At 33.0% G+C, this 66,096-nt stretch overlaps 1 protein-coding gene across 1 annotated transcript; it reads left to right on the plus strand.

Moving 5' to 3' along the window:
• Positions 1-17,812: 17,812 nt before the first annotated feature.
• Positions 17,813-59,891, plus strand: LOC123557986 (uncharacterized). The gene is made up of 24 exons (XM_053544365.1): positions 17,813-17,912; positions 19,192-19,374; positions 22,592-22,704; positions 23,057-23,141; positions 23,560-23,688; positions 24,928-25,050; positions 26,741-27,130; positions 28,365-28,497; positions 37,424-38,582; positions 39,252-39,483; positions 41,532-42,500; positions 42,738-44,098; positions 44,894-45,082; positions 45,324-45,843; positions 45,984-46,100; positions 46,383-46,708; positions 47,077-47,184; positions 47,627-47,783; positions 48,186-48,369; positions 50,752-52,385; positions 52,762-53,693; positions 54,162-54,498; positions 54,890-55,426; positions 55,754-59,891. The coding sequence occupies exons 1-24, from the start codon at positions 17,861-17,863 to the stop codon at positions 56,035-56,037; spliced, it is 10,254 nt and encodes a 3,417-aa protein (XP_053400340.1). The 5' UTR covers positions 17,813-17,860; the 3' UTR covers positions 56,038-59,891.
• The last annotated feature ends 6,205 nt before the right edge of the window (positions 59,892-66,096 follow it).

Below are 66,096 nucleotides of genomic sequence, written 5' to 3' on the forward strand. Positions count from 1 at the left end.
TCATTAGTCCTCCACCTCTGATTCATGTGGCGAAGTTGGCAGTTACTTGCGGAGAACAGGTTTGTACTGGTACAGAATCCAGGAACACTGGTTAGGTTAACTGTCCGCCGTTACATGACTGAAATACTGTTGAAAAACAGCGTTAAACCAGACAAACAGTTGGTTGTGGTGGGACTTCAAATTTATGTTTGAGAGAGTTCTCTTAAATTATACATATCAGGTTATACAATATCATTGTTATACCGTTACATAAAATCAAGTGTATTGTTATACATCACAGCGTTCAGCAAACTTTATTTTACGTTCACACAAACATATTTCACTTCAGAGTCAAATATATTTCAATATATATTTGATAGAAGGCGGCCATAGAAATACGCGGACAGTATGTGTTGTTTTTATGGTGTTATTTTCTTGTTGTTTTTTTTTTTTGAGAGAGAGAGAGAGACCTTCAAAAACTGTTTGTTTGTTTGTTTTGGGTTTAACGCTGTTTTTCAACAGTATTTCAGCCATGTAACGGCGGGCAGTTAACCTAACCAGTATTCCTGGATTCTGTACCAGTACAAACCTGTTCTCCGCAAGTAACTGCCAACTTCCCCACATGAATCAGAGGTGGAGGACTAATGATTTCAGACACAATGTCGTTTATCAAATAGTCGCGGAGAACATACGCCCCGCCCGAGGATCGAATTCGCGACCCCGAGATCCGTAGACCAACGCTCTTACCTACTGAGCTAAGCGGACGGGCACCTTCAAAAACTAGTTCACTAGATTCAATCAAAGTAAAATCTTGTTAACACACCAGAGGCCACACTTTCGACTTGATCATTATAAATCTTTGTCTGAATCTTCTAGGTCAAAATTGAAAAATCTATTGAGAGCTGTCACACATGAGTTGACTTTACATGAAAAGTTAGAAAAAACTCTAGCTTTCATTTTATCAAAGTTATACCGCTGTTTAACTTAGAATTTCAATGTAAAATGTGTAAAATGTAGAATGTGCATGTAAAAAGGTTTCTAAATAATTACCAGGCTTAATGCTTTCAAACTGTACACATGTCCGGCATCAGCTCACTTGCAAATTAAGTAACTCTACTTTTTGTCAAAATGATGCCCTTTTATAATTAAGACTTTCGCAAAATCTGCCTGACCAAATGTGACAAGTTACATAACTCTAGCTTTTATTTTGTTAAAATTCTTTTGCTATTTTTTTATGCAAGTTAGTTTTAGATGGAAGAGCTACAAATAGTCAAGCGCACTGTCGTTAGATAATCACTCAAACAGTGATGTACAGAAACGGAGACTGCGTACACTGCGCTCAGACTATGTCGAATATCAAATTTCCCAATGAACGTTTGTTGAAATCCCATTTTATTTAGGAATGGTGATTAAATTAAAATCTCCGCAAAAAGCCCTGTGCGAGGAAAACATAGATATTATTATGAGAAATGTCACTTGAACGTAGAGCGAATGTGATATAATTGTGCATAGCATTATTCATCGTAAGGTATTTCATTCCGCCATTTGCACTAAATCTTCAGCCGAAAACGTGAGTTGTACTTCAGCTTTTCACGAGTCATTGCGACATGATCAAGCATGGCAAATTAAATCATTAAGAATATCATTTTAGATTTATAAGGTCAGATTCTGAATATTGGATGAAGTCATAATTCTATGTTATTAGAAAACAAATATGATTTACAAACCTGCCTATACGTCATTATGGAGCCAGCCCGCTTAGCTCAATAGGGAGATCGCAAATCTATGGATCACGGGGTCGTGAGTTTCGATCCCTGGGCAGGGCACATGTTCTCCATGACGAATTAATGTCATTGAGACTTAAATAATTCGAACTCCACCTCTGATTCATGTGGGGAAGTTGTCAGTTACTTGCAGAGAACAGGTTTGTACTGTTACAGAACACTGTTTAGGTTAACTGCCCACCGTTAAATAACTGAAATACTGTTAAAAACGGCGTTAAGCCCAAAATCAATCAAACAAACAAACAACAGTAGTATAAGAATTGTTTGTGCGAAGTCAATCTGACCCCCCTGACCTATAACCCCTCGGTCCGAACTGACCAATGCCGGACAATTTAAAATCCACAGGTTTTAAACCCAACAATTAACCCAACCCTAAACTTATAATACTAACTCGCGAAGCTGAAACCTTCGAGGTCTTTGACCCAGTCAGACCTACAGTCTTCGGTTGCACTCGGTACACTTGTACCCTCAAAATCTAACGACACCAGTCATTTTCTTTAATAAGTTTATCAATCAATATCGTTTGTAAGCTCAATGTAAAGCGACACCGGTGTCGTTCTATTGATATTTACTTTCATTCATAAAGTTAACCGCGATATGTTTACATTTGTAGTACAATTCGTTTAAACTTCCTTGTGATCGATTTACGTTTTACAGGTGATTTAATATAAATGTCATAGGTAAATCAAGTGCATTTTTTAAAAATGATAATGCGGGAAACCACAAATTCAACCAATCAAAAGCCTGCCATTTTTCTGCCAAGTTGGCAGCAAACTGTCATTTGCTTTTACTTTGGCCGAATCTTTGGCAGAACTTTGGCAAAACTTTGGCAGATTATTTTTATTAATAAAATGTAATGTATTTGATCTTATTTTCAATTAGTAAGTATATTATCAGGGTACACATAGTAATTAAAACTTTAATTAAACTTTTAATTAAGCTTTTAATTAAAACTTAAATTAAACCTTTAATCCAAAAGTCTGTTTATATCATAGGATACAGGTTCATCCGATATGTAGAATCTGATGTAACTACCCATCAAAAGCATAAATGTTAATTCTGTAGATGCTGAATCGTCATACGGGTGAATATCAAACATTGTTCCTTGTTTTAGATAAATTTTAATTTTTTTCTTATACATAGATATTAACTTATCAGTGTCAAAGTCCTCAGCTGCCTCAGCTGTTATATTTACATTATCAAATATATCAAAAAATAAAACATCATCCTGAGGTCTATTATTTCGCCACCTAAATATAAAATTTGATATTGGGCTTTTAGTCGGTTTATACGGTTCACCCGGGGAGCTCGCACCCTTTAATAAAATCTTAATATCTATTATATAAGTTCCGGTTTTTTCGACTATAAACACACCACTCAAAAGCATATCTAGTACATCTATTTTATATTTTTGGTCTATGAGTATAAAATCTTTATAATCTACGGTAATTCCAGGTCTTATTTCAAATATATTTAAATAGTTCAGATCGGCCATATTTTTATATGTTGAATGTATCCAGGCACCACGACGGTCAAAATACTTTTTCATTTGTATGTAATCAAAAGTATGATTATAATAGTATTCAAAGAGAAACACTTCATGTTTTACTTCCTCTACCCTTTTTTTCTATTTTCCTGTCTTTCTTTTTATGTTTAAGAATTATTTCAGCTAAATCATCAACTCGTTTTGTGTGTAGCAACTTCAGAAGAAAACTATCAACAGTATTTTTTGGTTCTAGCTAATTGTGTTTCTTGTTTTAAGAAAACATTTTTTACTTTTGTAATTTCTTCAGCATTAGTGGTAATTTCTTCAACATTAGCGGTTATTGCTTTAGTATTAGCAGTAATTACTTGGGTATTAGCAGTGATTGATTCTCCTTGTTTATCTGATATTTTAACTACAGAGTCTAAATCATTTATTATTTTTTTAATTTTATCATTAATTATCTTAATTGCTTCAGTATTAGCAGTAATTAACTCTCCTTGTTTAACTGATTTTTCAACTACAAAGTCCAGATCATTTATTATTTTTTTAATTTTATCATTAAATTCATTAATATCTTCTTGTAATTTTTTTGTAATATTACTTAATTCTGCATATTTTAAATTGTGACGGTTGTCAACAATACTAATCCAATTTCGAATTTGTTTTTTAAAGTCATCTATTTTAGAATTAATTTCTTTTTTAAGGTTATCTAATGCTGTATCATGATCATCACCTCTTGTGAAGCTGCCTTTTCCAATTCAGATTTATATTCTGCAAATTTATTTGAAAATGTATCGAGTAAATCTTGATTCCCTTTTGCCATTTCAGTATTTAGTTTATTTATTTCTGTTTTGATTTCTAACTGATACATATTTTGTAACTTTTTCTCAGCTTCAATAATCTTGTCTTTTAGTTCTTCATGTTTAATCATACTATCTTTTAATTCTTGAACTTGAGTGTATAAAAATGTTTAAATTAACTCGAAATACTTCTTTTATGTTGTCATCTGTCAAATCAGATTTCTCTTCAAGTTCTTTAATAGAATCAGTCATAGCTTTCATTTCTTCTTCCATTTTACCTTGTAATTGATTAAATTTAAAAATGAATTCTTTTTAAAATCTTTTGTTAATTCTTCAATATTCTTTACTTCTACTTCTAGTGTTTGTTTTATACTTTTGACATCTTCAAGTTTATAGTCATCTATTACACTTTGAATTTTTTTATACACAAACCGTCTTGAAACTGCATCGTTGGGTTTATCTGGATTTCCTAGGTTGATTATTTCATTACCTCCCATATCTAATGCTCTATTCATTGTGTTATCAAGTTCCTTATTTCTATGAAGATACGATTCCGTTTCCTTTTTAAGCTTTTTGAATTGTTTTTTAGTAGCATAATCACTTAAATCAATATCAAATTTAACTTTACTTATACTGTCAGGTTCACTTATTTGTTTTACATCATTAAAAACTCCCATTATATAATTATTATATATTACCAGTAAAGTTTTTTTTAAAAAACTCCCTTGGTTTGTCAATATATAAGAAATCATGTTTTTGATTTGTTACATTAGCAAAAGTATCACGATCTATATTTTGTTCATTACAAATCCTATTATTTTCCATTTTATCTAGATATTTAAATAAAATATAATGCGAACAGTTAATTCGAATATCTTTTGGTGTTTAATAGTAAGACTGACTTAAATAAATAACACAACAGTTTTTGTGACGTCCTTGAATAAAGTATTTTGTTATTTCATTTTGAACTTTTTTATCTTCACATACAAAATCATCAAATATTACTACTTTTTGTTTTTCTGATTCAAGATTCTCACAAGGTTCAATTTGGTTGGGATCAGCTGAATATTCAAGTATTTCATTCGGATCTACTTTAATTTTTTTTGCAATTTGGTTTAAGTTGTTAATTAAATCCTGATATTTAGATTGTTCTAGGTTTTTAGCATATAAGTATAATTTATCATAATATATAAGAGGTTTTCGAAGTATATGCATTAATGTATTTGTTTTTCCAGATCCTGACGATCCACATATTAACATTCTAAAACATGAATCTGGCATAAAAGGATAAAATTGTTTAAAGTTATTGGATTTATCACTTTTTGTATCATAATTTGGAATTTCCATTTATATAATATTACATTATTTTACAATATCTTACATTATCTTACATTATTTTACATTATCTTATATTATTATATAAATGCAATCAAAACTTAATGAAATAAGAATAAGAAAAAAATTAGTTGGGCAAAAGATGAGAGATCTTGGAGAAGAAATATTTAGAGAAAAAATAAGAAAAGCTGCAAATCGGGAAATGTACACTGAAATTTATAAACCAATTACTGAAAAAATAGAAAGTCAAAAAGAACAATTATAAAGTCAGTTAAAAGCATTACCTGGAATAAAACAACAATTAGCGTTATTAGGTGATGAAATGAAAGACATACAAACATACCAGGGTGTACCACAGCTATTCCAAGAACCAAAAGAACCAATACGATTATTACCACCAAAACCGGCTCCCTATACACCAACACCAATAGATTGGGGAGATGAACCAGCTGGATGGGTTCCTCAAGATGAACTTAAAAGATTAGAAGATTATGGAAGAGAAAAGATGGGAATAACTGAAACAACTGATAATACAACTGAAGAATTTCCTGAAATTGTTGAGACAAGACCGAAAGAAAAGGAAATACCTACAGTAGATTTAGATGCTTTTGTGGATAATGATGTTTTAGAAGAATATAAATATTACAAACCGTCTGAAATGTTTGACTTTTTTACTGCAGATAAATCTGATCCAGATAAAATAGATAAAGACATACTTAAAAATACAATAAATGATGTTACTGGAGATATTAAAAAATTAAATGGTTCAATAACTGGCAAATTAAATGCAAAAGATCCAAATAAGCAAGAAGAAGCAAAAGAATTAAAACGTAAACAAGGCGAACTGATAAAGTACAAAGACCGGTTAAATCATATTCTTGATATGGCTCCTACATATAAAAAGGAAAAGGAATAAGATATCATAACCCATATAAATTTTCACACCAAATGGACAATATGGTAATTTAATTATTAACTTAAATAAACTTTAGGTCAAAACAAATTAATTGCTAAGGAAGAATAACTGGAAAAGAAGTAATTAACACTAAAGTAGATGATGATTTAATTGATTTGATTAATAAAAATATAACAATAATAAAAAGCATTCAATTCATTCAAGAAAAAATTCAAAGAATTAACAGAAAAGTCAGGATTACCTATCCAATAAAAGATCTATGAAATTTAAAAAAGTAATTAGGGGACAAGGTTATACGTTTTCCATGTAATCCAGAAGAATTGGTTAATGACTTGGAGTTAATTTGTGGTTCAATTGATGCTGGAAAAAATATGAAGAACTAAAAAATAAAGGGTATTAGAATAATTGATGAACTATTAAAAATGAATTCACTATTACCAGAACAACATGAAATGTTTATAAAAAATATTTTTTTTTGAATTTAAACTTTTAATTAAAAAGATATGTTAATATTATATAAATGGAACAAAAATAGTTTAAGTTCTGAAACAGTTAAAGATAAAAAAAATTTACTCCGAGTGATTTTAACAATCAGATTTAGTCTTTCTTTAATTTTTAAAATAAAATAAAACTTATGTTGTTGGTTTGGATAGTATTAACACTATGACCTCTCTCTTGGCATAATATTAGTGATGAATATGACAATAAAAGAATTCGTTATCATAATGGTAAAGAATGAAAGATTTTAAATATTTACAAATGGTCTTACAGTTACACGAATTAATAATTATATAGGGAAACATTAATAAGTAATGATGATTATGAATTTGATAAATCAGAAATTGCTCCAATAATTTTGGAATTTGATTTAAGTAGTTTTAAGATTTTGATTTCAATTACAGATAATTTTAAGTTGGGATTTGGAAATACAAATTTTCATACATTGCTTGGATTTGAGAAAAAAAAATTAGACAAAACTAAATGGGGAACTAAAACACCAAATATAACTAACTCTTGGATAAAATTTTTACATTCATTGTGATCTTATTGAATAATTCATTTGTTGATGGTAATTTCAGTGATATTTTCATCTTTTAAGTACTGCAGATTTAACAAGAGCTTTTCCATTTTCAAAAGAACCACAAAGAGTTGGATATTCTGAAAATTTAAAAAATATATTATAAATTCAATAAGAATATATATTACAGATGTAAATTTTGGGAGAATAATTTAATTTTTAAAGAGGTTGAAACAAGTTTTACACTAATTTTTAAAAAAAAATTAATTAAAACTAAAGTTTTAAAACTTTTAAATTTAAAACTTTTTTTAAATTTAGTTTTATATAATGTACAAGAAAGTTTTTGATAAAAATAAGGAATATTATTTATGTTGATGCTCACACAGGAGAAGAAATCATACACGGAACAAGTATCTTTGACACTTTAACGAAATTGCTTTCAAGCGGAGTTGCATCTTCAATTGGCACAGCTGGAAAAAAAAGCTTTGGGAAAAAGCAGGAAAAGCAGCACTTGAAAGTGGAACAAAAAAGGTTGGAACAGAAGTGGAAATTTAGCTGCAGCAAAGCTTGTTGAAAAACTTAAAAAGAAACCTGCTCCGGCAGTTGGTAATTTAATTGCCAAGGAATTACAAGAAAAGAATAACAGTAAAAATAATAAAAATAATAAGGAGGAAAATATTAATATAAGATTAAATAGATTATTGCCAGGACCTGGGACTTTAGCTCGTGCTGGAACTTCAGCTCGCAAAAACGTATTAACAGATTAATTATAAAAAATAAAAACTAAAAAAAAAACTAAATTTTAACTTTAATAAAAACTAAAATAAAAAATAAAAATAAAAACTAAATAAAAAAATAAAATAATATAAAATATACATTTTAGAACAAAACAATATTGTGAAAGATACGAACAACTCCTAAACAAATTAGATACAGCTTTAATATCTGTCCTGGGAAATAAGTTAAACAACAAAAAAAAAAGGATATCACTTTACAATTAATATAGAAGTTCATATTTTGATTGGTTTAATGTTATTTGAAGTAAGTTTTAAAGTAAATAAGCTTGCTAAAGGGGAATAAATATGCTGATGGAGATCAATTGCTCTAATTTAAAAATGCAGCGTCATTAATTGATCAGTTAGTGGTTAAACAAAATGGAAAAATTGTATATATTGTAATAATTTAATAAGAAGTAAATGTAAAGAGTTTGGTTGAATTGTCTGAGGATTATGCAAAATCAACTGGGAAAAAACGAATATATTTATTTAGATACTACTGATACTGCGCTGTTGCGATAATTCAGGTTTTAAATTAGAAAGGGAAATTTAAATTTAAGGGAATGAGGTAAATGCTAAGATTCCATTAAATAATTATTCATTTTTTTTAGGTTTAGAGACTAATATTTTACCTCCAAATCAAATTCAAATAACACTGCAGCTGACAGATGATGGAATTAATTTTTAGAGCTAATGCTGCTGATCCAGGTAGGGTAATTGTAACAAAATTAATTCTATGGTTCCACGTTTGATTTTTAATGAATTTGGACTTAATCTAATTTCTGAAGATTTTCAAAAGCAAGATGGTCATACCTTCGGGAAATGATGACACAATCAGCTGATACACACAGACGAACATAACTTTTAGAATAACAGCGGTGAAAAAAAACCACAACATGTATTTGTTTATTTACAACGACCTGATAAAAGTAATGCACAAAGACAGAATCCACATTTATTAGATACATTTAAAGTTGATGCAGCAGATGATAAGTTTGTACTTTGAGCTCTTGTCGTCTTGAAGTTGGAAAATGGTGTTTTTTATCCAGAAACAAAAATACACAAGTTATATCAAGAATATATGATGATTAATTAATTTTTATTATAAAACAAAATAATAAGACTACTGGAAGTCTCTTAAATAGATTTAATTTTCAAAGTTTGTTTGGATTTGTTTTTTTTTAAAACTTGGAATATAAAAAGGAAGTAATAACAGAAGATCCTAAGCATATTACATTAAAAAAGCTAAATTAAAAATTTCGGCCGGGCACACATTCCGTGTTTATGCAATTGTATTTATATGAGGAAACAGTTGAAATAAATACAAATGGAAATGAACTTGTTATTTTTAAAGGGAACTTGTTTTTGTTTAAAAAAAATAAATATAAATTAAAATAAATATAAAGTATATAATGTCATCAAATTATATTGAATATAAAATTAAACCTTACAGATGGACAAAAGAAAAATTTACCCCGACCTACAACAAAAAAAATTCCACATACCTTTTAGATTAAAACATGAACAATTACGTGGAAACTTCCCTTTACTTTTAACAAAAAAAACAAATTAATCAAATTAAAAAAGCTGTTGCAAATAAGAAGGGATTAGAAATACAATTTCCAAAAAAACAGATGTCCAGTCAAGGTCAAAATGGGGATTTTTAGGAGCTTTAGCTGGTTTGTTAGGAAAAACAATTCTTCCAATGCAGCAAAAATACTCCAAAAATATTAGCCCCTTTAAGCATTGGTGCTTTATCTGGGCTAGCCAGTACTGGTGTTAGTAAAATACTTGGAAATGGATGATTTCAGTAGCTAATGATAAGAGAAATAATATCACCATATTTTTACACCTAATCAAAGAAAGCAACTAGTAGGATCGGGAGTGATTAAATAACCCCAAAAACAAAAACAAAAAGGGTGGCTTTTAGGTATGTTGGCTGCTAGTCTAGGAAACCTTTGATTACATCTTTGTTAAGGGGGAAAGGATTACAGATTGATTCACAACGGAGCCCTTTACAGACGAATTCCTATAGTAAAAAAAAAGTAAAATTTAAAACAAACCTATTCTAAACTTTGAAATTGAACAATGGGTAAACAATTAAAAATTAAAAACTTTAGGGTGTAATTTAGTAGAAATAATTTATTAAAATTAAAAGAAAAGGACGAGTGTGGAATTATAAATTTAGATAAACTCTGTTGGTCCTGGAACACATTGGGTTTGTTATATTGGTAAAATATACTTTGATCCTTTGGACTTCCTCCACCAAAAGAAGTAATTAAGTTTTATACCAAATGAAAAAATACAACAATGTTCAATATCAAGACAAAAAAAGTATGCTTTGGGGATATTTTTGTTTTTTTTTCATTAAAATTTTAAAAGATAAAGTACCGTTGTATGATTTATTGTATAAAATACTAAAAATTAATAATCAAGAGTAAATGAACAAACTATTATAAATTATTTAATAAAAAAGGACATTTATTTAACTGAAATTTAACTGGAATAATTAATATAAGGGGAAAATTCAATAATATAAATGAAAAAAGTTAATAAAATAAAAAAAACAAATAGAAAGGCAATTAATAAAAAAACCTCCATTGTTTTTTAACATGTATACCCAAGATACTGATAGTGGATTATTTCAATGGAAACTGTAAATGCTATCCGGTTTAGTTCAAAATGTAATAATGTAAGAATTAATTTTAATTGCATCTTAATTATTCTTGTTGATGCAATTAAATTAGATAAAGGAGAAGCTAAATTACAAATAAAAAATAAAGAAATGTAATTCTTCAAAGTATAATGTAAAAAATAACAGAAAAAATGAATCTATTTCTATTAATTATGCAAATGAATTAAAATAAATGAGTTATTTATTTTAATTCTTTAAACGTTATGAATATTCAGTTAACAATTTATGGTTCTATAATTTAAGTTTAATTTAAGAGTAAGCTAATGTATCAATCCCTTTAAAATCAAGAATATATCTTTTATCATCATAACATGATAAAGATTTTTTTATTTATAACATAACTGGAAAGATTGTGTTTATCAGAACGAATAACTTTAAAGGCGTGATTACTTTGGGTTGAATTAAACAAAGTATCTTTGTAATTTTTATGAACTTTTGTTTTCTTAACAACAATTTTTTTAAATTTCCCTTTACATTTTTAATGTTAATTTCGTTTTCTAATAAATATGAATACTTTTTTTACTTCTTAATCCGAAAAATTCAACAATGGGAATCCCGGGCAGCTTCATCTTTAAATTTTCCAATTACTTTTTTATTATTATCAAAATAAAATTTTGAATTACTATCGTAATCACTATTATCAAATAAATCTTTGTCCTTATAAAAATCCTCATATGCATCTTTGGTTTTAATTTCATAACATAATAAATCATGTCATAAACAATAATTACAATTACCCTCGTACTTTTCCTTAATGTAATTATAATGAAAATCATACATTAAATATTTTATAAATCTAGAATGCACATTCCAACATAACAAGGCCCTGTTTAATAACAACTTTCTTTTATTCTCATGAATACCAAAAAGGTTAGAGTTAAACATCGTTGAACTAACAAATGAAGGTTTGGCTATGTATTTTAATAAAATTTTTTTCATCATTGTTAATTTAATATTAACCCTCTACGTAAATTCTCCATCGTTTTAAACCGAATACAGAGTTGTTCATTAACTTAAAAAAGTCCTTTTCAAATGAATTTTTTGCTTTAGATCTTTTGAGTATTAAAATCAATATATTTTTTTAACCAAGGAGATGAATCAAAAGTTAATATTTTATGTATTTTTTTTACTTTTAACCCTAATTGTGTATATAAGTTCAAGATTTTTATAATGAACTACATAATTTTGTTTTCATTAAAGTTGGAACCAACTTTTTTAATTACTTTTTCCTATTTCAAATTCTGTTTTAAATATTTTTACTATAATCAGAAAGCCATTGATCTGGTATTTTTATTTTTTCAGGACTAAAGGATAATCATTATGGGTTTTATGTAATTCTTTTGGATATTCAAGATCAATTCAACTATAAAGTTAGTTTTAACCTTTGCAATTAATTTCTTAAATTGTTTTTCGGATATAAATTTAAATTTTCCAGAGGGTAAGGTTGACACATAGCCCAACCGAAAAGGGTTATTGGCGTCGAGGTACCATAATGTATTTGCTTTCTTCTTTTGGATTATAACTTTTATAAAATTTATTGTTTGCTTTACTGTATCGTTTGAAATATAACTTATCCTCCTCTCAGTCCCTTTTCAATAAAAAAGATACATATCAATATCAGTTATTAAATCAACTTAACCCAGTCATTTTTAACATTGCATCCCAAGCTAACCCAGGACTACAAAATAATGACAAGGATCTAATCTGTAGTACCTAAACATAGTTTTCTAAAATTTTCAAAACCCATCAGCTAAAAGTAATACTCAGTTTTTAAATATAGATCATGATATTCTCCCATGTTTAATTTTTAAATTTATTCCAAATTTTTTAGCATGTTCGTATTCGTTGTCAGATATATGTGTTTCATTTAAAATTGAATAAAACTCTTCTTTAGAAGGTAATTCGTTTCTTTGAATTTTTTAAATGAATCCATGTAATCATATGGATAAACCCCTTTTTGTTTTTAATAATTCTATGTAATCAAATTCTTGAGATAAATATTTAAATTCTGAATATTTTTTTACTAGGTTATCCAATGATTGAGACAAAAATTGGGAATGAATCAATAAAGACCAAGTCAGAAATCATAAATGCCATTATCTTTCCATTTTGTTAGGAATAACATTAATTTCTTTTTTAAATTTCCTATTTTTTGCATAATAAAATGACCGTCATAACCTCTTAAATTATGAAAAATAACGGGAATTTTATGTGTTATTTTAAAAATTTAAATATTACATTCTGAGGGGAGCACTTCTCTGAATTTTCCTGTTATATAACAATGGTCACGGACAGGATTTTCATTTTCCTTATATTCTTTTCACAGATATGACAAAACTTTTTTTTTTTAAATTCACTTTCATCTTTTTTAGACATTCTTAGTTCTTCGTTAAAATGTTCTTTAAATATTTCTTTACAAATTCCTCTTCTCAAGCATTTTTTCAAAAACTTTTAAACTGCATTAGGGCCTCTATAAATCTGGTTGGTTTTGTATATTTATGTTTATAACAACAAAACAACTTTATAACCGTAACCACAATCTATATGATTTTGATATGCTTCAGTAAATGAAGATTCAGTTTTATGGGAAAGCAGTTAAAACTTTTTTAGTTATTGATTCAAAATCAGCATAAATTTTCAAAAGGTTTCTGCTAAACCTTTATGATAATTTTTAAATTGTACTTTTCTTCCTCTTTTGGCATTTTACACCTTGGTACCATTAAAGCTAAACAATTTGGAATATGTTCATTTAAATTCTTTCTTGAGTAAAATGTTGCAGACAGCTTTTACAGAAGTGTTTCTTGTTTGTAATTTTTGTTTTGTTATTCATTAATCATTAAAGTCTTTTATCCAAACATAATGTTGGACTACAGTGGTTTTAACCCTCTTTTCAATCATCATCAGTTATTTTATCATTTATTTATCATTAGTAATTACAACATGTCACAGTGTTCTTCGTATTAAATTTTGATATGTACAATGGATAAATACTATTTTCTTCATAACCAAAAATATTAAATGATATTTCATTTAAAACTTCATTTTAGGGATTTGATTTTAAAATAACAGGAAATTAAATTTCCCGTATAATCAAGACGTTTATATTTTTATAATTGAAACTCTTTCAGAATTTTTTTGTTACAGGAAATTTATAAGCTAAATGACAACCATCTAAAACATTCATTATCATCGTTCTTTATATTTTTTAATCCTTTCATTGAATTTGTAATGGCTTTGGTAATTCTAAATAAACTTGACAGCCAATGGACTATACTTATATCTATTTATATAATGAGCATCAACTGACTCTATTCTCCAGCCACTTCCTTCAGAAAACCAATTACCAATCTATTATTATTTCATCAAAAGCTTGATGTTTAAAGTTTTTTTTATTTCGTTTGTGTTAATAATTTCTAAAGCCTTTGATTGAAAATAAGCTGATTTATATATTGTATCGTTTTATCCATTTTTGTAAAAGTTAATTTAAAACAACGTTTATTTTTATACCTTTTAAAGTTTTAAGTTCAGATTTAAGTATTTCATAAGAGTCGTTTATAGTTAAATATAATTTATTCTTTGGATTTGTCTATATGTAATTTAATTTCAAATTTCTTATAATATTGTTTTGTAGACCTCTCGATTTCCATCTATATATTTTATTTAGAAAAAAAATCTTTAAGCAAAAAAGGATTAAAAAAAAAAATTAAAAAATAATTAAAAAAATAATAAATAAATAAAGTTTTAAATTAATCTTTAGAAGAATTAAAATATTTAAACTTATATCTTTTTTCCCTTTACTTTTGATATTCCACATTTTTCTCGGTTTGTCCCTGCACAACACATTTTATTAACCCAGCATTTAAAACCAAATTTTTTAGATGCTTTGTAAGTGCTTCATATATTTTTTTTTCAAATTAGTATCACAGTCGGTTACAATAACTTTTTAGGGTTGTTTCGATAATTATTTGTCTGGGACAATCACATAATCTTTCAGCATTTTCTTCTTTAGTTAATAGACAACCGCAGTCCCATTCAAAATAAAGTTCTTTTACGAAGATAAGGATCTATAACATTTTTTAATTTAAACAATGACATGATTTTTAAATTCATCGCTAACTATTTGATCAAGTTTTGATTTAATAACATTTTTTCTTTAAGAACTTTTTTATATAATTTTCATCTGGATTCATTATTTTTTCCTAAAGTGCTAGATAATTTTGGCATAATCATTCTATCTACCTTTCTATTAACCATCTATAATAATATACTTATAGAAAAAAATTTTTTAAAAAACACACGTAAAATTTTTAAAACAGCTCTTCTTTTTTTTTAAATTTTATATCCGTAAGTTTAAATTGCTTCAAGCATTTCAAGGGGTGTTGAATAATTTTTTTCTTTCTGCATTTCTAATAGTATGTAAAAAAAATCCTGATAACTTTTTTCTCTTCTTCTTATTTACTTTTCCAATCCGTGCTTTTGTTATAAGTTGTTTTATTTTGTGGGGATGTGATTTTAAAAAAAATTTCTTGTCGTCAAGTTTTAGTCTGTTAGTAAATATGGTAATTACTGATGGAACAGCACCCGCAATGCTACAAAATAAGGGAAAAGCTGGAACAAGTGCTAAAGCAGCTGAAAAACCAAAAACACCTTTCTGTAATATATAACCCAGTACTTACTCTCCCACAAAAATTTATAACTTTTTCTGTAAGCAGCAGCTAGTTTAGTTAATGAATAATTAATTGATCTATTGTTTCTATTCCATTATTATTAGAAATAAGATTTTATTACTCATTTATATAATAATTTCTAAATTAAATTTGTTCAAATCGCTAAATGGGACCCAACTATTAAATTTTTCATTGTAAACCTTTCCATTTTACTAAAGCTTGTTTTTTCTTATAGTCTCGTCTAATAACTTTTCAATTCTAAAAACTTCTTTTGTAGTAGGTAAAAGTTCTTGTTCATAAAATAACCTTTAACTATTTCATCATTTAAATCTTTAATGTGTATGTTCTGGGATTTTTATTATTTAATTTTTTTAAATTTATAAATATTCCTCTGTCCAGTTTGGTGTATATCCTTTTTCAAATGTCTTTTAAGTTTTTTTTTTTAAACGAACATCGATCACCAATTTTAAATTTTGCTTTACCTTTGGTATTTTTAAATCACCATATAATTAAAGTAAACATACCTATTTAAGTTTTTACTAGCTTCGGTTGGTGTCATTTTTATACTAAATGCTTTGTTTTGTTAATTTATCAACCATATCCTGCAAATTATCTAAAAAGTGTAAGTATTATTTGCTGTAAAATATTTTCACATTATTCTTTTTAAACTTCTATTAAATCTTTCAATAACTACAGCCTTTCCTTCATTAAATGTAAGGTACATATTAATTTATTTTTATTCAAAAATGATTCAAACTTTTTATTATAAAATTCTTTTCCTTCATCTACCCATAAATTTACTGGTAATCGTCCTTTTAAAATTTTTTTCAAATGCTTCAGTAACAGATTCTCCAGTTTTATTCTTTAATGGAATAACCCAAGCATATTTACTAAATATTATCAATAAAAGTTTAAACAAGTACTTTACTCCTTTTTATTTTTTGAAAAAACTTTCATCTCAACTAAATCACTGACCAAGTATCATCAATATCATTAACTATCATCCTTCGTTTTCCCAAATTTTCTTTAAATTTGGGTTTGTGTAATCTTCTGCTAATTCATCGCCCATGTGATTCCGGGGTAACTCACCCCCTTTTCCCGTTTTTTGACTTTTGTTTTTGCCCAACCCCAAATGTGTATTTCGTTTTAATTATAGGTTTCACAACTAAATGTTTTTCAATCTTTTCTCCAAATGTTTTGATTTAGTTTTATTAAAATTGGAAAGCATTGCTTATCACATGTACCCTTTTTTACATCGCTGTCATAGCAAAAATCATGGGCCATACATACTGCATCCAGTTCATTGACAGGGGTCCATTATCCCAGGGATTTCCTGGGCCCCCAATAATTTTATCCTGGAAGTGTTAAACCCTTTTTTAGGTAATAAAGGTAACATTGCTTGGGGAAAAAACTAAATTACCTCCCGTACTTTTAACAAACTTTGATTTCATCTTTCACAAGATGAACAGGTACTTTTATCATTTTTCTCCCTTTTTTGTTGTAACATAATGAGGATTTATATTATCATAAATTTTCTTTCTTTCAAAAAATATATTTTATTCTGTAAACTCATCTATATCATATGTATTTAAATTTAACTTTAAAACTTTTTAGTTGGTTTTTAATTGGGTTTAACTGGGTTTAAAACCTGTGGATTTTAAATTGTCCGGCATTGGTCAGTTCGGACCGAGGGGTTATAGGTCAGGGGGGTCAGATTGACTTCGCACAAACAATTCTTATACTACTAACAACAAACAAACAAATATATCAATGATGAATGAATAGCCTTGTTTAATCACTTATTATGACGTACTTGAGCAAAGTGTAAATCATAGCCAAATGATGTAGTAAATAGTCCTAAAACACAAGACGAAAACTTCTTTGAAGCCATTCTGTCATAAAAAAACGACGCTACATATCTCCGTTTCTCAGTATGGCTGCTAGACGATTATATGATATGTACGATATTTCATTTATTTAATTTACATTTTATTAAACGTAGTCACGGCGGTCGCTTCGTTTTTGTATTTTTTGTTAGTAGTTAATGTAACCGTTCTTGACAATTGACATCGTCTGTTTATGAGGTACATTTGTGCCAAGTAATATTAAAATCCCTTCATGGATGGCAGTTATGGACCGGACAGGAAAAAAGACCTTTGACCTCCAATTGTGACCTTGACCTTTGAGCCATATATTTAATGCATGTAGGATTATGTACATTTCAGCAAGTCAGGCAGAGAACGTTAATCTTTGATTATTTAATAGAGAAAAATATGTCGCTTTTTTACCATTAATACAAATATTATTAATTATATTATATAACTTAAAACTTGTTTTCCTATGTAATATATTCAAGGCTCAACCATAAATGAAATAAAAAAGAAAGGCGTTGAGTAACGACATCATGTGGTGTTCATTGGTTCTGTTTGGAGTTATAATTGGGATCGTTTATACTGGTAAGTGCTACATATATATAGTGGAGCCTAGGTGACAGTGGCTGATAAACTTACTGGGACTAATAAATGGTTTCTGTTACGGTCCGAATCCGGCCTTATCTAAATTTATGCAACTTTTATTGTACTTCATCGAGTTTATCAACTTATTTTAGCTGACAGTATTAACACGCTGTTTCTCCATGATTTACCTGATGTAGGACGTACAGACAGCCGAAAATATTCTCCTTTTAAAGCTAGGTGTCTCTCGGGCCACTTAATAAAAATCCATATCTTCTCGTAATGTTTGCGGGTGAAGAGGCTGAAGATGCTTGAGTTTACTACATTCTGTCTTTTAGTAACCCCTTCCAGTGGGCAATAAAACTTACAGATCAGTCCAGAAATTACAAATTTTACTAAAACGATTACTAGTATTTTTGTCTTGTTTGTGTTTGTAAGAATTATTTTAGGTGCAGTACAAGTTGTTTGGCGGTCGAAACGACCATTACCGACAGCAATGGCGGAAGACCCGAGATCTTGAGTTCAAGCAATTCTGAACATCTTTTCCTGCAAATCCAGCATCGCATGATATCTAACGGACAATATATGTATATATCAATAAGCTTATTTGAGCGTTAATTTGAGTAAATATATTGATACATTTTTTTTAAATAGTAAAGATCGTTATTGGGAACCTTGTAGAATGTGTAATTGTTTCCTTGTTCTTCATGAGAGATGTGAATAATACGAGTTATCGAGACTGTCTTTTGGCAGTTCCTGTGATATGCAGGCTCCATAACCTCAGATCCCCTTTCTAAATTCAAGTTTGTTTAGTTCTGCCCATTGTTTTCACACTATTTTAACTGGGGACCATACGCCGCTTATCATGGAATTACACGCTAGTGTGTGTGTCATTGAAGGTCCCATGTGCACCGCCGTATGTATATATCTGCGGATGTCTCTAAATTGTTTTTTTTTTTGTACTTGTAGCATGTGTAAATGTTGAGTACTGCTCAACCCGGGGCTAGAGGACGTGGACGGTAGCATGAAATCTACTACCGTCAATGAACAGGCTCAATCAAACCGAGCCTGCAACATTTTCGTTTTTGTCGTGTTGAGCGACCTGTGGAGTTTCTACTTTTTCTATTTTAATGTTTCTTTCTGGACTAAAACCGAAAAGCTTATATCTTGCCAATTCTTGTAAAATGTACTAACTGCAGTTATGTTGATGTGTACTAACATCAGCATGAGAGATAAACCTTTTATTCAAAATATAGCTGATATGTATTATGTAACTTTTAAGGTGCAATTTGTCCATCTTGGTATTCTTCCAATTACGGAAAATGTTATCGATACTTCTCAACAAAACGTTCGTGGGAAAATGCAAGAGATCATTGCAGGACAATGTACAAAGGTGACTTGTTGAGTATCCATACAGATTCCCTGAAACGTGATGTATGGAGTCACACTGAGCAGACTGAAGACGGTAAGTTTGACCAATTTGTACGTTCACGTTCTTGATAGCTTTGCATGGTTATATGTAGTCTTCTATCTATATGACACCCGATGGGATTGGTGGTATGCCCAACCCCCGTCTATTAGTCCGTCAGTCACACAAATCTTATCCAGTAACTATTAAAAAAATAGATATTTTATTAAATGGATGCATGAATAGAAAACAATATGGACAATATTCACGTCCATGTCAAAGAGTATTGTCACTAGGACATACTGAATGTAAAGAAATGTTACTTTGGACGTATGTGATTTTGTCAGCCATTATGAAAATAAGAGGACTTTGTTTACAAGACTTGTTTCATTGTTTTGTATTTAAATAGTGCAAAGTAAACCTCGATTTCCAGACTTTAGTTTTATGAATTTTGGCATTTTATTATATAAATGAATCGTGCATTACGCTCCTTTGTTCTTAGTTAACTTCTAAGTTTATGAACAAAACTTGTTACGAGTAGTTATTCAGATATCTCCGTGCGATGACGGTAAATATTCACGTTGAAAATGTTTTCAAATTCAAATTCCAGAAAATGCAATTTATCAAAAATACGTTAACAACTGCCTACGCAGTGACATTGTTGGATAAAAGTTATTTCCTAATTCGCTAGGCTCAAACGTAAATGAATTATTTATCCCATAGTCAAAGTAAATCGAGGGAAGAAAGGAGAACAAATGCATATTTAAGATTTGTTATCTGCATTGTCATGTATCGACATTGTTAACACATTTTCTAGGTTTAACACCAACACATCATGTATGTACTTTAACACTATTTATTTAAAAAAAAAACTAAGAGAAACTGCACATACTTACAGATCAGCTCACGCGGAAAACCCATTCTACTCGATCCTCGGAGGATGGCCAAAACGAGTACCAAGGCTCCGACTCGAAGTTTCTTCGAGTCAGCCAGTTTCCGTCAAGGAATTTCGCTGTCTGACTCCGAGGATTTATGCGAAGTCACGAAATACTCGGAGTGACTCGAGATGAAATTCAATTAGCGGAATACACACCGAGTCACTTGACGGAATTCCTTCGAGTGACTCCGAGACGAATAAATAATTACCTATACAAATTTAATTGGGTCTTCGATTACCTTCGAGGACAGATTTCAAATTACACGAAGCAAGATAATTATATTTTACGTAGTGATACGCGAAAAAAACAACAAAGTTATTTATGAATAATTATAATAGTATCTTTTTATTTTACATTTATAACATTTTATGACTTCTTGAGTGGAGACGGTAACAATAATTTTTCCTTTTTATAATTCTTTTCATATGAATACATGGAAGACCATTTTCATAATGAAAATTAATCAATTATCAATTATTTACAAATTCAATTGAGGGAGTTATTGAATTTTCTAGTTCTGATTACCTCCGTTTACGGCTATTGTATAATTTCGTTTTAAATGTTGAAATAAATGCAACTTCAACCATGTACAAAATGCACAACATGTATATCGACCAGTTTTGTTTTCTTTCTTTTTTTCCTTTTTTTTTTTTGTTTTTGTTTTTTTTTTTTTGTTTGTTTTAACTTTTATATCTTTTCGAGACTTTAATACTGTATTGAAATTAAAAAAAGATTTTATGTTTAGAATTGCAATGGGTGGGCGGGATGGGATCCAGTTTGTATACACGTAAGTAATGTGTGTTGTGTTAAGCAATGCAGACAAACTCGAATGACTTAACTGACTGTTCAACTCAGTTATATACACACTGAAATTGGCACAAAATTATCGTAAAACAATGCGATCTCTATTGAAATTGAAACTGAAATTAGTCCTTTAATAATTTTAGTGTTGTTTTAAGCAGACGCAAATTTTACGATTAAAGACGACACATGCGACATTACACGGTAGATAACTAAAGCAGACGCGTGTGATATACACGGTAGTAGCATGTAATTGTCCCCACTCTTGATTAATAAACAATCATGGATTGCGATATCATTTTGATTTGATCAAATGTAATAACAATCCTGTTAATAAAAGTTGAAACCGCGGGATATCATTTGAAAATATAAGGTCAGTAAATGGCATTTGACTTAATACTTACAATAAAATTGATGTTTACTTTTCATTGATCTTGAATGCCTTTGTATTCTTTCATAATGTAATTATTACTAAAAAATAAAGGGGAAGAATTAATATAAATAGAAAAACAAATATCTAAATATAAGAAAAACATCGACGTTCCCTTTATCGAATCGATGCAGATTTATTGATGCATGAAAGAAAGAAGTTGACCTAAAAAGGGTAATAACGGGCCTACAAATATATCATTAAGAGCTGTATAGTATTTTTCCTTCCATTATAAATATCCATATCTAAGGTATATATACATTATGCCCAATCACCCCTTACATTATACAGCATTATTTCTCATTACGCCACATTTTGCCATGTGCAGTTTTAGTTCGCTGCCCACGTGACGATAATGTCTAAAAATACAGTCGCTTCTCGTTCTATATTATCAATGTTCACATTTATAAAGCGTTACAACGGTTTATAAAAGTGAAGGGAAAAACTTCGAAAGCTCGAATGTTTCCGTAATTCTGGAAACAAGAAACTTATCAGCCATTAAGTGTCATGCAAATATTTAAAACCGTGGCAGCATTTTGCCTCTCGGTGAAATTTATTTAAAAAAATCACAAAACACAATGTGTGGGTTAGTCGTTTTAAAAACTTTGAACTATTACAACTGCATCAGAACGTTGTGTACTGAATTCCCCCCACAGAGTCCAATGGCATCTTATCAAAACGAAACTTGGTATACATCATCAAACTGAAGTGGACATGCGCGTATATTTGGAACTTTCGTGCCCTTTAGTTAATTTTAGAGTTATTGCCTTTTTGACTTTGAAATATTACAACTACAACAGAACATCGTGTACTCAACTGTATAGTTTCTATTCAGTTGAAATAAAACGTTGTATGCATTATAAACACAAAGTGGATATGTGTATATCATCAAGATTTTCATGTCTGATTATTTCTCTGGAATGTTGTAGACTTTATTCATTATTTCATCAAGCATTTTAGGTACAATGGCGACATTATTCTTGTGTCTTAATACACTGATGATAAGTCGTTTAAGCAGAAGAGAATAAATTCTTCAGGGAGCTGAATAATAAAAATAATATCTGTAATCCAATATGTTAATGGATTGAAGTGTTATTTTATCTAGGAGAGTTATGGGTTGGGGCGTATAGCGGATACACATGGTTGGACGGAACAGGAATACCATGGAGCTGGTATTTAGAGGATGAACCAAGTTCTGATGGGGAAAAGTGTGTAGAGGTAGGTTAATAGATATTAACTGGAAGCAATGATGGTCTGGCTCAACGTAGCACAAAAATGATTTGATTGGGTCTGACCTTTGTGATGGTCTTTTTTGTTGCTTCAGTGAAGATGTATACAGTATATATGTATTTACAGTTTTCGACATGGAAAAGAACGAGAGATAATATTTTCTCCCTGACAGAAAGGGATTTTTATCCGCTCAATAGTAGGGTTTTTTTCCCAGACATAAAAAAATATATGGCAAATTGTGCATTTCTTGAAAATGTAAGTCATGAGTTTTATCCGGCATTTCTACACTGACGACAATTGAATTATTCAAAACTCCGAAAATTGACACTGTTCTTCGTAGGTATGGGCGTCTGGACGTAGTCGTGGAACAGGCCTGAATGACGAAGATTGTGAATATGACCAGGAGTTTGCGTGCCAGGCCGACGGTAACAAAAAAGTGTCTATAATAAATATTAGCTACATCAAATGTAGTACGAAGTTAATTGTATTTTACATTTTAGTAAATCATGATAAAATGATCTCTCTTAGGATGTTATACAAAATAGTTGTATAAGGATCTGATTTTGGCTAATTATAACAATGGAATGTATGTTTGACCATGAGCCACAGAAATACCGCTTAAAAGAGATAATAACATATCACAAGAGGAGGTTGTCTATCGACAATAAAATGAACATTAACGGCTTTAAAAGATGATATTCTGGAAAGACAATATCTAGAATTTGCATATCTCGTAATGACCTCAAAATGTGCTTTTATGTTTTGCTTTTCTAGGATGTAAATGCTTAGTTTCACTTGAGTATAATTAATAAATACATATTGAAGCAATCTTTATTTATGCAGAGTGCTATTCGATTGCAAACTGCATTGAGGACAGTAGATGTAGTTGGGAAAGTTCTTACTTTAAAAGGGACATATGCGATAAATGTGATGCAGGATATTATAGTGGTGGTCAAGGAAATGGATGCATAGGTACGTGGCGAAACCTAATTTATAGGACGATTAATGTTAAACTACTGCTTATGTTGTTATGATTTTTTAAAGTCATATCGAGTATATTTCATGTTGATGTAATATGTTTTTCAGTTCCAATTTACTGCTAGAGTCAGATTAATGCTTTAAGGGGTGATATGAAATATAGAAAGCGGGACCATAATAAATCCTTTTCTGAATCACTCTTGAATGGTGAATAATTTACTTTAAGAAACTAGCCAGTCGCCAAAACACAAGGGTCGTCCTAACGCAAAGAGTTAGTTTTTGTTGAATGAACTCAAAGCTGTTTTCTTTGATCAGTAAAATGGCTTGTCAGTTCACAGTCGACTTCTATTAAGTCGTCAGTCCATTCCGAAAGTCACTAAATAACTATGTTTTGTTCAATGTTAAAATCTCCGAAACGATTATAAGTCTTGAAAGAACAGGCACAGAGGCTAGATGGCGAGGACTTACGCATGCATAGGTCAGACTTGGCGTGTTGAAAACTGGCGTTGACTCCCCATACACCCCAACACGACCAAGAAGTAGCGCTAAACTAGGCGAATTAATTTCGAATTTTGACAGTGACATAATTGTTTACTTGAAGTTAAATTTTTAAACTAGACAAAATTGAAAATAATTATTTCTTTCGCGAAATTCTTTACACTTATCTACCATGCTTAAAATGACAGCCATTCAGCCGGCTTACGGAATGTCGGTGGTTCTACCCAGGTGCCCGCTCATGATGAAATAATGCACGGAGGGGCCCCTATGATCTTCCTCCACCCTCGAAACTTGAAGGTCGCCATGGAAGCAAAAGTTTTACTAGTGTACACAAATTGTTTTTGTTTAGGTCAAAGCATTGTCACTTAGTTTGATAATATTACCAACAGTCTATTTATCATATTTCGCAAAGACATTATTCACTTTGCCAGATTATTCAAGGGACCATTCCAAACCCAAATCATTGCTTGATCATGGCTTGAAACGCATACCATCAGCTTATTTAGTTATAAAATATCTGTTATATCAGAAAAAAAAATTAAGTCTTGAATAACATAGAGAAAATATGAGAATTAAGTTTAATATATGCCGCTCAATAGCTTAAACCTATGGTGCTAAAACATTTCATCTAGTGTAGGGTTATCATAAATGCAATGTGTTTTGTAAAAAGCATTATTAAGCCATGGAATTTAGATTGAATAGAAACAAATTGAGAAGCTGTATGTGTCATTGCAGTATGTAAAGCTATTGCCAACTGCGCAGAAGAAACTTGTACAAGTCCAACAGATCAGACCTGCATCACATGTATTGACAATAATGTGTACTTCAAGTTGACGAATAATGCCAAAAGTTGCGACCGTAAGTATTGACACTAAACCAGATTTATGCAATATTTGTGTGTTAGTTCATCGTGTAACTGGGTAGAAAACCTTGATTAAGGGTACAATCGTAGATAGAAAGAAAATCAAATAAGCATATCATTTGGAAGCACAGAACGTAGATAAACAATATAATACCAGACTCAGTTTGTTTGAGCCTGTTCAAGAGAGGTAATGAAAGTACGACCAGTTTATGGGTTTAAAGGATAGCGCTTCCACTTTTAATGTGCCGGAGAAGTCATATAGTCTTTAATTTCATTTGATCATATACACATAGAATACTTTTCTGATATACCATAGAGGTCTTTTCATATGCGGAAAGATTACATAATTATTGTATAGTTCCCGTATTCTCCTAACTTTGAGTCAAACATTTTTGTGTCAGCTCACATTTATTTCATCAAGACATTTTGACTTAAATTAAGTGTTTATAATTTGATATTATCACAGAAAGAATACCAGGTACATAAATCATATCAATTTCTTCTGTACATTTTGAAGATCTTTATCTAATATAGCATTGCGATGTAAGTCAAATTGTTTATGTTAAGCATATTTAGAGAATGAAGTATTTATCAATAAAATGCGATATATAGGACTTGTTATAAAGCACTCACATCGCCCACAATTAAGGAGGATGAAAAAAAAAACAACAGATTTTACGTAACTCTGTTTGCACATCCTACATGCGTCTTAAGGATTTGAACTTGCTCAGTCAAATTTAGCATTGTTATATTTTGACCTGATTATGTAATATGCTTCCAAAAATTCTTAATAAAGATTTTATTTTTAAAGCTACTCGCCTACAGTTTGGGTGAATTGTTTTCAACATGTTCTTTTGCACCAAGTTTGGCATAAATTGTATATATGATACTAAATATGATAAAGTTGGTGAAAATAAAATTTAGATAATGATAAAAAATGCAAAAAGAATGTAAATTTTCTGCATCATTTCAAAAGCGGTGCAACGGTTTACTACCTTTTGCACAATATTTTTTTGTTATTTATAAGAAGATCTTGCAAAGATCTTATGTCAATAAGTTTGTTCGACTAGTCACATTCAGAGTACTCACTTTTTATAGATTTTAAGATAATTCAATGTAATATGATGCCAGTTATTTTGTGATAATTATTAGCTTTGAAACACAAGTTAACAACAAACAACATACATATAGTAGAATGATATAGCAAACAGAAACATATTTGAACCTAAATAGACATTTTAATATATATGACTTGGTAACTTTTAAGTTATGTGATAAAATAAGTAAATTTTGGAACAGTAGGTAAATATGAAGTTATATCTGTTTCTTCACAAATGATTGTGTGTCAATAATTTACTATTTAGAAATTGTTGATGTTTTGAAGTGGATATACATTTCTTGTAAAAGTCGTTATCGCTTGTTCCTATATTACTAATATTTAAAAAAAGAAGACTTTACTAATAGAACGGTATTGTAATTACCAAATATCGTAGATGGTTCATTAGACACCAACCAACTAAGAAGTCAGGTAGTTAATTTGTCTCGGCAAACTAGACTAGTTTCATTCTATTTTACTCAATACACTCATTCAGTTGCCTACCTAAGTCTACCCCAAAGTGTTTTGATTAAATTATTTAAGAAAACATTAATTTACGTTGATGATAGCCGTGTTTTACATATTCATAGGCATGTGTTCGTCTGATAAACATTATTGCTGGCCTGGGTCATGTAGTGACAGTTTAGCGTCAAACTGTGAGTGCAGCACAGGATTTAGAAAGCACTCCACGACAATAGAGACATTGTGCCAACCGGAAACCAATCAAGAGATTAATAGCTGCCAAACAGTATTCACAGGACCCAGTGGAGAGAAGAAACGGTTAGCCAGCAATACGCAATCTTCGCATTGCCAGTATTTGCAGGACAATTATGGGAATTTCCAGCCGACAACAATTACATTCAATATGACATCCGAATTTACGATAGATATTTCAGCACTGACTCGGCCACAATACATCCAAACGGATACGTTTGGAGTAACAGACACAACAGTACTTATACTAAAGCAATCAACCTCAGGTTTGTATACTTAGACGGGAAATAAACGTTACTCTAGGGGATATTTCCGAAATAATACTGATTCTTGAAATACGTGCGAAACGTTCTGATTTTTTAAAAGTGAATGACAAGTAACATAATCGATTATCACAGGAGGGACTAAGCACACTGACCATGAAAGTGCAATGTTTCACCAGTGTCTCTCTGTATATCAAACATACAAAATAACTAACCCACCCGCTTAGCTCAGTAGGGAGAGGGCATATCAGATTCTATGGATCGCGGTGTCGTGAGTTCGATACCCGAGCGAAACGTATGCCCTCCGAGACGATTTGATAAAACACATTGTATCTGAAATCATTTGTCAGCCACCTCTGATTCATGTTGGGAAGTTTGCAGTTACTTAGAACGAAGAACATGTTTGTACTGGTACAGCATCCAGGAACACTGGTTAGGTTAACCTCCCCGCCGTTACGTACTTTACTGAAATACTGTTGAAAAACGGCGTTAGACCCAAAACAAACAAAAATATACAAACAATTTTGTAATTTAGAATAAATTTTCAGTCCTCATTTGTTTCTGTGATAAACATTTTTCAGTTTTTATTCAGTAACATGTTTGGTTGACGGAACATTACAACCAACAGGCACTTATACTCAAACTAAAATTGCTCTCGAGCTGCTCAGTATGAAACTATGACAAAAAGGAATTGCTTTTTACTGTTTTATTTCTGTCTGAAATATAACGAAGTAATTATTTTAATTTGTTGGTTCAACGTCGCACTGGCACAATTATTGGTCATATGGCGACTTCCCAGCTTCTAATGTGAAGATAGACCCCAGGTGCCCCTCCATACATTATTTCATCACGAACGGGAACCTGATAGAACCACCGACATAAGCAAGCTGGACGGCTTCTTCGCATGAGGAATTCAACGCCCCTAGTGAGGCTTTAACCCACATCGATGAGGGGCAAGTGATTTCAAGTCAGCGACCTTAACCACTCGGCCACGGAGGCCCCTATATATAACGAAATACATTTGTGCTCCTTCCTCTTACCCATTAAATTTTGTAGCCGGTATAAAATTAGCAAATAACTGTTCTATTTCATCGACAATCGATGATTGCTTCTACTTGATTGTTACCATGTAACAAACTCTCCATGGTATATATTCAAAGCTATAACACTTTTAATATATATACATTTTTCAGTATCATACACTTTGTTTGTTAATGTATCTTTGTTTCTCTTGAAGGTCAGGAGACAGTTATTAGGTCACACCAGATGAAGACTGACACCACATCTAGCAGAGAGGCAGAGAGGGTGGTTCAAAACGATGAAGTATTATTAGTTGATGACTCAAAATACAATTTGATAAATGGAGATGCGTATGTTTACAAATACCTAATATTATTTATTGATATAAGTCAATGAAGTTTTTCACTAAACCGTTTAGTTTGCGTTTTATGTCACATCAACATCTTAGGATATATTGCGACGTGAAATCTTTAAATAACGAGTTCATCAAATGCTGTAAGCAATGGTGTAAGAGTATCAAGTCATCAGATATAATGGATGAAAATTCAGTTTAGTTCATTAGAATTTATTGTTTGTTTATATTCTGTAGGGTCCACATCTTAAGGCCGATCCACACCTTAGGACCGGAATGTAGAACTTTGACGGAAAAGTATGAAATATGGCTCAAATATAGAGGTGGCACCCGATTTTTCACATCAATTGCTCGTTTTTTTCTGTCAATTTCACTAATTTTTTGGCGATTTCATATTTTTTTTCGATCGCGCATTTAGTTGTCTGTTCCAATGTATTTGACGAAATCTAAATGTATTTAGTGCATTATAAGACCGTCATTTTTGTGAAAACAAATTGGCTGACGCAGAAATCGTTATAAAATTTGTACGTGCAAATTTATGCATTTTGTCCTTTCCGTGCGGCAAAGTGTTTTATTTTTTGAAAGCGTCTGTGGTTCGGCTCGCCCTTTAAAATTATCAAATAAAAAAGGCATGTGTTCTCGTTGGATTTTTTGCTAAAAAACGTTGGAAGTCGTAGTTAAATGTCAAAAAGCGCGACGTTTTTAAGGATATTATATCACGTCGTTACAGGACAGGCCGTTACAAGACACGACATTACAAGGTATTAAGTAAGTCAAGACTGTGAGAATAAGCTTTAAATAAAACCGTTTTTTTATGTTTTTCAACTGTACACCAGTCTATTTTTATCACAAATATAGACTTTTCAAACTGATATTGTTTTTGATACGCCGACGTAGGGCTTATAATCAATGTTGTTATATTTTCATCCTTCAGGGATTGTTATTCGTTCTAAACTCTCGGCCTCTGTCAAGATGAGAAGTATCTTATACCGCGTTGAAGGTTCTGTGTTCACTGACATTCGGGTCCATGCTAGTTATCCCGTCCTTTTGTATTCTGGGACCTCCAGCGCCTTTTTAACTGGTGCTTAACATTTTTACTTAACGAATTGAAACTGATGACTGATCTACCCGAACGCCACTTTTCACAGAATGGTATTACAATTATTACATTTCTTGAGTATATATAACAGAGTACCGAAATTAATTCTTTCACCTCTTCGGTTACATTCTGCATCTTCTGTTCATCTGCCTAAAGATAACAGTACTTTTTTAAGACATACACCATCGATCAGCCTTTCTCCACTTAAGCTACAGTCTGTTCAATCAGTTTATATTCCACGTACTAGTTTAAATTATCCAGCTGTTTTTCGTAATAATCTACGTATTTGTCTATCACCTTTAACTTCTACTATACTGAAGAAATATAAAATCAAACATACAAATTTTCCACAGAGATGTAGAGAGTACCGTTCTATTAACAAATGCAATTCTAAGAGGTGCGGTTGTTGCAATCATTTATCGCACAGGTCTACAATTACCTCAAACGTTAACGGCAGAACTTTTAATGTGGTACTTAATTCTGACGTTGACTGAAATACGTCCCACATGATATATGTACTGACTTGAAACGCACCCAATTGTGGTATTCAATATGTTGGCCAAACAGGACGTTCTTTAAAAATTCGTTTCCGTGAACATTCATACAAAATGCGTAGTCGGAACAAGTTTACTACATTTTTATACCAACACTTTCGTAAATCTGGCCATACATTTGATCAGGTAACAATGCAACCAGTAGAGCAAATCGTATATGATACTAATTCAACATCTAGTTTTAAAATTAAAGCCAGACATGTAGCAGAATTCAAGTGGATTAAAAATTTACAGTCACCGTTTCCGTTGGGCTTAAATGATAATATTTATCAGGAAGGTAATATCTCTAAAAACCCTGATATCGATATCTTTTCTATTTTAAATATTAGGAAACGTAAATCCAGGTCTCATGGAATGAGACGAAATGGTAATGTTAAACGCAAATCTAAAGTCAATGTATCTGTTGCCGACCTCGATTTAATTCTTTCAAACTCTGGTAGACATTCAATGCTTTCTCGTCTTACTTCTTTATCTGTACAGTCTCTTAAAAAGCTAGACGAAGAAGCGGACCAGTATGTTATTCAAACAGATCCGTTTTACACTGTATCATATCTTATTCAAAGTTACACACAACACGTTCTCCGTCCACATATTGACACCCAATCTGACCATGAGAGACATTTTCTTAAAATTTATTTCATGAACAAAGGTATTGACTTCATCGATGTACCTAGTATATTTCGTGATAAACGTGTCATTGATTCTGTGCCTAAATATTTCAGAAACTCCGAAGTTCCTATTATCTGTTATAAATATAAAACACCTGTAAGAAATGTTATTTTCAATTACAATAAAATTGTTTCCGACTTAGATGTTCAAACAAATACTCCTTCTTACTGCGAATGTAAAAACTCAAAATTTTGCTATTCAGATGCAGGTCATGTCATCACTGGTAATTTTGATATTATTAAGGACAAGCGTATTCGTAATTTATTCTTTAAAGGACCTAAATATAGAATTTCTTCAACTATTGATTTTAATGCTTGTCGTGGTCAGATTGCAGAATCAATCGAAACCTTCTATGTTAAATGGTGTCGTCGTGAGAACGCTGATCCCAGTGCATTAACGTCTTGGAAACGAAATATTTTTAACATTGTTGATTCTCGAATAAAATTTTATCAAACTAATGAACACCTACTTCCACCAAAACCCAAGTTTACTTTAAGACATTTGAAAAAGGAAATCCAAGAATTTCATTCTAAGTATGTCTTAGTTCCAGCAGACAAGGCGGCCAACAATATTATCATCATTTGACGCCTACATTATATTAATGTTTTACAAAACGAATTAAATAGCACTAAAACTTATACATTGAGTCCTTCTGTTGAAAATAAATTGGTTACTGATCACATCACTGAAGTTTCTAATTTAAAAGTTCGTATAGACGATCAACAAATTAAACTTCCGACCATGTACTGGATTCCTAAATTGCACAAACAACCATATAAAGCTCGCTTCATCGCTAATTCAAGCTCTTGTACAACTACAAATATTTCAAAACTATTAACATCATGTCTAACTGCTGTGAAAGCCCACGTTGAAAGATACTGCGATAAAGTGTACGAAAACTCTGGTAAACACTTATTTTGGTCGATTAAAAATTCTGGCGAAATCCTGGATAAGTTGAAAATTAGTAATTACAAGGTATCTACAGTCAGTACATACGATTTTTCTACTTTGTATACCACTTTACCACATAACTTAATAAATGACAAATTAACTGCCCTAATTCAAAAGACTTTTGCCAGAGAGAGTGCTACATTTATCGCTTGCAATTTTGATAAAGCTTTATTTAGTAGCAATATTATTAAACATTATACAATGTGGACCTGTGACGAAGTTTGTAAAGCCCTTTCCTTTTTATTGAACAACATTTACATCAGGTTTGGGAATGCAGTTTTTAGACAAGTTGTTGGTATTCCCATGGGAACAAATTGTGCACCCCTTATCGCAGATTTGTTTTTATATTGTTATGAAAGAGACTTTATGTTGAGCCTCTCTCCAGATACGCAGACAGATATTATAACTGCATTTAATAATACATCACGCTATCTGGATGATATTCTTAATACGGATAAAAACAAAGAAAAATATCAAACAGGGAATGCCACGCACCAAAGGCGCAGCCTCCTCAAAACGAACCCCCCAGCACGCAAACGCGTGCACCACACACAGACACACACTCAAAGCCAACACATAAGGACAAGACGAACAATAAGCATACACACACGCGCGCACACAAAGTCAACACACAAGGACAAAACGAACAAACAAAGGAACACAGTGGGGCACCGCCTTGGAACGGTCAGTGGCAAAAACACCACTGGGGAGCTTAAACCGGTTTATGGTGCGCACACAACCTCACTCTTACCCCCACCATGTTCCAAAGACATGGGACAGTGTAAATAAAAGTAATCTCCTCCAGGTGAATCTCTAACACACGTAATGGAAACAAAAAGGCATGGTATGTAAAACACAAAAATGCTCGTGTATAAATATATAAAAAGCAAACCTTAAGAACCAAAAACGTATGTACTCAATGCCTTTTCAGAAGACAGAGCAACAAGAGAAACACCCTTAAGGGCCCGACGAAATCCGTTTTTTGGTCAATTGATGGGTACTTTTTATCCTAGGGAGCTTCAGTTAATTAAAACTAACAATTCGGATACTGATGCTTCATTTTTAGATTTACATCTCTCTATTTATGACAATTTTATACATACCAAAATTTATGACAAGAGGGATGATTTTCATATTAGTATTGTAAATTTCCCCCATTTGGATGGGGATGTATGGGCTACATCTTATGGGGTATATACTTCTCAATTAATTCGATTTGCCAGAGCGTGTAGTCATGTCTAGCATTTCAATGAACGTAATCAATATATTACAGGTAAACTTCTTCAGCAAGGCTACCGTTATTACAAATTGCGTAAATATTTTGCTAAATTTTATTATCGTAATTCTGATTTAGTTTTAAAATTCAATAGTAATTTAAAGACACTTCTGCGAGAAGGTATTTCTAAACCCGTTTTTTATGGGGATGTGGTTTACAAACTTCGTAAGATCTTGGGTCATGGTAATTTTCCAAATGTATTTGGAAAGATTATCAAACGTTTTATTAAAAGAGGTTACGACCCAACTGTTTTGAGACATACCGCATGTTTAGTGTTCAACCCGTTTACAGTTGGACACTACGCTTCCCTCTTTGATTGCGTCTGACGGAAGAGGGGGAGGACTCTATGATAAGCAGTTTTTAAATCCTACCAGGACTGAACTGTTTTGATATTTGTCTTCTGGCCTATTTCGTCGGGCCCTTAAGGGTGTTTCTCTTGTTGCTCTGTCTTCTGAAAAGGCATTGAGTACATACGTTTTTGGTTCTTAAGGTTTGTTTTTATATATTTACACACGAGCATTTTTGTGTTTTACATGCCATGCCTTTTTGTTTCCATTACGTGTGTAAGAGATTCACCTGGAGGGGATTACTTTTATTTACACTGTCCCATGTCTTTGGAACATGGTGGGGGTAAGAGTGAGGTTAGGTGCACCATAAACCGGTTTAAGCTCCCCAGTGGTGTTTTTGCCACTGACCATTCCAAGGCGGTGCCCCACTGTGTTCCTTTGTTTGTTCGTTTTGTCCTTATGTGTTGGCTTTGTGTGCGTGTGTGTTGTTCGTTTTGTCCTTATGTGTTGGCTTTGAGTGTGTGTCTGTGTGTGGTGCACGCGTCTGCGTGCTGGGGGTTTCGTTTTGGGGAGGCTGCGTTTTTGGTGCGTGGCATTCCCTGTTTGATATTTTTCTTTGTTTTTTTTGGATGTATTGCGTCATTTATTAAAGTGAGTAAATTTCATTTTTGTTGTTCTTTTTTATTATTCACTGCGTTTGCTTTAGGGCTTTTCTTTCCTGTTGAAAAGTAAAACCCCTGTTTTCCTAAATATCATTATAAATAAGACATTTTTGAAAAATTTATTATGACTCAAGCAATAAAATTTTATGTTCAATTTATTATTATGCAAGCACCTATTTAGACATGAAACATAATCACCTTGATACAACATTGGAAGTTTTCGACAATTCATTACATTTTATTTTCAAAATGTCAAATAGACATATATGTTTTCTATTATGGCGTATAGCTTACCAGCAAGAGAACTGTCTGTTAATTTAATCAGCACATGAACTGTCTTTTAGTTTCATCCGCCTTTCAAAACTTTTTTAACACGAAAATTAATAAATGTATAGACATGAATTATTTTGTACGAAACAATATGTCTTAGCCGCAACTTTGCTGTTACCGTACTTTTCTGTTTTTGTGACGACAATCTGTTTGCATACATGGCTGTACAATTTAACAGTGTTAGAACAGTAGCACAACTGTTCAGATAAGAATGAAAGACATTACCAGGTAGCAACATAAATATGACCGATCTTGAAGTTTGACCTTGATTCCGATGGGTTAAACGTTTGACTTTACGGAACTGAAACGAAGTATTCATCTACTGGGCGATGGTAAATTGATACTATAAAATCACTAATGGTAACAAAGAACCGCCCGCCCGCCCGGCGTATTGATAGGAATGGGATGCGCATAAAAACTGTGTCTTATGAAAAATATGTCACACATTTTTACCCTTGCGGGCGAGAATGCTCATTTCAAACCTGTTACTTGAATAAATGTTGACGTGCGCCTGAGGTGCGGATCAATAATATGTCACATGAAATTCTGTTACCCTGTTCTACCCATACTGGCGATCATTCACAATGATATTTCAACTAATTTCTGTACGAAATGTGGAACCAAGCGTGGATGTACATCGGAAATGTGTAACATGTAAAATGCGTCAAGCACTTCTACCTTTGCTCATCAAGTTTCAGATCGTTACTCCAAGAAATCTACAAGTCCATTGTTTATGTAGTTCACCACACACTCCTTTGCTATGACGGGCCGTAAATCAGCAAATATTCGCAAGATTGGAGGTTAGGTGCACCATAAACCGGTTTAAGCTCCCCAGTGGTGTTTTTGCCCCTGACCGTTCCAAGGCGGTGCCCCACTGTGTTTCTTTGTTTGTTCGTTTTGTCCTTATGTGTTGGCTTTGAGTGTGTGTCTGCGTGCTGGGGGTTTCGTTTTGAGGAGGCTACGTTTTTGGTGCGTGGCATTCCCTGTTTGATATTTTTCTTTGTTGTTTTTTTTAGCATAGACACCGACGGTCAAATGACTCCGAAATAACCGTCCCACAACTTCGTTGGGTAGGGGAAGGGAGAGGGAGCGGTGCATTTAAATACTAAGCAAAAGTCATTTAGATAATGACATTATCTCTGCGAAGAGCTTCAGCACCTTTTTTCAAAATATAAAGGTTCTTTTAGGTATAAAACAAAAACATGTCATGATCAAAGTTAATTACCGTAAACCTGAAGAACTAGCGAGCCCATTTTCTCTTCTTTTCCAAGCTCTGTTTGTAGATAATACTGCTAGGGAACGAGATGATTACTGTCAACATGCATTTTTCTTTAAATATATTGCGCTTATGTGAAACGTTTAAAATAGCTAATAGCTGTTTTGAATACAGTAATGGATATATATTGGATACTATTTTAATTGTACAGCAACTCATTCCAAAGCTGGAGTCACACACAGGAACGCATGTGCGTGCGCACGGATACGCAGGCACACTACTAACTACAGCACACACGAACGCATTCGCTATTTTATACAATCATTCCCGCACATACGGGCAGAGTTCTCAGAGCCTTGCTAAGCATTTCTGGCGGGCCTAGTATTTTATGTCAGCCTCAAGTAAAAAGATAATTTATATTTTTTCTTAAATATTTTTGAATATACTCTTAACAAAAGTTTAAGGTCAGTAACTACTTTCAAAGATAAACATTCCATCTCCGTGTCGATTTGATTAAAGACTGTGTGTTTAAGTTTATCAATCCTTCACCGCTGACCTCTGAGATTCATGTGAAGAAGTTGACTTGCGGAGACAAGGTTATTTCTGGTACAGAATCCTGGAATATTGTTTAGGTTAACTGCCCGCAGGTATACATAACTAAAATACTGTTGAAAATTCTGCACTAAACAAATCAAGAAATCAACATTTCAGACATTTTTCAGAAGTAAAAATAGTGGTTTGTATAATTTGATAGTAGCGTCTCTATCAACTGTCGTTATTCGGAAAAAATGTTCCTGCAAATTATAACTCCTTTTCTTCCGGTCCTTCAGTGTGCTACTGCGTGTATCGTGTGCATTAGTACATATATATGTTGCATATATATGTAAAGCTTCTCGTTTTTAATAAACTGTGTGGTCACTTAAAAAAATATACTTCAACCATCTGAGAAATCATTTTTCTGTCACACTATTTAGAATTATTATTAGAGTATTTACAGTGCTATAGGCTGTTACACTGTATAAACGGAACGTATTTAGCACGGTAACGTCATGGTTTCTACAATCTAACACGTCGCGCTTTTCGGCATTTTACTATGATTTTCAAAGTTTGTTAGCAAAAAATCCAACGAGAAAACATGCCTTTTTTATTTGATAATTTTAAAGGGCGGACACAGCAGCTGACTGTTTCAAAAAATAAAACACTTTGACCGCACGGAAAAAAGTTATAAGACAAAATGCATAAATTTGCGCGTACATATTCTATAACGATTTCGGCGTCAGCCAATTTGTTTTCAGAAAAATGACGGTCTTATAATGCACTAAATACATTTAGCTTTCGTCAAATACATTGGAACAGACAACTAAATGCGTATTCGAAAAATAAAAATGAAATCGCCAAAATATTAGTGAAATAATGACAGAAAAACGAGCAGTTGACGTGAAAAATCGGGTGCCACCAGGTGGCGCTTTTAACGTTAACGCACAAGTGTAAAATCGAAAAAGGTACATACAATCTGAAAATACAGAGTTTGATCTATATTTGAGCCAAATTTCATACTTTTCCGTCAAAGTTCTACATTCCGGTCCTAAAGTGTGGATCGACCTTAAACTATAGTAATAAAATAATTTTCATTGAATTTAATCGTTCATCTTTACTTACTTTTAACGTAGGGAAGTTTAAGAATGATTGTAGATAGAATCAACTTCCCTTATTTAGGGATAAATAGTTTAACAAGCATCGATTATTTAAATAACGCCGCCCCGACCAAAAAAAAATAATGAAAGCTGACAGTCTACCACAATGCTTGTAGTTATTATTAGTATTGGTATTCAGTTTTCTTTTCATTACTGCGAATACATTTGTACAGTGACCTTTTTCAGTCTCTGTGTCCAATACAAAGCAGAAGGTGGAGGCTACTTCGAAAGCAAAAATCTGTACAGTCTACAAGTTGAAACAGTTACATATAATAAAACGGTAACTACGGAAACGAAATGCTACAGATTTGATAATGCTCCTCCTGAACATTGTTCAGAAGGAAATTTATGCCAAAATGAACCTTTGCAAACTGAGGTACAGATTACACGATCAGGCATTGTCGATATTGCATTCCAAGGATGGTCTGATCCAGTACCAAATCAGAAGTTTCCGTCCCAGGCATCTGGCATTGAACATTTTGAAGTGAGAGTAAGCGAGGTTATCCCGGCGGGCGATCAGTTAAAAGTTGACACTAGTATTTATTACGAAGAAAAGGTGCCTACTTCTTCGACAAAAGACGTCACGCTTAATCTAACTACTTCTGCACCTAGACTGTTCTCTGTGCTTTTAGAGGTTAAAGATATAGCTGACAACATACGTCAAGCTCGAAGATTTGTCTTATCCGATAGCTCTTCGATTTTAAAGGTATGGGAAGATTATCCGTTTATCATTAATTCAGCCTCAAGGGAGACGGAGTATACTTGGCAAACCAACTTCGACAAAGTATGTCTGACATGGAAAGAGCATTTCTACAACGACTTCTATTTGCACAACCCCTTACTCAGTTCGATAGAACCGGATCCACACGGATTAATTACAGGCGTATATGAGCATTTAGAAGGGATACTATCCGTTCACGGTACACCGAATGTCCATGGCATTATAAAATATTTAGTGTCATGGAGGCTGAATGAGGGCTCGGTTACTAAGGATATTGAGGTTGAAAATTTTCTCTACCAAAACGTTTGTCGGGAGTTTGATCTTAAGGACGGACAGACGTACACGTTTTTCATCAGTCCAGTAGATATTGTTCAAAATATTCTAACTGAAAATAGAACGGTTCATATCGATACATCTCCACCTCATATTGATGGAATTGGTCTCATAAAAGACGGTTATAAAGGGCTTACTATACACGACGAAAGAGACTTGTCGAAGATGGAACTTTACTTTGAAGCTCTGGATCCACATAGTGGGATCCGTAATGTGGAATGGTGGTTTGGGACGGAGGACACGGGACAGAATCTCGATAGTGGGGTGCTAGGTGTTCAACGTATTGAAGGGGTTTGTAAAACTCAAATTATTGAATTTTGTAGTATGATAATTTTAAGTCTGTATTTAACCCTTACCATGTTGGACACGATTGGTTCTTCCTTAGTGACCAGTGAATATCATGAGCAGACTGCACATCCGTGCAGTCTGATTATGATCTGCACGGTTCGCTATTCAGTCAGTATCTTTTAGGTAAGCACCCCTTTTAAGAGTTAATGGTACTGTCCAAATTGGAAGATGGACAAGTCCATTATAGAAATTTAGCATGGTAAAGGATAACTGAAAACGCATACTCTCTCAATACATCAGTTCAAGAGACAGAGCTTCTTTGATATGCGTCTTCACCTGGTTCTTTTGTTACACTGTGTTTACTACCTCGTTACGTGAACCTAATCTAGATATCTGGTACACATTCTCAAAAGCACTTAACATTAATTGATCAAAAGGGGAAAATGACATCACAATGAACGTAAATTAAACGTATTATACCTTCCATATTTATATAAGAGTTGCTGTTGAGTAACTTTATCATAGCTTTATATTTACATTTCATTATTTAATGTAGCTATTTGCAAATAAATATAGAAGCAAAACGTGTCGTGAAACTTGTACCTTATTATACCACAATTATTAAAAGAACAATACATTTTAAAGGAATTTATGAAGTAAAATGCATTTCAGGATTGCGAAGACAATACCCAGGCATGCTACTGCCCAGATGTTGGAAATTGTGAAAATCATGCCTTCATCATACCACTGAATAAGCTAGTAGTAGCGCACAAGCATCTCGGTGATCACAATCGGAACTACTTTTTCCAGTTAAAGGGAACAAACAACGCACGCATTTCGGCGACTGAATATGTTACAATACTGGTAGATTACTCACCACCTGAAGTCGGTGTAATTCATGAGGGTAGGTAAAAAGAAATATCACCAAAATGTAAAACATAATTCTTCTGTGTTCATATCATATCATTTGTGTTTCAAATAAAACAGGAAGCTGATTGACTTACACAAGCGAAAGGAAAATTAAGTTCAATTGGAGAATCGCACTGTGTCTTCGTCGGTACTTTCAGTTGTAAACAGAAACATAGCTCCCTTTCCGTTCCGCATTCAATCTCGCATAACCAAGGTATACCATGGTTTCCTTGGTAAACCTCTCAGGCAATTTGTCGATATTGTTAATTCGTTGGCTTAAATGTTTAAGAGTTTTGTTAATCAACAGCAAATCTTTGCAAACCGATTTGCTATGACCAGTCAAAATCGTCCATGAAAAGCGTCACTGTATGTAATCTAATCTTGACAAAGATTCCTTTGGGATATCTTTTGTTTCTCGATATACTTTTCCGAATAACAAATTGATAGAGTAAATCTTTATTGACCGCAACTATTTTATGGATCCATTATTCGTAAGTATTTTTCTAAGTAGTTGCTTGGATTTTCATTCGACGGTCTTGAAAAAATATTGATTGCTTATAACCACCTCCAATAGTAAAGATAAAACCCTGTTATTTGATTTTATCCCTCCGTACGAACAAGATTTTTATCGTTTCGCCTAGAGTAAACATTATTGTCCAGATTCAATTCAAACTCTCACTCAACAATCCTTGTGACAGGGCATACAAACGGACCTATATATAAATGACCTTGACTCTTATATGACCTTCACCTTCAAACTTGAAACCTTAATAAGCAACATATTAAGTCATTCTGTCCGCATAAACATCCCAATATAGTTCACACTCATACTCGGTAATCCTCGTGGCTATAACCACAAACTGACCTATATATAATGACCTTGCCCTCACCTGCAAACCTGAAATTTAGATAAACATCGTTAGTCCTACAGCCAATATAATTGACCAAAAATAGTTTATATTCACGCTCAACAAACCTTGAGGTAAGACCTACAACCTGCATTATATATGGATGACCTGGACCCTCATATGACCTTCACCTTCAAGCTTAAAACTTTATTAAAGACATATTGGTCCTATAGCCCGCATATGTGACTTAGTTCTTGGATATTCTTCCTTGTTTTTTAATTCAAACTCAGCAAACCTTGTGGCAAGACCTACAACTGACCTATGTATTGATGACCTTGACTGTTATATCATCTTCTCCTTTAAACATAGAACCTCAAAACCGAACACCAAGGAGAATAATTTTGCGTTTTGAAAACGAAACTCCATGTTGAGTATTTCATTAAGTACAAATTTAAGATCGTTTTCACCGGTATGACCTTTTTCAATATTATGATATTGACTGTTATTGTTTCTCAACAAAACAAAATTATCGAATTTTCGCTATTAAAGCAGCATGCCTCCAAATTTGGCTAAAAATAATCTTTCTTTCAAATTGAAGTTTGGTAATATTATAAACATTAGAATATGAATTTTTGTTTTTAACATATTTTAAAAGTTCAAAATCAAGAAAAAAGGATGACCGCATCGGGAATCGAACCCCGGACTGCCGCGGCAATAAAGACATTTTCCCGTCGTCGTAACCAATAGCGCTATAGCTGAAGTAGTGAATAATGACTTCAAAATATAGATATTTATAATGGAGACAGTTTACCTGGAGTAAACAAACGCTTTTCGATTTTCAAAAGTAGCAAAAACAGCAAATTTTCATGTGTTTCCGTAACATAAAGTTTGTCAGTATTTAAGTTTTAAAGCCTTCTTAAGAAATATAGTATTTATTTCAAGATATCTAAAAAAAATATTTTTTGTTGTCTAACGATCTGGAGGCATGTTGCTTTAAACCGAGTCTGACTGCTCGCAAAAACAGATATATCAGAGTTTCATCTCGGTACTATATAAAGTTTCTGACGAATAAGATTTCCGTGTTTAACTATGTATATTGTAAACACACTGACTGTGACGGTGGTACTATTTTAAGATTTAAATTCATGGACAGTTTTAAATTGAAATAACTTTTTCCCTTATCTAAATTATTCAGGTTCGGTTGATGGAAAAGATATTGACTACACAAGTGAGGATACTATTGCTGTTCATTGGTATGGATTTGTCGATCATGAAAGTGGAATCAAAATGTATCGAATTGGATTTGCAAATCGTTGTCTACTTAGGGACGAATTGTACGATTATAAAAACATAACGGATATCATAGAACATGCGGAAGTTAGTTCCATAGAAAACAATGTACGGATTGCCGTAGACTTTACAGGAAAAATATATGTGTCTATTATAGCATTCAACAATGCAATGGACCCTTCCGATTCAGTTTGTTCTGATGGTATAACTCGTGACATTGATCCCCCTAAATTTTATAATCTATCCGTCGAACATTTGTCTCTACCTGTTACATTCCTCTGCCTTGACGAGAAAATTTGGATTCTGAACTCAGCGTTTTCTTTATATCCCCTTCCAACTGACAATAGATGCGATATTAGGTGTTCGGTCAGCGACAGCCTATTGTCTTTTATTCATTCTCTTCCTAAAGAGAAAGCTTTCTACACAGACACCGAAGAAATGTGTGATAAGATAACAAGATATTCCAATAACACGGTTCTGTATCTTCCGAACGATTACATATATCTTAGTTGGGACATCGATAGCGGAAGTCAAATAGATAATTTCTATGTCGGAATTGGACTCGATCCAAGCGAGTCCAACAGTCCTCAATTGATACCATATACATCCACAGTTGGAAAAACGCACTTCAAACATCGGCATGAAGGCCTAAGCTCAGATGAAATATTTTACGTTTTTGTAAAAGCGGTCAGTAAATCTGGGTTGGAAGAAGTTATTACGATAGGCCCGATGCTTGTTGACTCCACACCACCACTTTATTTGAGGAAACCAAATGTACACATTCTTGCTGACAACATCATGATAAGTTGGGAAGAGAGTACATTTTATGATATGGAACAAAAAGAACAGATAAATCGAATAGAATACACATTTGGTAATTTTCAGTTTCTCATTGTAACTTGGTTTTTAGTTTTCAACTATTCTGCTGGGGTAAAACTGTATACATATGAAAAGGGCAGACAAGACAAACATAATATGTTTGCATGACATTGTCTACCGTGTACACATACATATTTTTGTGCCATATTCATTAGATATTGTAATGCATAAACCAATTATCACGTTTGCAGTAATAGCGACTATAACTTTGAAATTTTCGTTTTCGTTTCAGGGTATAAAGAAAAAATAATAAGTAACCGTCTGGTATGGAACCTGATGACGAATAATTCGTGTGGTAACAACGACTGTTGTTGTATAAAGTATCCTCTGAAAAATTTACAGAAGAAGGATACCGACCTTGGTCTAGAATTCTACGCGACATTGTACGTGTATAATAACGCCGGTCACTTTACAGAAATAAGCACGGACGTTTTCAAAATACCGAGTCGCTATCCACCAGGCCATGCTATTATTTTTGACGTTAATCCGAACCTAATGGAAGTAAATGGAGATATCGATGCTCACTTTTCCTCGGGAACTCTTTGTACATATTGGACAGGGTTTAAACACCATGAGAAAATAAAGTTTAAGGTAGGAATTGGTTCAACCGACATTGTAGCTGATATCGTGCCTTTTCAGATACATAATGGGACAATGATGCCATTCTGTATAAATTCTACAAAAGTCCATGTAAATCGAAAGTATCATACTCTAGTAAAAGCCGAATGTTCAGGTGGTAGTACTGTATCGGCATCAGATGGGGTATATATTTTAGACACAGAAGAAAATCTGCTGTCACAAATAAGCGTTTATCCTGGATTTGACTGTGCTTCAGAGTCTCCGATCGAAGAATTGCATATATTAAACGTATCACAGTCAATCAGTCACGTGAAATTCGATACAAAGTTTGAAATTGGTGGCATATTTAGTATCTTTATTAGTACCGATAACGGACCGGTATCCGTTATTACATTGAATTCAGATGACGCTATCTTACTGCCTGAATTCACAGGTAAAGGAAAAATATCCTTTACAACATCGATCGAGAATCCTATTTTCACTTTGAATACTGGAGAAGAACGTACTTACAAGACTGTCACTTTGAAAGTTGTGAGATGCCCAAGTACGGAGGTTTTGTTCATGAAGAAACATATAGCTACCCACTGGACATCCAGTATAGATTCCAATATTTCGTCTGTCTGGTACGAGGTGGGGATAGTTAGAAGTAACAGTGAAAATGCTCTGGTTAGTGAGCTTGAACGTGAAAGTGGCAAGTCACATGTATTTCAAAACGTAAGATTGTATCCTTCTGTCGCTTACAAATTTGCTGTAAAACTCTGTACAAAACAAAGTTGTCTCAGTGCAGTTTACTCAGACATCTTCTTTATAGAGGTGGATCAACCAGTTGGAAATATTGAAATTGCTGAACTAGATCAGTCCTTCAATAAAACTTGTTTCGATATCAAAATGACCTGGATGAGCTTTACAACTGATAGTGAAATATTGTTTTATCAATGGAGCATCAGTAAAGACAGGGAAGCAGCACACATCGTTACATCGTGGAAAACAGTTCAACCGTTTGATGAAAATATGGTCAGTTTATGAATATATAGTTTTGCAATATTTGTGCATATCACCGGAAAATATTTACCCATTATTAAAGATGTAAATAGGGGTGTCCGTGACCTAATGCTTAAAGGTCGCTGACTTTAATTATTTGACCCTTGAAATCTTGTTTGGGGTGTAGAATTGTTATATGTGTGGAAGCCATCCAGTTAGCTTACGGACTATAGGTGATTCTACCCAGGAACCCGCTTGTACCGGTAGCGACACCTTCGATCTTCCTCCATCATCAATAGCTTAAAAATTGCTATATTTCATATAATCGTATCGGTGCGATGTTAATCCCAAAAACAAAAGAGAAGTAGACCAGTGTTCGTTATATTTGTCATACGCTGACTTCCAGCGATCTGCTGTTCATCAATAAACAAGGTCCGCCGGCTCAGCTCAATAGGGATTGCGCTAATCTACGGATCGCTGGGTCGAGAGTTCGATCCTCGGGCGAAGAATATGTTCTCCGTAAAGATTTCGTAAAAGACATTGTGTATGAAATCGTTCGTCTTCCATATCTTACTCATGCGGGGAAGTTGGCACTTACTTGCGGAGAACTTGTTTGTACTGGTACAGAATCCAGGAACGCTGATAAGGTTAACTGCCCGCCGTTATTTAACTTAAATACTGTTGCAAAACGGCGTTAACACTCCCCCCCCCCCCCCCCCCCCCCCACGCCCACACACCCACCAAAGAAAAAAAAAAATAATAATCAAATTCAAAAAGTATCATAAATTATAATAGCCATCATCAACATTTACTGTTTATATTTTGCAGATACACGAGTGTCTTTATGTGCAGCCTCACGCTTACTCTCATTTATTTGGCTGTGTCAAAGCATATTCCCTAGCTGGCAGTAGGTCAATGGCATGTACGGCTTTTGTCATACGGAATCGCTGGACAGCCTATAAATATGTTGTTCATGATTTGAATTCGTCTGCTGATACATGGAACTTCGTTTTAAGTGTAAGATATAAAATATTTTATAAACATTGATTGACAAATAATTCTTATAAAGTAATTTTACTAAAATGTTTAGGAAGTTCAGAATGCTTTGATTAGTAGTTAATGATAATAAAGACGTACGTTACGTTCTTTCAATTTATTTTGAATTACATAAGACCTTTCTAATAGGAGGACAAAAGAGGGGCTCATTTTTTCTTTATTTTTTCAATAACTCGGTTTTAATAGATATACACTTTTCCAGATGGTGCATAGTTCAGACTTTAGTGACACTGCACGCAGTACTCTTCATGACATTGATATAGATATCACACCGGCAGAATCGACAGTTGCAGGTGCTGTAATGGGTACTTACGGCAGAAATGTTACTTGGTATCTTATGACGTCAAAACACGTACCTACACATTGCTCTCACAACGAAGGATGTTACTACTTCACTGTTACAGACACTGGCTATGCGGAATTTCCAACGAATACAATCAAAACGAACGAACTTTATTACATTTGCGCTTACTCTAACGATACACTCCTGCACTTGGAAGACTACATGGTGTCTCTAGATGAATTTTCATCATGTAGTAATGGTTTCATCAAAGACGATATGCCTCCTATGAATCCAAAAATGGTGGTTCGAGTCTCCAACCAAAACGGTTACATTACAGACACGTCAAGACTGATTATACACTGGGATGTCTTTGATGATAATATTAATGCAAGTGTTTTTCACTATCCAGAGAATATTCGTGCGTACAGTTATGCTATAGGTAAGAACTTTCTCGAAATATGATATTACTGTAATTCTGTACTTTTTTATTGTTCCAGACATTTACATTGAAAATAGAACAATCATATAAACGGCTAGGTATTTTGTTTTGTAATAAATCATATACTTGTGCTTTTACAGGTAGCAGTAAAGGAAAAGATGACATTAAAAATTTTTCCGAAGTCGGACATTCTACTGTCGTGGTTGCTCGAGATGTGAATATAAGAGACGGTTTCCCATTATACGTAACTGTGAAGGGTAATAAAATATGGTTTACATTCGTTTGTACATCTTTAGAAGAGATCAAATAATATATTTTTGTGCTTGTAAGAATATTTCTTTTTCAATCAGAGGCATAAATAGGTACATCAATTAAGAAAGACTTACATAAATGTAACACATATCGTTTCCTTAAGTAAACTTTCTTAACCTTTTTATCAAGTTTGCGAACATATCCATTTTGAAACGACGTAAATAAATTGTAATAGGCATCAAATTAGTTATGAAATAGAAAAGTGGAAAATCTGTTTAAAATTACAGCAATTGATTACGCCGGTCTTGAAGGTATAGCGTTTTCAAGAGAGTTTATTGTTGATAAAACTCCACCGGTACTAGGACGAATTCTCATAGAGCCTGAGATGTCCAATATAAACACTGTTACTTTTATCGACCGTGCGGACCTCGTTCTACATTTGACCGAGTTTACAGATGATGAAAGTGGACTTTCTTATTTCGAGATTGGTGTTGGAACTCATTATTTTCTAAATAACATAATGTCATTAACAAAATACGATATGAATGTGGTGCAGCTAGAACTTGGCGACAGTTTACTTATTGATGGACGCACATACTTTGTAAACGTAAAGGTAATAAAAGTATAGTGTCTGCAGATATTTGTTCTACACGTCTCTTGTGTTATTCAGTGGTCATAACAATTCATTTTTCAGAGTGTTTCTTTTAGTATTAATACACTGGAACCCTTTAATTATATAAGTTTTAAACTTTTGCTCGGAGACTGAGGGACCTGGTTGATTTTTAAACTGTAAAAAGGCAGTAAACAAATATCTCAAGAAAATAATTAAACAAGCTTTCAAATCGATATCAGTCAAATGTTTCCTTATATGTATAGGAGTTTAGCATTGCCATTTGCTTTACTATTGATTCAAATGAAAATACTGATAATGTTGTTTGAGTTACATCAAAATTCAAAATTAAAATTTACACATATCTTCAGGCTGTCAATAATGCAGGACTTCCAAGTACTTTTGTAACTGGGAAAATAATAATAGACCGATCCGCTCCAACAGGAGGCCATGTGATTGATGGAGATTCTTTAAAACAGGTATTTTCTATTATAGCGGTTCACCTTTTTCAATTCTATGCAAACTGCATTTTGAAACGTGTAGTTCCCATAAAAATGCATTTAATAGCAAATACTTCCGGTTTAAAAGGGGAGAGGCGGTCTAGTGTCGGCCGCTCAACTCAGGGGTTCGTGCGCCCTTTTGGCCGCGACAAATCCTCATATGATACCAGTAGTGGATTTTACAGGAAGCGGATTCATAAGTGGTTTAAATAACCTTGAAGCTTTCCTCACAGTGAAGCTAGAGTAATTTTGTTTTAACTAGTATAAACTAAATACTAGCGGCGCTGAACACATTTATAGGTATAACTCAAATTTTGTATTATCTGGTACATTTTCATATATTATATGCTGATTATTCTACAATTTAATTGAAGTTGTTAAACACTTTCCTACACTTATTCGACGATATTTTTTAAAATAGGTAGACGATGATTTCATCAATGATATCTTTAATGTTGGAGCACAATGGAGAGGATTCGCGGATCCTCACAGTGGAATTTACCACTATCGGTGTGGGTTTGGTACAAAGCCATACGTGGATGACATTCGCAATTTTATCAATGTCGGTTTGAGGGAAAGTAAGTCGCAGCAATTTCTAATCGATTATTCCGGAATCATAAAATTAATATTTGTTGGAGACAGAGGTTTTTGGATTTCAAGGTTGTTCCACTCTACAAAATTGAATCTTCCACTCCATCCCATCAAATTCTTTTTTCATCCATCTTTTCTCAAAACATTTAAATTCCCTTACAAAATAGGTCAAAATGACAAATATTCTTACCATTTAACAGAACTTATTACATGTCTTGCACAACATATGTGATCACTCTATGAATGAACATTGAACTCCATGATCCATAGGCGCCAGCTATAACACTGATGAATTCACAATAATGTACATTTCGATAGAAAAATAAACCAATTGTAGTATCAGTTTAGTATATATTGCCAGTATTCATACCTTTTGTCTCACATGCTAGATATAACGTGGACCGGTCCATTCGTTTCTGGTCAGACATACTACACTACTGTAGAAGCCTGTAATCACGCTGGGCAGTGCCGGTCAGTGTCTTCAGACGGCGTAACACAGGACAACTCACCTCCTATTCCGGGAGTGGTAAGAATTGGATCAGAAGATTTTCATCACAAATATTATGCACATACGTAAGTAACTGTGTTTAACAAAAATACAAATTAATGAGTATGAATACATGCACGTATTGCCGTTTTTAGCTCACCTGAGCAATGCTCAGGTGAGTTTTTGTGATCGCTCGATGTTCGTCGTCTGTCGTCTGTCTGTCTGTCTGTCGTCTGTCAACATTTAGCTTGTGTATGCGATAGAGGCTGTATTTTTCAACTGATCTTCATGAAATTTTGTCAGAATGATTACCTTGATGAAATCTAGGCCATGTTCGAAAATGGGTCATCTAGGATCAAAAACTAGGTCACTAGGTCAAATCAAATAAAAACCTTGTGTATGCGATAGAGGCTGTATTCTTCATTAATCTTCATGAATTCTGGCCAGAATGATTGCCGTGATGAATTCTAGGTCAGATTTGAATATGGGTCATCTGGTGTCAAAAACTAGGTCACTAGGTCAAATCAAAGAAACACCTTGTGTATGCAATAGGGGCTGCATTTTATCCCATATCTCCCTGAAATTTGATCAGAATGTTTGTCAGAATAAAGTCTAGGTTGAGTATAATTATGGGTCATCTAGGTTCAAAAACACTGGATATTCATAAAATTTAGTCAGAATGATTGCCTTGATGAATTCTAGGTCAAGTTAGAATATGGTCTATCTGTGGTCAAAAACTAGGTCACTAGGTCAAATCAAAGAAAACCCCCGTGTATGCAATAGAGACTGGATTTTGCAATTGATCTTCATGAAATTTGGTCAGAATGAGGCCTTGATGAAATTAAGGTCAAGTTTGAATATGGGTCATCTGGGGTCAAAAACTAGGTTGCTAGAACAAATCAAATGAAAACGTTTGTATGTGACAGAGGCTGTATTTTTCAGTTGAGGTTCATGAAATTTGATCAAAATGATTGCCTTGATCAAATCTAGGTCAAGTTTGAATGTAGGTCATCTTGGCTCAAAAACTAGGTCACTAGGTCAAATTGAAGACAATACTTGTTTACACTTAAGAGACCACATTTTGTGGTCCAATCTTAATGAAAATTAGTCAGAATATTTATTTCCATGAAATCACTAGGTCAAACATGTTTACACTGTTAAGGTGTGTTTCTCAGGTGAGCGACCTAGGGCCATCTTGGCCCTCTTGTCTTCATATTACGGCAATAACATACACAAACATAAACTCGTGTTCAGTGCTTCCAAATGGCCTTACAATCTTAAATAGCACCAAACATTATACTGTTAAACTAGCTACTTAAAGAATGTGTATTCGTGTGTTTGCATATACCAAAATATTATTATTATTATTATTATTATTATTATTATTATACAAGGTTTATATAACGCCTTTTTCATGATAAAAATGTTCAAATGCGTTTTATATAGAAATACAGCTTCATTAAAATACAGCTACGGACGAATTAAATAGGCGGGTGGCGTCAACTTCAGTTTTCCGCTCAATAACTTGAGTTAGGAGTGTCTTTTTCCATAGAAACGGAGTTTTAGATTGCATACACAAGGTTACTATGGTCTCTGTAGCTGAAACTAGAAATAATGGTTTCCGCGCAATAACTTTAGTTTGCAATAATTTATTGAAATTAATCTTTGCCTATAGGTAGCTTATAGAAAAACCAAGTTTGGCATTGTATAAGGGATCAGTGAAGTCAGGTTCAATGTCAACATATATTAATTATTCTGCGTACTTATAAAATTCCACCGTGGCGCAGTGGTATAGAACGTTGGGCCAAAGCTACGTTATTTTGTTTTGGAACGGATGGGACACGGTTGAAATACCATTGTGTACCTAACCTTTTTTGTGATAAAATTGGTTCACGGTCAATGCCACAGTTAGTAGAGATTTTTTTCTCTGTGATCATCAAAAAGATGGTTTCTAGTTTATAACTTTAGTTAGAATTGACTTACTGTTGCAAACTTGATGTATACCAAGCTTATATCAAGAACTGGCTTTGGATTTTTTGGGGGGTGGGGGTCACTGTTTCTAAAAATAGAAAAATGGTTTATGGTCATTATCTTTAGTTTGTGTCTGCAAACTTTGTGTTTAGGTATCTTTTATCACAGAATCAGAAATAAGATATGGCAATGATACATACATTTTCCTTATATCTGTACTTGTGAATGGCATGAGTGGGTGCAGTCATATATTTATAACAGAACATGACCCTTTTTTAAACAAAACATGTTGGCGTGATGCAAAGTTTAAAAACCTGGTTTTCATGGATTTTCTACGATTCTTGTATACTTTAAAACCTTAATATGATTGTTGTCATATCAACTAAATATAAAAGAAGGTTCTATACTGTTAATTACATAATAAAAAATTATATTCAATAATATATAATTTATTACATTGAAAGTAAATTCAAGAACATATGTCTACTATATTTCAGTAACTGGCTCCATGTTCACTGGGTTGGTTTCGAAGACCCACAGTCGCGAATTGATCATTATGAAGTTTGTGTTGGAACTTTGATAGGAGAATGTAATAGCATGCAGAAGTTTAATACTGGGCTGAAGACAAATATCATTAAAACAGAACTTAATTTGCCAGTAAAGACAAACCTTTATGCAACCGTAACGGCTTATAATAAAATTGGAATGAATGTTTCCTACACATCAGACTCATTCCAAATTGATGACAGTCCACCAGTAGTTGAACAAATACCTCGTTTTATTAACCCTTTAACATTTAACGAAGAGCCAGTTGTTCAGTGGGAAAAGTCAATCTTAAAAATATCATGGTTGTTCAAAGATCAAGAAAGCCCTATTATAAATCATAGAATCTCACTCTACACGCACCACGAGGGTCATACTCCTGTCGAATATATATATGTAGGATCGCAAAATAATTTTACAATAAATCTTGAGCATAAAGAATGGTTGCAAAATGGTGATATTTATTATGTCAAGGTCACTTCTTGCAATGCTGCAAGTCTGTGCAGTACGTCACAGTCGGCTGATTTACTTATAGATACAACTCCACCCCATGTTGGTGGTTTCAAACAACCTTTAAAGTGGGCTAATTATAAAGACGCCTTGAATGGAACTGAAACAAATTTAACTCTGACATGGTATGGATTTCATGATCAAGAATCACTTGTCAAAAGCTTTTACGTAACGGTTAGTAGGTCTTATATCGGGCATGAATTAACTGGGGGAATATTTACTTTCAACACTGAAAATATAACAAATGAATATACAAGTGAGATACATCTTGCTGAGAATATCTTCCAAGACGAACTATTAATTCTGTCAATTTGGGCCGAAAACCAAGCTGGGCTCATGAGTTCTGTCGCCCGTATTTCAGTGTACGTTTTATCTGAAACGACGAATGATGACGAAAGTTTAAAACATGGAACACTTGAAATCGAAAAACATTCTTGCGATATTCATTTTTGTAATAAGGACTGCACATGTGCAGTATTCGGCCAACCATGCATTTACTTCGAGTCCAATTTAATTTGCAATGAAATCAATTCCTCAGTTGTAAATTCTCTTGGATATCCCACTGTTGACGTGCGATTTGGGTATACATTTGAACAGAATCAAACTGTTACAGCGTCATCGTCATGTTTGTCTGGAACCTGGAAATTCGCAAATAGTCTTCATAATGCTATAGAACGGTATGAATGGAGTATTGGACTGGCAGGTCAGCCTGTTGGGGAGGGAATATTTGATCTGAGAGCAGAGCAACCTTGGAATGATGTCGGAATTCGAGAGGAAATAACACATTGCTTACCAGTAAATCGGCGTTTAATACATTCAGAAAGTTATATTCTTCATATACGTGCATGGTATAGTCATGACGAATATGCAACGTTCACGTCCAGACCAATTATGATAGACCAGTCTGCGCCGGCTGTAACAAGAGGGAAATTTATTAAAGATTCAGATGTTTCATGCAACTTAGATTACGATTTCATAGATTGGACACAGAATATCACAGCCTGTTGGTCAGGGGTTTTTCGTGAACAACAAGGAAGTATCACCCATTACACTGTTGCCCTTGGAACACTACCAAATGGTAATTTCTTATATTCATCAAACAGAAAATCAATCATATCCTCATTTACTGTTATGTTCGAATACTGTATGGATAATAAATTGTTATTTTATTTCCATACATTAACAAAACAAATCCGGTCCTTAGACCTTCTGTTGTTTAAAATATCATGTTTTTTCGGCATTTTCCTCACAAGTGATAAGAAAATATTTGAAAGTTATCCTCATGTACGATTTTGAAAATTCCCGTTTGGTAAAGAGTCTAGAAGTCTGGAGGCTTTCCATACTTGAAGATACTTAATGTAGTGACCTGTTTTCAAATATTGTTAAGTAATTTGGAATATCTTTAACAGTCAAAATACTGTACATAAAAATCTTTGCGCATTATTTTTCTGCAGCTGATGACGTTTTCCCCAAAAGACATGTTGGTCTAGCTAGTGATTTCACGCTACGGAAAATGTCTTTCACACATGGTACAAAATACTTCTTCACAATTACAGCCTATAACACCGCTGGACTTAGTACCAGTCTCGCATCTGATGGTTTCTTAGTAGACACAGACAACCCAACAGAAGGCATTGTTTATAACACTATTCATATGAAAAACACAGAATTCCAATCTTCAGATTCTAGTATAAGTATATCTTGGACTGGTTTTACTGATCACTTTTCTGGAATATATCGGTACCAAGTCGCTATTAGTGACACCGATAACAAAGAAGCTTTTGAAAATCTTATTTTCGTACCTGTTGGCCTTAACACTTTTCATACGTTTAACAATATTTATTTAGAACAAAACAAAACTTACTACGGAGTCGTCAAGGCATCAGATGCCGCTGGCCACTTAAGTAACGAAGCTGTTTCACCTGGTATAACGATAGATGGAACTAAACCTACTGGCATCAAATGCAATGATTTTAGATACATTAAGAATGACACTTTTGTATTCAACGGATCAGGGGAATCAACGGCTGAGTTAATGGTCAACGTTTCAAAGAATGACTTGATTCGTGTTTCTATGAGAGTTGATAGCCCCGATCTTCATACAAAGATGATTATAGAAGTTGGGGCCGAAACTACCTATCTTGATGGACTGCGCCTTCACGATGGACAAATAGAATTTAAGTACACATTCTTTGCGCAGGAATCACTAGAGACAAAGATTATCTTCAGGGTATCATCGAAAGAAGATTCACGACTGTCGGTTTTCGTCTATCGATGTACATCCTTTGAGGCTGATGATCAAAATGCAGTTTCCGTCACTCAAACGGGGCTTAGTGTCTTGAACATAGACATGTATGTTTCTGACAAGGAAAGTAACATTTGCTCGGTATGTACTAGTCGGTCTTCGTTATTGTTAGCAATGCAGGCTTGTTAAACTAAAACGCATGTCTTAACGCCATTCATCCGGAGCTAGATTTTAACGTGATAGTGTAATTTTAAGCATAACGGAACGCGGGATTAAGTATATACGAAAGAACTTCATTTAATGCTATAAAATTACAGGCACTTGCCAGTTACCATTGTGCATTGTAATGCTTAGCATGTGAAATTATTATTGCAAAACACACGCAATTAAAACAAAAATAATTATGACAGTGTAAAAAATATCTACTTAAGGGTAAAAAAAAACAGCGTTCATATTTCTTATCTAAGCATTGCAAATTACTTGTCTCCAAAATAATATAACAGTATCGCTAAGAAGTGATCTCAACAAACTTTCTCATGCTTCATTTGCATATATTAATAAATTAGTGTACCTTAGTTTGATCAAAATGCAGTTTATCATATCTTTCAGCTTCAGCTAGGCGTTGGAACGACACCTGGTGGATTTCAAGTGCAGTCTTTAAAAACTTTTCACCACAACATCAATCATGCAATCGTTACAGCAAACATTGGTCATAGGAGTCCAATTCATGTGACTGGAATTGCTGAAAACTGTGCTGGCCTTAGATTAATATTTAAAGCTGGACCCCTAATAATGGACCATACTGCACCTTTCATTAATGATGTACATACGTCGATCAAAGTGTACTCTAGTTCGAATGCCACATTGGAACGATCTTTTTCGATTGAAGCTTCATGGCAAGCAAAAGACTACGAAAGCGGTGTTAAATATTGCTTTTGTGCCATAGGTGAGTAGCATTTCTTACAAAAATATTCATTGCACCTACATGTAAGAGCAGCTTGTCAGTCTTTCAGTTTTATTTTCGGCTGTTATTTGTCGTAGTTTTAGTAAGGAAAATTACAAGTTATTTTATTCATTTATAAAACTGTAATGTTCTGTAAAACATAGTAACAAAACACAAAGCTACTATTCTAAAACAAATCATACTCTGTTGGAATTATAAGTCAATAACTAACAAAATACCAAACTTCTCGGAACTTTGAATATTCTATGATTATATAAATCATTGTAAGTGAACTATTCAACGTATTATTTGAAAATTGATTGAAACTAAAATTAGCAGCGAAAACGCCGCGGTAAGAAATAATTGAATTAAAATATAAACGCCTTTCTTTCAGAAACTTATCCTGGAGCTCAAGATGTTAAACCATTTTGGATTGCGAACTCTCCGTCGTTCTGCCTTTCCGGAGACTTGAAACTTACAGATGTTAAAATAGTCAGTGTCACAATCAAATGTGCGAACAACGTGGAGCTGACTTCACTACACACTACTAATCCACAAGCTGTAACACTTGACCCTCCGAGCACTGAACGGGGACATGTGTATATTTTGCCTTCAGACAGTGATAACATTGCATTAAACACTAATCTAAAGACATTCTTACAGACAAGCAAAAGCACTTTTAAAATTGGTTGGTCCGGCTTTGAAGATGCATCAGATATTACTTTATATGAATACAGTTTAACTAGGAGTGGAAAACGGGTCTTTTCCTGGCAAAACGTGTACGCACGGGATGTTATTACCCTGTATGGTCTGAATCTTGATGCAAGAAGCAGCTATACTGCCGAGGTAAAAGCGACGAACAAATATGGTTTGACTAGCAAAATTATTTCGTCAAATGTTACAGTTCTCGAAGAAAGACCAAGGCTATCTGGTTTGTATTTTGTATATATTTGTTACATGCGCATGTTCATACAGTTACACTCTGCTTTTGACGATTGCTTTTCATATACTGCACGACGTAGTAACTTACACAAGAGTTTCTAATTATTCATCTTTTAGTTCACAAGCGCTAGAGTGTGTGAATATTAAACTTGCGTCAAAAAGAAGGAAACCAGAATTTTCTTAATTAACTTTTATAAGTTGGTAAAACACTCTTTGTGATAAAGATCTGCTCTGTTTGAAAAAAAAAAAAAAAAAAAAAAAAAAGTAATACAATGTCATGTAGTTGTAATATATTGAATACCACATTTTTATCTAGGAAAGTCCGTATCCATCAGCAAACAAGCGAATCAGATGACACTAGATTGGGGCCAGGTATTTACCACATTCGAAGGGATTCCTGTTTCGTACTCGCTGGTTATAGGTACTAAGAAGGGATTCACGGATGTCGTCGACATCGTAGACTTTACAGCAAGTACGACAACTGTCACAGTACCAAGGTCGACATTGCTTACACCGAATCCGACTCACCTTTTCATTACAATTGCGTGTTCGTTTCCATTCGGGCTTGTCGAATTGTATGAAAAGACATACACAATTTAAGATTTATTATCATATTATATTGCATCTCTTCTGTGAATATTTTAAATGTTTGATAACATAATTCAAGGTCTTTAAAATGTGTGCCTTTATTCTAACATTTTGTAGAGAGTTTTTAAAGTGTTAAGCGTATCATTGTATAGGGAAATGATTCACAAACATGAATTTTGAAAATATAAATCAAAATCGAGTATTAAAATATTAGTTAGACTTTTCTACTTTACATCATTTACATTACAAAATTAGCTAGTTCGTGCTTATTACTCTCAGAATCACAATAAATTTTCATATAACTTGACACTATTCCGGAGACGTGCCCTTTTATAAACGGAAGTGTACGAATATATAATGTGATTAACTGTATCATATCTTTCGGAAGTTTAGATAAATAACATTTATTCTGAAGCTTGTGTAAAGCTAAACGGAAAGTAGATTGTCCTTGGTAGCTTAAGTTCCGATTATGATGATCTTGATAGTGAAAGTAATATTGTGAATAAGAGGCTAATGTGCCATAACTTAACATAGCTATGAAATTTGCATTTACAAGGATCGTTGAATAAATACATAGGCTCTATCTATAACTTCAAAATCAGTCAATCAGAGACGTTTTTAGTTTGTATCATTTTGAAAGGGAGTGTCCCTGCTTCGTATATTCCAACAGTTATTACCAAGGTTGTCCTGTGAATATTTCTTTACGTAAGGCGTATGCTATGCAGCCCGCGTCAGTGACGTCTTCATAACGTCAACTCTAATTACATTTTTTCAAAATATAATTATGATTTAAAACTATTGAAAACATACTAATCTTTATGTTAAACTCCGTACGTCATATGTAGAATAAGAATATTAGGCTTCGCTAAGGTATCATTCTCGGTTATTTACCTGCAGCATTTAGATTTTGGATTTCTGTTTCATTCATTTCATTCGAAACCTAAAACGATCGATTTAGAGATATATTATGTCTTATCAAGCTATTACAATTAATGCTGGCGGACGATTGAGCTATATTCTTTCCTACAGTAATTCAAAAATGAGTGTTGGTTTTTTCCCAAATTCATGTAAAATTTAATGATTGCTTAGATTTCTAGATGTTTTTGTTACGTTATTTTTATATAAGACCACATAATACTGCCCTAGACAAAAGGTTATTTGTCTTTATTGACCGATTGACTTTTATGGAGACATCACTTGAATATTATAAAACATATTCAAGATGTCGATGTGATTTTCATTTGAAAAAGGTTATGTAATGCAATATGCGTTTATTGGTGTTTTTACATTTAAGACGTCAAAACTGCAACTGGGTGGCTAGCGTGTTGCTACGGTTATTTGATAAAGTTTAATTTTGTAATGTGTGATGTAATTCTTTTTCAATAATTACAATTGCAAGCGGATTTGATATGTTACTGTTTATACATGTACCATTTATACTAACTTACACATATTTGTTTCAAAGTTGTAGAGCCATTCTAGGTATTTATCAAACAACTTTTGTAGACCTGTACATCAACACAGTTTTTGAAACCTACGTCTTGAAAATTGTGTATTAGTTATATTAATCAGATGCTTTTGTGAACGTGTTCACTATTTCTAATTGTTTTCCTTATCATATCTCATTTTTCAGTATACAAACGCATGTTTGTGCTGTTCACCTTGTACGTATTAAACTCTTACGAGATTTATAAATTGACATTGTAACTACAAAGGTAACTATTGAGACAAAGTGCTTTGAATTCTATACAAGCGTATGAGAAACCATTTTTCAGAATACTGCTACTAGAATGCAACTAAGTTTAGATATGCTCGTTTTGAAACTTGAAAAACAATTATATGCTACATGTATTAGCAGAAGGAATGCTCACAGGCGCAAAGTAGCAAGTTCTTTCACAGCTGTAATTTTAGAGTTAGCTGTGTTTTGCTTATTTTTTACAATGTGTATATTTGGCCTTTAAGTAACTTGTTTTGCGTCTTCGTTTCTCTTGTTGCTCTGTCTTCTGAAAAGGCATTGAGTACATACGTTTTTGGTTCTTAAGGTTTGTTTTTTATATATTTATACACGAGCATTTTTGTGTTTTACATGCCATGCCTTTTTGTTTCCATTACGTGTGTAAGAGATTCACCTGGAGGGGATTACTTTTATTTACACTGTCCCATGTCTTTGGAACATGGTGGGGGTAAGAGTGAGGTTAGGTGCACCATAAACCGGTTTAAGCTCCCCAGTGGTGTTTTTGCCACTGACCGTTCCAAGGCGGTGCCCCACTGTGTTCCTTTGTTTGTTCGTTTCGTCTTATGTGTTGGCTTTGTGTGCGTGTGTGTTGTTCGTTTTGTCCTTATGTGTTGGCTTTGGGTGTGTGTGTATGTGTGTGTGGTGCACGCGTCTGCGTGCTGGGGGTTTCGTTTTGAGGAGGCTGCGTTTTTGGTGCGTGGCATTCCCTGTTTGATATTATTCTTTGTTTTTATGATTTTAACTGAATGTGCATCCATCATCAAGATTACTAGATCGTAAGAACTCATCCATTATTTCTATTTTTCAGAGATTTCCCCGTTACGAATTATTAACAAGTATTTATGACAGTTTTGTGTTAAAGAATATATAGTTCTGTTTAATAAACAATTTGAGGCATGTTAAATATTATCTGCAGCCCTTGAAGTTGATCTTGAAGTTGATATAGTGCGTGTATGTCCAGTTTTTAAGTATTTTTCAACAATTTTGCAGTCATATAAACGCCTGTTTCTACTTGTGTCAGTGAGCACAATGCTCAACTTTACAGTGTTGTCTGACGCCATAGAAACCTGACATGATATTCCATCCAGTCACATTATACTGACACCGGGCTGATCAAGCCTAGCACTATCCTTTTAATGCTGAGCGCCAGGCGAGGCAGCTACTAGTACCATATTTACGTCTTTGGTATGACGCAGCCGGGGATCGAACCCTATTTCATATGTTCCGTACGTTTTTATCAGAGTTATATTAGTCAGCTGAAAAGACGCTGGACATATCAACTGGTTTTCATACTTACCAGTAAAACATCATCTTCTAACTGAAACGTACATTCGTATATATTTTTGTTTATTGTGTGTGTAATGATATAATTATATTTTTCAAAGTTAATCTCTCCGTCTTATATGCCTAATTAACCGTGCATCGCATTGATTAATCCTTTACACTTTGATTTTTTATCTTGCTCTTGAGTTTCTTGATATACATGTATGTTTAAATTCCAGCTTGTATTTGTTTGCTGTTGCAACTGTGACAATGAATAATTTGTATTCATCAATATATATATATTCGTTCCATTCAAAATTGTATAACGTTCATATTTTAGTTAGGCAGATACAGGGACGTACATTGTCAGTGTCAAATCTGCAGGCTTTGTTTAGTTCAACTACTTTAGTCCACAAAGTCCCCAGTACATCTGCTAATAAATTGCACTACTAGACTGTATCAGTTATGATTCTGCCATTTACGATGATAAAGAAGACTCAAAATCAGAACTAAATAGTAAGCATAGCATAATTTAATACTAAATTTAAAAACCAATAGTAAATATAGATAGAAAAAATATTTCTAAAATGAGATCTTTAGTATAATTAGTCTGTTACGTTAAAGTCAGAGACAGCTTGATTTGCGCTTGTATGATTCAATTTATGTAAATTTGTTTTGTAAACAATTCAACGGATTTTTATGCAGGAAAGGAAAAGTCGGCTAGATAGATGTATGGATGTAGCTCTTCTGCCTATGTATTATGATGCCGAGTTTATTGTTGTTTTCAGTATATATTAAGTTATTACTTCTGCACCTTGTTCATTTATCTATATTCACGCACCTGAATTAAAGGATTTCTCTAACTGTATGGTTTTGTTGTTTTTTCTTTTGTTCTTTTTTCATTTCCATGTTTTTATTCTTTAACTGTAGTTAAAATCCGACGGACATTAACATGAATTTATCATGTCGACAATAATTTGTATGAAGGTGTTCAACTGCCTGATAACGAATCACATTTAGATTGATAAGGAAAGATAACACAACTGAAACTTGTCGTTGGATATAGGAGCACAATGAGTTCATTAATGTCATTTTTTGTGCCAGATGCTTTCTGCCAGTAACAAATAATACTGGTATTGTCCATAAGTATTGACGCATTAATATTCTGTATGTTTCCGAACCTTACAAATAAAATCTTCATCTGGTAATCCTATGTTTAGCAATATTATTTAAAACAACTTGTACAGTTAACATGCGGGGAAATTGTCAAACTCATTATGATTTTATGACTCATTCACTGGAAGAAATGCACTCAATTCAATATTCTTCTATGAACATGCCATTTAACCGTTTTAAAAACATAAGGGAAATTTTTTGTTTTAATTGATTTGTTTCTAATATTTGAAGAATACGGTATGCTACAAAAATAATGTATAACTGGTATTAAGTGGTGATTGAAATATCCGTTGAACCCTTTTTCGGATAACTCGGCACCGCCTTAACAGTTACCTTCGATTCAGTCATGTCAGTCAACAGTCAACCAGTGAAAGATTCCTGTAACTTGTATGGCTGTGACTAAAACCAGATCTGGTGCGCCTGTGATATATTACAGATTCCAGCATATACCGGATTCGAGCAATTTGTGCGTTAAGTACCTTAAATGTGTATATTTTGTATCCATGGTGATACTAACCATAACCTTTAGTCAGTATATTATATATATTATACACTAAATGCATTTCGGACATGCAAACATTTGCGTAGATGTGCTGTGCTCTCCGATTGATAATCACTTCCGGGCATGCGCAGAACTGCTGCACCAGATCGATCTGTAATGAGAAACATCGAATCTGTATACAGATGAGATGAAAAGTCGTTTGACTTTGAACATGAACACTGAAAGAAATGTTGAATAAAAGAAAGTTTTAAAGATAGTTTGGAATTCAGGTAATTCATGATTTTATGTACTCAATTCATGAACCTGAAATCCAACTACAAGTTTATATGATATTTCATATTAACAGTGTTTCTTTGTTTTCTTTTTTGTGCGTATTAAAATCATCTATACTTCACGCAAACACTAACTACGGAAATTATTGTCCTTGAAGAACAATTTAACGATGTTTTAAGAATTTAAGAAATGCATTGTCGTTACGGCTTAAGGAAGAAACTAAGCTATAAACGAAAAGAATTATTTATAAATTGATATGAATAATCAATATTATACAATGCATTTTCCCTTGTTTAAATATACCGCATATTAGATTGTCATACTATATATACTGATACTGCACAAACTGAAACCATGTATTATTTTGTCAAAAGACAAAATGATATCAGATTTCATAGATATAACTGTTTATTTAATATACGCACACCTGATATTTATCGATTCTGAGATTTATCTGGGTTTGTGAATAGGATTTCTTGGAATATGACTCATTAATAATTTTTGTTATTTGAATACAGGAAAACGAAGTCCACTGGACACTAAAATTAACGTTTATATTAAACCTAACGTCAAGTAGAAAATATATTTACTTTTGGTAGTGCGGATAAACATTGTTGTGTGTTACCATTTCGAATGGATAAATGCAACATTGTGAAATAAAAAAGGACATTGTCTGCATGTAAGTATAACTAAACGTACATAACAAAAATGAATAAATTCTTGGCATATTGTTTTCCTGCATTATATTAAATTTCTACTTTATCTTTGTCAGTTTTTTCTTATTAAATGCACATGTAATACATACTGAACATAAACAGTTGATGTCAAATATTTGTTAACTTATTTGCTTTGGAATTCTTAGATATAATAATGCATATTCTAACACGATCCGATTCATTTTCCTATTAAACAAAAAAGACAGAAAAAAGTGAATTATTATACAACAAATCACTGTTTTAACGTCACAATTTTTACGTCATGGCGTCAAACGGAATAGCGGCGCGCTGGAAAAGAAACCGATTGAAAACGGGCAAATATTTAATGAATGTCGTTAAGAATGTACTTAAAAAGCCTTGGTAACGTGTTAGAATCGAAATAATATATCTCATTTAGTGATTTGCTCTTGAATAAATTATTGTTTGTCGTTCAGACGCGTATTATTATATCACTCGGGCTGCGCCCTCGTGATATAATTCCTTCGCATCTGAACTCCAAACAATGATTTATTCAACGACAAATCACTGGATGATATATATTATTTCTTAAGTAAATAAGATTAAAATGAAGCATGGATCCCCTCTAACGAAACAGGTAGGAGACTCATCATAGTTCGTTAATATTACCTTTTCAACAAATACCGGTCACAGGTAAAATGAAACTAGGGTATATGATAGAAATTTATTAAAACTGTTCACAGTCATATGAATATTAATTTGAACAATGTTATATTAAAGAAACGAAATTCATTCTCCAGTAACCAGCGAACTGACTTGGGAAGAAATTTCAAAGAATCACATGTATGCCTCTTCAACATGATTCCATCAGTTGCGGACAAGAGCTTAAAGTATGGAGTTTTTAGGTTTGAGTAAAATTCTGATTTTTTTTTTTTGGTTTGGTATATCAATTTCAAAAACCTGATATTCGACTACAAATTTTTAAAATATTTTAAGATATTTCATAATTACCGTGTTTTTGTGTAAATCACCTAATATACAACAATATTCTGACATTAAATACGGAAGAAAAATAAAGTCGTGGTTTTAAGAATTAGAAATTATATTGTCATTACCACCTAACAAAAAGACTAATCATACTAATAACACAGCAAATGATTTATAACTTGTACTTGAATAAACATTCCTTGTTTCTTTCTTTAGATTTACCGCATATTACACAGTTTATTAATATGATAATGTCTACACTACTGACTGCACATATCTAAATTATATTTAAATTCTGTTTTATATTTTTAAAAGAATTTCAGATTTCATTAGTATCACTCACTATTTATTATCGTTATTTTCATAACAGGTTTTTCATTCTACGCATACTTGATAATTAATTATTCTCATATTTATCCGCCTGCTGAGAAGGATTTCAGGGAATTTGAATCTTGAATAGTTTGTGTTAAAGAAAGCGTAATGTAAATGTATTTAAGTGTAAAATGAGCGAAACAAAATACGGGGGTCTCCGACTTCGTTTACCGTATTGTCTGAAGTGTTTCCCTACCCTCATTTTCACGCGCAAATTTTGAGCATCAAAATTTCACAAAGAACTGTTTGTATTTTAGGGGAAAATAAGTTAATCACAAGAGTTTACAGCAACATCAATTTAATTTTACGCGTAATTTTGTAATTTTCCGATTTCTTTTCGATTAATTTAGTTTTTTTCCAGTCAAAATAACTTTTAGTAGGATCAGTTTTTTGCCTCTCCTGAATACTTTTAATTTGTTGGACCAGTATTGCGCTAAGTCATCGATATGATTCTATAATGATATGATTACTATAAGAAATTCATATGAATTTCATATAGTAATCCTTTCATATGAGAATTATATGTGGCGAAATTGGCTATGGACATGTTATAGGAATGAAGAAAAAAGAGTTTGAACTATGCTGCACGAATCAAGAACTGTGTCAAGTGTTAATTTAACTGCAAAACAGGAAAAATGTGCAGTCACACTGGTCAAGAAGGGCTAAAAGTGTAGAACCGGATATCGTAACGAGTCTGCACAAAAAGGCGAGGGATTCTGGTATGAAAGTGTAGGTGTACTTGGTGACGAAGATTCATCCGCAATATACGGTGGACAGTTAACCTAACCAGTGTTCCTGGATTCTGTACCATTACAATCCTGTTCTCCGCAAGTAGCTGCCAACTTCACCACATGAATCAGAGGCTGAGGACGAATGATTTCAGACACAATGTTTTTTATCTTGGAGAACATACGCCTTGCCCTAGGATCAAACTCGTGACCTTCTCCGCTCTCACTGCTGAGCTAAGTGGGCGGACTTGAGCATATTTGACACGCATACATCAGAGTTCTGTCAGAGTATCGTAAATATATACTTGCTATGTACCTATAAATAATGTGTGACAAATATAAACATCAAACATTCGAATGCTACAAATCTGTCAATATTTACGGTCTCTTCCATTAAAATTCTTGACCCGTTTCTATTTTTTTCTGACATTTTTCTTATTCGTTTGAAACATTTTATTGTGCGCACCTCGGATGATCTAGGTCTGTAAAAATCCGCTCTAGCGAAACACAACATTCGAGATCAAGGTACGTTTATAGAACCGTACTAGTATTATATATATATGTATTAAATATGTTGCATTTTATACCGTTCAAACACAGATCACGTGACATGTATAATAAATGAGTGCGCACGGTGGGATAGGGAGTTATTCATCGTTCTTAAGTGTGAGATACAGTAATCTGGAAGAAAACAGAAGTTACTTAACAATTTCGGCGATAAAAAGCACTCTCCATCAAATTTGTTAGGATAATCTAGACTGCATATTCAACGGGAAACATGAAGGATTGAAATGAGGTTAAAAGGTCAGACAGGCGGAATTCGGATGAATCGGGTGGAAGCAAATTTTAATTTAGGTCAATGCTAATGAGTGATTTAAACAAAGTATTTAAATGTATATTATAAATCTATTCAGAAACACTGCTGTTTTACTCGACAATACCATTTCCATTGTGGAGAATCACATGATCAAAATAATCTCTAAACCAAAATAAATTTATGTATAATAAGGAATAACACTGAAACAACTTTTGTTGTAAATCTAAAATATAGCCTATCATATGACAACAGAGATGTTTTCTAAAACTACCTAGATTTCAATCACAATCACTTTCTGATTATCTGAAACACTTTAAGAATCAGGAACTTCTTATTTTCCTTAGTGTTTGTAATTACAGGATATCTATCATTAATGTCAACCACATAATAATTTGACAACTTTCATTAGTCATATGCTATGCTATGTTTAAATTTCATATCTAATCCAGGTAGGAAATTTTTTCATGTTCTTCAAAATATCAACTTTTGTTTTGAGATTGTTTTGATCATGTGATTCCTCTCAGTGATTTCAGCTTGACAAAATGATTGGTGTTTTTATAATCAAAAGCGGAACTTATGAACTTATGAACAGTTGAAAGGTCGTTTTAGCCTTTATTTGGATAATATCATCTGTGGGTACATTTCGTCTTTCGTTTCCCATGAGCACTAATTAATGCCCTGCCTGTTATTAAACAGTTTAGCATTCGGAAGAAAGAAAAACTAGCAGGAAAATACATCTCTCTTAAAGTGTACTAGGAGGAATGTCAGGGTTCATATTTCGAATTGTTTCATCAGCACCAGTGTCGTTATAGGAACTGAAGTAGCATTGGACCGTGTTGTCAATAAGAAGGTAAGACAATTCATTTTATTCACATATTCATATTTGTTCAGTTTAACAAATTATGTTATACACAGCAGTTTGTATTGGTAATTTCATTAATTGGCAGGTTTAATTCCACTGGTCATGAAAAGTAGTTTATTTTTAACAAAATAACCACTCTTAAGAGTATCGAATTTATTCAGATACAATGGGTTCACAAGATGGAAACGAATTTTAAGAGACAATTCAAAATAAATTATGTTCCTTAAATTAAAAAAATAAAATAAAAAGGTGGAAAAACCACAGGTCGCCCAACACGACACCAACGAAAATGTTGCAGGCTCGTTTTGAATGAGCCTGTTCATGGACGTTAGCGGAAATGTTTTGTCTTGCACTATCAGCTTCAGTGTGTCATTTTCGAACTGAAGTTGCATTGGGCCGTGTTGTTAAAAAGAATGTAAGACGAATCTATATGAAACCTCTACCTACACATATTTATTGTTGAAACTCATGAAATTACTTCCAAACGTCCTTCGTTTCGAAAACAAAAAGAATGATATAACTCTGAAGGCGAGAAGCTTTAATTTTACACCGCCGTGCATTCCGTTGAGAGAGCATTTTAGATGTTTCAGATGCCAGCTTAAGCTTACATATTCTTTCTAGGGTGCTGCAGATTTAAGGGGGAGGAGGGAGGGGAGTAGGGGCGTGTGTGTCTGGTGAAATT

The sequence above is a fragment of the Mercenaria mercenaria genome, chromosome 5 (genome assembly GCF_021730395.1).
Source record: "Mercenaria mercenaria strain notata chromosome 5, MADL_Memer_1, whole genome shotgun sequence".
Lineage (NCBI taxonomy): Eukaryota > Metazoa > Mollusca > Bivalvia > Venerida > Veneridae > Mercenaria > Mercenaria mercenaria.

Bases quoted from the DNA above. Each gene is read 5' to 3' on its own strand.
- LOC123557986 (XM_053544365.1), top strand. From the start codon at position 17,861: ATGTGGTGTTCATTGGTTCTGTTTGGAGTTATAATTGGGATCGTTTAT. The intron at 39,484-41,531 runs GTAGGTAAAAAG...TAAATTATTCAG, and splicing joins AGTCGGTGTAATTCATGAGG to GTTCGGTTGATGGAAAAGAT. The intron at 45,083-45,323 runs GTAAGATATAAA...ACACTTTTCCAG, and splicing joins CATGGAACTTCGTTTTAAGT to ATGGTGCATAGTTCAGACTT.